Genomic DNA, 71388 nt, shown 5'->3' with positions numbered 1-71388 from the left:
TCTACACAAACAATACATGCAAGTAAAGAATCATTATTGTGAGATATAGTTGATATAATTTACATAAAATAGTTGTTAGGAGACACTCCTTAATTTCCACCATAATTATAAGTTGACGGGTCTTAGAAATTTTCATACAGCCGGGGCACAAATATTAAACTAAAGTTTAAAATAAAATCTAATTTTTGTCAAAAAATGAAATAAAATCTAATTCTAACGTGACTTTCAATCATTCTTAAAAATAAAAAAATATATATTTTGTTTATTAAGATTTAATAGTATCTATTATTATTGTTATTATCAAATTTAAAAGCTACTTTTCCATTTAATTATTTGTAAAATACCAATCAATTATCCCTATTAAAATTTAAAAGAGAACCATAACTCTTAAAGACATAAATCTAGAACGAATTTAACAAATTAGGGCAAGGGAGTTTCCTTCTCTCGTTGTTTTTTTCTTCAATCTTATCAAGATGCTGAAAATTTATTGTATTTTTAAAGTTTTAAATTTCATGGACTGTGAGTTGATCTTATTTTAATCAAATTTTCACATTCAACATATTAAATATTTTTTAATCTCTTATTTTATTATATATTGATAATTACTTTTTTTTTTTTATCTCTGGAAAAAACTTTATTCTGCCTCTACAACCATTCTCCAAGTACCTAAGTTATTGGATACGATGGTTTTCCACAAATAATTTCTTAAAGCTAGTGTAGTTTAACACAGGGTGTGGTTATGGTGCATAAGGAAATCCTTATGCACCGTGCATAAATCCCAGCCCATTAACCAACAACAATTATATATATATATATATCAAAATGTTATTTTATTTATTCATATATACTAACTTCTTCTCCTTTTTTTGAAAGGGTATATACTAACTTCTTTGTTATTGCAAATTCATGTATGATAACTATATATCAAAATGTTATTTTATTTATTCATATATACTAACTTCTTTGTTATTGCAGATTCATGTATGATAACTAAATTAATTATTTTATATATATAGACTAATAATAAAAAAACTGAATAATATATAGGTAAGAATGAGATCAAGAAAAGCTCAATATGTTCCAAAGAAACAACTCAGCAAAGAGAACGGAAACGAAAACGACATGCTTCAAGACCTGAAGACCTTGCCCCTGCAAAAGATAATAAAAAGCATAGGGTTGAGATCATTCATATTGAAGATGCAAAAACTTCTAGTCAAGATCTATGCAAAAAGGAAAGTCAAAGCAACTTGGATGATTCAATGAAATGCTTGACGGATTTTATAATCCCAGGAGATATTCCAGATATTGAAGCGTTGATGAATGACAATGAATTGCTTCTAGATTTTTTTCTGGATATACCGAGCTCTTAGTCTATCTTTCTGGGGCAATACTTGTCACCAAAACCTTTGTTTTAAGTTTTTTTTTTTTTTTTTTTACAAAGTACTTACATTTGAATTCAAGTTGGGCTTGAGAAAAGTTTGGGTATTAAATTCTTAATGCATTCCTCGCGCGTGTACAATACTTTAGTTATAATAAGGGCAAATTATATTAACCTCCCTTGAGGTTTAGTTAAATAGCACAAACACACCCTCTAGTTTTAAACTAAACAAAAACCGATTTTTTTTTTCAAAAAATTTCGTTTTTGTTTGGCCTATTAGGGGGGTAAATCAAAACAAATTTTTTTTACAGGGGGTAAATCAAAAAAAAAAAAATTACAGGGGAAAACCGAAAATGACCTATATTATAGGGGGTAAAGACCTATTAACCCAAAAAAATTCAATGTTAACTATCTTATAACTCGTATTTTTTTACACACACATTTTCTTTCTAATAAATTTAATGTATTATCTTTCTTTCATAACAAACAATTGTTAGTTGCTCTCTTTCTCCAACAAATTTCTATTTTCACGCACCCTCTATCTCTCTCATAACAAACATTTGTACACACCTTTTTTAATTTTTTTGCACACACATTTTCTTTACAATAAATTTAATGTATTGTCTTTCTCTTATTAGAAACAATTACTCCCTCCGTTCATTTTTAAGTGTCTTTTTAGAAAATTAACAACAAAATAGCAATGTGTATTTTTGCACATTTTCTTCCTATTATACCCTCATTTTAATCCATCAATAAATTCCTATATTTTTGCACACTTTATCTTTCCAATAAGTTTAATATGTTATCTTTCTCTCGTAACAAACAATTGTCAGTTATTATCTTTTTCTCCAACAAATTACAATTTTTTTGCCCACTCTCTCCATATCAAACAATTGTCAATTTTCTAAATATTGTGCACATCTTTTTAATTATTTTAAGTCAATATAAAAATTATTTCAACTTCTTCTTCTTCATTGTCATCTTGTTCTTGTATCTTGTTAAATGAGTTTTCAACTATTTCTCCCTCTTCACCTCTCATCAGCGGTTCCAATGAGTCTTCCACTCTTTCTTCCTTTTGAACATTCATGGAGTCTTTTCTTTTTCTTTTCTCAAATATGTTCTTTTACTTTGCACTTGAAATTTTTAACAATTGCTACTCATCTTATTTATAGAATTTTAACTCTTCTTGGAACCATTGTTTGTAACAAAATTTTGTTTAAATTTGAAGATAACAAGAAAAAAACTTTGTTTAAAAAAAACAAACAAACTTTGTTTGAAAAAAAACAAACAAACTTTGTTTGAAAAAATAAACAAACTTTAGTTTTGCAAATAGATAGTATTAATTTGTTTTATTGAAAAAGATAAGAGTAATTGACAAATGGTATAATTGACAAATCGTACCTTTAAAAATATTAAAAGCAGTTAAATAGGAACAAAAAATTTACCCTAAAAAGACACTTAAAAAGGAACGGAGGGAATATATTATAGAGAGATATAGGCTAATGAATGAAAAATTCAATTCATCGATTCACTAATTTAGAGTACAACAAAATTTTTAAAACAAAAATTAGAGCACAACAATATCAATACATAGAAAAGTACAACACATATTTATGATTTAATGAAGAAAAAAACACAGATTATGATTCATTTTCCCCTAAAAAAATACAGATCTATGATTAGGATTTACATATCATAAAAACTTTCCCTAAAAATATAAAAAAAAAAAAGTTAATCATAATTGCGAGAAAAATGCTTCAATGTAACAAATAATGAGAGAATTTAATTTGTGAAAAGTAACCAACTATGAGAGTAATACTCAAACATCCATAACGAATTATCCTATATATATATATATATACAATGTATACCATCATGTTTTGTGCCAATAATAATAATTCATTTGTTTTCCTCTAAAGAAAATAATTCATCTGTTTATTTTTCTAAGTTGTTCTAAATTAAACTTCTGAAGGTATAGAAGTTATGTCAGTTGAAGCGTTAGCAATGGCTGGCGTGGACTACAAGGAATGTGCAATCAATCACTGTGAATCGCAAGCGAGCTTAACACCACCACAGGCTAAGTCTCAGACTGATGCTCTTAGTTTAGGTACTCATAGGGTAATTCACAATAATAATTCATGTGTTTATTCCTCTAAGTTGTTCTCATATGATGAGTGGGTGAAATTGAAGATGAGGGAATGGGCTAGAGCAGTTGCATCAAACAATGAAACTAAAGCTGATCTAAGTGTTTCAGAGATACTTCTTATTATGGATCATCATCGTCATATAAGAGGAAATTAAACTATATATACATGATTGTTCTTAGGTTTTGGAATTTCTTATTTTTTATTATTAATTTAATTTGTCCTTATTTCTTTATGCACATTCTCATCATCTTATTTGTTGTTTTTACGTACTTTGAATTTTGCTAGGTTCCTAGACTGAGTTTATGTTAAGTCAAATACTCATCATCATCATCGTCACAACCAACCCAAAAAATAAAATAAAAGTGCTATTAATCATGAAGCAAAGTCAAGCAAAACATCACTACTATTTTTCTTTCTTTCTTTCTTTCAATAGAACTAAACCAATCATCAACTCAACAACAAGTGGTTTAATTAAGGAGGATCGAACTTGATCTTATTATGTTAGTAATATAGGGTTTTAGAGATAATAACAATGACAATTAAGGTTTCAATAAGATTATAATGGCATTACATGTCAAGATGTTATAAGAGAATATAACAATATTTAATGGATTAATCTAATAAGATAAAAGTCCAATAACATGAGTCATGCTACCTAACAAGAACTACATGAATGGAAGTCTTTTTTCTTTTTTTAAAGAGACATTGATAGAAAATCTTTCTCTCGAGAAATCTTCCGTTGTTGTATTTTTAGAGCTGAATTTGGATCTAAATCTTATGGCTAACCCCATATATATATATATATATATATATATATATATATATATATATATATATATATATATATATATATATATATATATATATATATTAGCTAAACGCATTGCCCAAGCAAAGTGTTGGAAATCCGTACTAGTCAATGTGTATAATCAATAGTTTGACATGCAAAATATTATTTATTTCTTGATGAACTGATATGGTCTAAAATGTTGTCAATGCCACTATGGATAATTGTGGAATAAGACCTAAGAAATTTGTTTGCCCCTTTGCTTGGGCAATGCGTTTAGCTAATTATATCGTTCACACTGCAATTTTTGTTTCTAAAATACGTTCTTGCGGTCAGAGAACTTGAGCTGAGTCAAGTCAATCATCATTCTCTTTTTTGAAAAAAAAAATTCAATCATCGTTCTAAAGCAAATACATATTTTAATGGCATCATAACTTTTATTTTTATTTATAAAGGTGGCATCATAAGTCATAACTTATACTCCAACCGTTCTGTAAATCGTTTTAAATGTTGGTTTAGAGTAGTTTTTTCTTTATTATTATTAGCGAAAAGACGGACACTCACGTGTCCATTTTTCCGCTCTTTTTATTGCGCTAATGTTTGAAAATTATGAATGGTGTTTTTTTATGAAATTTTCGTTTTGATTAAAAGTAAAAATATAAATGTTTTTTGCTTTCAAATTAATAACAAATCAAACCAACAATTATCATCTATTTCAATAAAACCAACAATATAACAAAAAAATAATCTAAATTCTTATTTTTTTTAATGACACCAACAACAATCTCTATTATAGAAAAATTGTTGTTTAAGGGTATAATTGAGATAATGAAAAAGTAAGTATATATACACTTATCTAGTTTGTTACACTTTTTAAAGGATAAAGGAAAAAACATGACATTTGAGTTTGTTACACTTTTATTTTAATATTTAAATTTAAATTTATTCTTATCTATTTGTTACATGTGTTATTTGTATTGAAATTTAAGAGCATTTTTGGAAAGAGAAAAAGTCAGTCCAAAAGAACTGAAAAAGTTATTTTCTTTATATATAGAAGTATAGATATCCATATTTTAATCATCAATAAAAAATTTGTGCATTTTTAATCCATATTAACTTATACTCCCTCCGTCCCTATATCTAAGCATCATTTTATTAAAGTCAAAAGGTGCTTACATATGTCCTCGCGAGCTTAGCTCAGTTGGTATGGACAATGCATAAAATATGCAAGGTCCGGAGTTCGAACCCCGATCACCACCCAAAAAAAAGGGTGCTTACATATAGGGACGGAGGGAGTATATTTTAGTGGGAGTATGTTAACAACCACCAATTAGCTATATTAAAAAAGAGTATGTAAGAGTAATTGAAGATGAAAAAGGGTATATAGTCGACAAATTAAACCTTCTAACTATCAAATCGACAGTTAAATAAAAACATAAAATTCGTAGTCAAACGACACTTGAAAAAGAACGAATAAGTAATACATAAATTAAGCTAATTTTTTCTATATGTTTTAATTATTAACTTTATAATTAACTACTTAAGAGTCTCAACTCTTTACTTTTTCTTTTCCCATGGGTACAACAACTCCTTACATTTTTTTTTTTTAGTCAAGCGGACTAATGATTAAATTCACGCACTTTAAGTGTAAAGAGAAATTCGAAATTTGAAGTTCGAATCTCGACCCGGCAAATACTAATGTTTAACCCATGAATCAAATTTAAATTCTCAAAAACGATTTGTAAAATTATTAACCACTTAACTACAATCACTTGGTTAAATAATATTTTTCCTTTGAAGATGCCAATTCAAATTTTTTTTTACGTGTATATGAAGATACCAATTCAAAAAAACTTACGTGTATAATAAAAATGCCATACATCAAATTTATGAGATTCATTTAACTATTTTAGTCAGACAATTACACCATTGCAACGGATATTTTCTTTTGTCTTGGTCGTGGCCCCATAAATATACAGTCATCCATGTCCGCTGCTAAAAACGTTCGTGCAATCAGTCAGAGTCACAAATTTGAAATTGAATCAACTGGCGAAATGAAGAATATGCTTACCTTTTTATCCTTCTCAGTTACATGAAAAGCCCGTGAACTCTTTAATTAACCTTTTAGCAGCCAAAAAAGAACCATATGTTGTAACATATTGCCCTATATATAGAACTCATGTACGTACCCTCATGTTTTGTAGCAATAATAATAATTCATTTGTTTATTTTTTTTAGGTTGTTCTAAATTAAATTAAATTTTTTGAAGGTGTATATATAGAAATGTCAGTTGAAGCATATGCAATGGCTGGTGTGGATTACAAGGAGTGTGGAATCAATTATTGTGCATTGCGGCGGAGCTTAACGCCGCCGCAGGCTAAGTCTGAGAATGATCTTCGTTTGGGTAATCATCGGGTGATTGACAATAGTTTGAAGATGAATGATGAGTGGGTGAAAATGAAGATGCGTGAATGGGCTACTGCTGTTGCATCAAACAATGAAACTAATGCTAATCTTAGAGTTTCAGAGATACTTCTCATCATGGATCATAATCATCATATAATGCCAGGAAATTGATTAAAGAAGACACTTGTTCTTAGTTTTTCGATATTTTTTCTGTAATTTAATTTGTTCTTTCTTCACATCGTCGTCCATATATTCTATTATTCATCCTAGATTAAGGAGTGTATATAAAGTCAAATACTCATTGTAGCCATTTTTTATGATGGTGCCAAACTCTCTTTTAGTTTCTTAGAAGATTGGAAGTGTCATAAAATACATTTATCAAATAAGTCGATATCTTTTGGCTTTCCTATTTCTACTAGTCTAATATATATAACTTTCATAGATAGGAATGTAAAAAATAATTGTCATTATGAATACATTTTCTATTCTACTTTTATACATTTTTATCTAATATGACTTTCATTGTGAATAGTAATACCGTTGTGGCGCCTTCTTTCCTCTAGAAATTTCACAATTACTCCTATTTAAAAATTAAAACACTAATATCTCATATTTTATACATTTATTAGACATCTCAATTTACCTCTATAATTATCTTCCTATCAAATCACCAACATATTATATCAATCACATCACTCTCTTTTACTCTTTATTTCAAGGCGTATACACTCTTACATGAGGTTTCACGTGGGTGTCATTAATCTTTAGGAGTAGTTATATGTAGACGGTCATCCATCCATTTAACATCTAATTTAGCCCCACATAGCTCCACATGATATACGAGTAGAAGAAATAAGAGAAAGTTTACATCCAATCAAGTTTTGACAAATATTGGTGTTACATGAGTATGTGAAAATATTAAAGGGTGTTCATCCATTTTTCTCGAATCTTAATCAATCATATCCTCTCTTTGCTAAATAATTTACTTTAATTATTTATTCATCATTCTCTCTCACTTAAAATACATTAAAGACATCAATGATATCCAAGTGAAATCTCATATGAGATGTGCATGAAACATTTTCTTACGTAAAATTAGGATTCAACGTTCAAAGTTCAAACACAGTATGATATCACGTATATTTTGAACAATTTTCTTGCATGCATGTAGCTCGGAGACACTAAAAGGAATGTTGACTTCTGATGTCATCGTGAGATATATGACGTAGTTGCTGAACTAACTAATTAGCAAACTTCAAGAATAGAGTGTGCCCATGAAACATCCGTGAATTGCTTTATCTATAGTTGCCTAAACATTTTTTATATGCTAGAAATCCCCTAAACGTGTTTTGATGTGTAATTAAATATAAATGTTGGTAGGACAATAATATATAATATATGTAAGGTTTAAGATTCGAACTCCGACCACCACTATATATATATATATATATATATATATATATATATATATATATATATATATATATATATAGAGGGTGTATCAAATGAGAGGACATTTATAATGGGAGATGAGAGGGTTCAATAACAGCCCTTAGATCTATATTAACGGTCCGATGAAGTTTATTTGTTAAAATGACTTACCATGTGCATGTCTCTTCTTTCTCCAATTGAGCATCCTACTTCCACCGCTTCTAATTCCCGTTTTTGCAGGCAGAGGTTATGTACCAAGTTCGTTATTCACTCAATTGATTCACCATTCAAATGCATATACGGGTTTCGATTAATTTTATTTTAAAAAACTGCACTTCTTCTCTCTTATTTTACATGCCTCCCTTTCATAACCTCTTCATCTGCTTGATTTAAATCTGGAAAATTTTGTCATATGAATCCTTCTCTCTTAATTTTTTATACGATTAATATGCATCTCTTCAATTCGCATATACTAGCAAACTCAAAATTTTGTTGATACGAATTAAAAAGTGAGAGGGGGGAGATCGGAGGCGCCACCGTAATGGGTTTTCAAATTTTTGTTGTCGCTGATTGTCGTCGTTCGTTCGTGTGTCGCATACTCTGGAAAATATGAGAACAGTTTTTTTTTTTTGCCCCCTTCTAAATTCTTTTAATCGTAAACCATGGAGGATGACAAATTGGGTATTGGAAATTTTTAATTTCAATTAGAATGGAATAACTCAAATCTCACTTTTGCTGCATTTGTTTCATTTTCTGATGGATAATTTAATTGATTTTCATTGTTTTTGCGATGAATTTCATAGTTAAAAGATGAACAATGTTAAAAAATCAATAAAGATGAACAATGTTAAAAAATCAATTATTATAAAACAAAAGAAGAACATTATAATCTAACTGAACTGGAGGATACAAAGGGAAGAAGACGAATAGAGTTAATTGATCTCATGCGGTTGTAATAATTCAATACCATGGTAGTCTTTTGATCCAAGGGTTGTGATTTAACCCTCTCATCTCTCATTATAAATGTCCTCTCACTTGATACACCCTCTATATATATATATGTTGCTAAGGTTGCAATTTAAATTTTACAACTTTAAGATACGCCTGTAAATTCGTTAAAATCATCTATCTTGAGTATATTGTTGATTCATCCTTAATGATATCTGTCAAAGCACGTCCTAATGACTAATGAGATATGAAACCCATATACGGATACAGGTGCGGGTACGATACGATACGGGTACACGGATACGCGAATTTTTCAAAATTTAGGATACGATACGGCTAAGATACGTTGACAAAAATTTTATACTAAAACTTATATATATGTAAAATACTTGAAGAAAATAAACATTGATTAAAAGAACTCAACATAAATTTTATCTAATGTTGATTAACTGAATCATCTCTCTCTCGTTACCGATCATCCACAAAAAATATAATTTTAAGTGGTTCATCGAGAAACAATTCCAGTGATGCATATTTAAAATTGAATCATATACATCTCTACTGAATGTTTACAACATTGTCTCACTTTTTTACTCTTTATTTTTTCTAGGATACGTATCTGTGAAGTATCTTATAAGTATCCTTGTGTATCTGCGGAGTATCGTATAAATATCTGTTAAAATATTTTTAAATAATTAATTCCGATACTTCGTCGTGGGTGCGTATATGCGAGTATCCGTGGAGTATCGGTATCCGATACGTATCCGATACAAGTACGTCTCCGTTTTGGAGTATCTGGGCTTCATAGAATGAGATTAGGCTATACTAGATTACTAGCGAAACTGTAATGCCAGCAGAATGAGGATAACAGAGTAAATGAAGGAATAGTTAGTATGGTTATGAAATTGTGATACTTAGAGCCTTGATCCAATTCGAACTTAATAACCCATCATAAACATGTTCAAAATAACCGCTCAACCAAAATAAGTGAAATTAACCGAATCAATTGTGATAATTTAAGAATCACTAAATAAAACTGAAATTGATTTTATCATTTTGTTTGTATGTGTAGTTTTATGATTCTTCACAAAAAACGGTTATGTTTGATAAAAATTGTATAACAACAGTCCGGTTCGGATCAAAATTAAAAACTACTTCAACGAACCATTAATTCGATTTGGTTGGCAAAATAATTGTTACCGTTGAGGTCTTATGAACTGTTGTTATGGTTCAGTTTGGCTCAATTTTCTGATTGAACCGAACCATCAACATGTGTTCACTATTACTATAGCCATAGTCATTATATTTCTCCACTTTCATAATCTGTATAAAAATCAAATATACTCAAATAAATCTTCAAAATAAAACATTTAGCCTAGAAAATGCTAAGAAATTGATTTAATTTAATTTAATCATGATTCCATTGATTTAATTTAGTTTAATTTAATTTAATCATAAACTCTTTTTTTTGAGGGAATTTAATCATAAACTCGTAATAAATATATTTGGTGTGGTGAATAAATTGAATTAAAGATGAATGAACCTTTCAAGAATGAAAGCAAGTGCGGTGCCTTGAAAGCAGTTGCCAACAGGGGTGTCTCAATCATTAGGCAAGTAAAGTCATTGCTTTAGGCCTTAATTTTTTTATTTTTTTTTTTAACTTGTGTGTATGCACCCGTGCGTGCATGCGAGAGGAGGAGAAGCAACATCACAAAAGTATTGATTTTTTAATCACAATTAACATTAATAATTTTTTTTTATCTAAGATAGACAATATGTCTCAACAAAGATTATATGCTTCAAAGGTAATTTTGTAAACTGAAATGTATTAGTAGTATTACATATAGCAAGTTTAATAGCAAGTTTTGAAATATATCAATAAAATCAGCACCTATTTGCTGTACTCTCTAAAATAACAACAACCCATCAAAAAAAAAAGAAGAAGCAAAGATCTAATTTCAATTAATAACAAATATGGATCAAATAAAAACACAAATATGAGATGATTTTGACGAGTTTTAGGGAAAATGGGTATGTCGTGAATTGAACAAGGAAATCAAATAGATAAATATAGAGATGAATTCACAATTCTGGAAGATTGAATCTTGATTACCGTTGAATAAAAGAGAAACATAAACACAAGAATTAACAAGAAGTTTTAGGACCAAAAAAAATCTCACCTATTCTCAATTATGGAAAAACATGATGGAGTGAATGAGTTTAATTTCTGAAAAGGTTAAAATTGGAATTTTTGATGGTTTGTTGGGGTAGAAGTATAATTGTTAGGGTGTGAGGTAAAATTTCCTAAATTGTGATACTTAGAGCCTTGATCCAATTCGAACTTAATAACCCATCATAAGATCTATTATTAAAAAGATGTTTTACAATATTAATTAATTAGACAGTTGTTGTTCCCTGTAACAGCCCGATTTTTCGACTAGATTTATTTTTATTATTTTTAATTGTGTTATATGTTTTCTTATGTGATTATTGCCTCTGTGTGTATTTTTGGTTGGGAATCGTAGGATTCGGTATTAGAGGGGTATTTTAGTCATTTTGGACTTAGGGGCATTTTGGTCATTTTGAGAGTAGGGGTAATTTTGTAATTTTGCTGAAAGTTATTTTTAGTGCTTAGTGAGAGTTATTTTACCAAGTTACTAAAGGGTGTAGTAATTATTTATTTACCGTTAAGTGACCGTTAGTGTTATATTTTACCGTTAAGTGAGTAGTAACATTTTTGAGGTTAAAATAGAAATGGGTTAGGCCCATTAAGGTTTGTGAGATAAGCCCAATTAAGTGAGCCTATATATAAACTAGTGTTGGTAGAGAAATAGGGTTTTCTTCACAACATTTTTCATTTGAGAAGAGAAGAGATAGATGCTAGAGGGAAGAACAAGAACAAGGGTTAGAGGCAAGAGGGATTCATCATCTAGGAGCTAAATTGAAGCTTGGGTTAGAGATTCTTGGTGCTAGAGGTAAGAGGGTTAGAATTCAACCATAATTCATAACTTTTTCTTTTTACCCATTTGTGAAATTGATGAATTGAACCTAATTGGTTGTAAATTCGTGTTCATGTTTTGATGCAATGTTTGGGTATGTAAATTGAATGTTAATTGAGTGGTTGATGATGAAATTGCATGCTTAAATTGTGGTTATATGTATGCTTTGCATTTTGTCCAAAAATGGTGATATGAGGTGTTGTTGTGATGAATTGTTGATGAATTCATGATAGTTAGTTGCTGATGTTGTTGAGAGATGTTGTTGTTGATGATTAAAACCTTGGGTAATCATAATTGTGGAGTTTGCCATGAACTTGTGTTGTTTTTGAAGTTTTGATGAAAAATGGGTCAATGATGATTTTTGTTAAGTGAAGGTTTTGGGGCAAATTTTATATGGATTTGAGTGTCTTTTCATGTTTGGAAATGTTTAAACAAACTTTGGGATCAAATTTGGGCATCGGGGAGTCAAAATTGGGGTTTTGGGGTGAAAATGGCTCTCTTTCCCGAGACTACTGTCATAACTCGCAACCGTACTCGCAGCTGCGAGTTGAATGCGAGCAACATGGGCTCCTTGGAGCCAACTCGCAATGGCGAGTGAATTTACTCGCAGTTGCGAGTTGCACAGGGCAGAACCCCCTGTTTCGCATTCTTTCATCTTTTTCCCTCATTTCAGTCGTGAACTGGTTTTTGGTACAAACATGAAAATTGTAGATAATATTTTTAGCTTTCTAAGGGCGTTGGTTTGACTTGAATATGATTCTTGGTTTTCAAGTTATGGGGAAAATACTCTTGAAAAGTTTTGTCGAAAAATCCCTCATAACTAGTTCTAAATCGACCCAATCCTTGTGGAATGTTTTTAATCTTTGAAACTTGATTTTTATAAGTTCAACTCAGGTAGTTAAACTGTGATGTAGTGAACCTACTTGTTTTCCTTTGAAAATGGGAATTTTTGTGAAAAGTGGTCAAGTGAGACGAACTTCGGAATTTTTGGTAATTCTCCATATGTGGCCGATGAAATGTTTATGTAACCTCTACTGCATGTATAAGTGACTTGTGAGGGTACATGGCATAGGCAATTGAGCTTGTAGAATTGGTTTTGGTTCATAACCTCTAATTATTTTATGTTGTGACTTTGAGAGACGAACTTTGTTGAATATGACTTTATGAGCTAATTGTCTTGTGAATCCTTTATGGATAGTTGTTATATCTTATGTGAAGATGATTGGTGGTGTATATACATACGTGACAACTATATGTTGCTTGAATTATGGATGTTGTTGATGATTGTATATATGTTAAGTGGTGGTGAATTGTTGTTGTTTGCATATATACAAGTATTGGTGGTGTTGAGGTGATTTGTTTGTGTGAACATATGCATTGTTGTCGAGTCATATGTTCATGCATTCATGACTGATGGTGGTGGGTTTTATATCCAATTGAGGTGATACGATGTTTTTGTTGCATCGGAGGTGACGACCTTGAGGTGACTTGGTACCACATGCATCTAGATGAGTCTAGAGTCATTGCATACTTTGTTGGTGAATTGAAATGTATTTGAGTTGTGAATGAAGATTGAATTTGTTAACTATTGATTAACATGGTTGATGTTGTGAGGTGTGTATGACACACTTGTGGATATGAACTTGAGATGATGATATTGAATGATGTGAGTGTTAAGAATACTTGTGAGTATGTGTATAGTTTGTTATTCATCGTTCTTAAATGTATCTTTCATTCTCAAAGTTTCTTGTTAATTTTAATTGGATTATGATGATGTAATGTTAACCCTCAGTGGTTTACCACCTACCTTTTCGTATGGACGGGTAGATGGAGTGCAGGATGCTTAGTCTGTTTGCTCGATGTTGCCGAGGAGTGGAGTTCCTCTTTTATATACAAGTGTCTAGATTAAGGCTCTGATCTAGGATTTGCATGTTGGATTTAGTTGATTATGTATTTTGGAGTTGAGATGTTATTTGTATTTGAGATTGGAGGATATGTTCTTATTATATTGAGACGTTGAGGTGGTTTATGGATTTTATATATGTTCCGCTGCTAAGTGATGTAACATGATCTTTTTGCATGTATGTTTTAATTTGGTATACGTAGCATCTATTTCTAGAATATAATTGTATATTCGCGCATTTTACCGCTTAATAGAAGTAGGGTGTTACATTCCCACTTCAGTATTTACTATAAAACACCAGAAAATTATTCATTTATCCCATTGACACTTAACTGTTGCCGGATCTATGCTTTAAAAAATGTCACTTTGACTGTTAATTGCTGCAGAACAAGACATATCTGTAGTTAACTATCGTCGGATAAGTTTTTTAACAATCTCAAAAGTGGAAACAACAACTTTCCATTAACTATGTGTTCAACTCGTGAAACCATGCACCAATCATTTTCTATTATTCTCCATTGCATGATATGTCATAAACTGCATTCTAAATCTATGTGACAAACAAATTGCTATTGGAACATAAACATGTTGGATAATAAACATGATTTGGTCCATTGAACTATTCAAATGTTAGTCCCAATTAACTAATAAGTGTGGTGTAGCCTAAAGAAATTTATTGAGTGTTGTAGGACTAAATTGATAGTATGAAGAAATAGCATTATTAAATATATGTCATTGGTCAGGTGCTCTTCGTAATGTGGCTCAGCTTGGATGTTGGGGTCTGGGAGTTGTATTTTGAGGGTGTTCTTTAGGGGTGAGTAGTGACGATGGGCGGTGGTGGATACCGTGTTTACAATGTTTGTTTTTTGGAGGAGTCTGTTTTAGGTGGTGATGTTTTTGGCGGGTTTATTTTCAGGGGTGTTTTTTAGGTTGTTATGGTGTACCGTCTATATGCGGCACCATTTGTATCTTATTTCGTCCATACCTTGCGTCTTGCGGGGATGGCGTCTAATAATATTTGCCGATTCAAATAAAAAAAAATATATGTCATTGGTGTGTAGAACTCTCTCTTGAAGTGTGTAAAAAATATTATCCAATGATGTGTCTAGAACTCTCCCTTGAAGTCTATAAAAAGGGAGAGAGTTTGTCATTTGTAAACCAAGCAAGCAAACAAGAATAGAAATAGTTTTTCTCTCAAATATTCTCTCCTCCTAAATTCCTCACAAAGTTCTCACCATAACCTTATCCTTTTCCAACAAAACGTTCTCTGCAAAAAAAAAAAAGAAGAAGACTTTATTTCAGCATTAAATATATTACGGTTCTCATTATTCTACAGTTGAGTACATTATGTTGTTTATAATTCGGTACTCCCTCCGTCCCATATCATGTGACATAATTGACTCTGTCACGAATGTCAATGCACAATTTTGATCTTAAATATCTTTAATAATATATTAGAAAAAATTATGAAAATTTAGTATTTTAAAAATACTCATCGAGCCAAATCTAACATCTTATATGATATAATTTGTTATAGTATATTAGTAGAAAAATATGGTCAAAGTATGTTATGTGCATAGTGCACAATTTTAAATTAAATCATTTAAAATAGGAAGGAGAGAATATTGATTCTTCTCCAGTTGAATAAATTAAATTGTTTATAAATAAGATAATAGGTTGGAAAAAAAAAACTACAACAACACATTTTGGGGAAACAAATCCCATCACATTGTTTGAACCATGCATACTGGCAAATGCTTTGAACTCTTTCGTCTTCTAAGATAAAAATTGTCCAATCATTTAAAGCATCTTACCTCTTCTCTTCAGACAAAATGCTCAAAATTGGTTTAATTTAATTTAAGGGTCGTGTTAACCAGTGTCTCTGAGGCACTAGTTAAGGAAGCCCCATGACACTAATTATGAAAAGTAAATTATATATTTTTTATTAATAAATATATTTGGTGTAGTGAATAAATTGAATTAAATATGAATGAACCTTTCAAGAATGAAAGCAACTATAGCCTTGCTACATAATATATTATACAAGCCTAAATATGATGATATATTTGGCGAATTTTCAATACCTTCCGTTAAATTATCAGAACTGGGTGCGATTGATAGGCGTCGAATCATTCCAGTTAAAACAATTGTTTGCCCTCAATAATATTCTTGCAAAAAATCCTCACCTTTTTTTAACGGTCATTGCATGCACTAAATCATGAACACCACATCTTTTTACTCTTCCATCAATATTGATTGAATTTACTTGCACTAAACTTCTATGGATTAACTCTTTTAAATATCCTTCTGCAACCTCTTCCAATGTCCTTCCCGGCCCTTTCTTCTTTAACAAACCCTTCAGCAATCCATTGACGGGTCAATGTCTTTGAACGAACTTTACAGGCTTCAAATATAATCCAAAATACAAGAAACATGACTTGAGATTGCAAGGCAAATCATGGTAACTAAGTCCTAAAACTTTTCTTATCATGGAATATTCCTCTGACTGGTCTGCATTTATATTGTCACTAAACTTAGACCATTCATTTCGATCTCTGTCTTTGCATGCTAAAATACCACCAATGACTACAATTGCGAGTGGTAATCCATTGCATTTTTCAACAATTTTGGAAGATATATCAATAAGATTTTTTGGACAACATTCGTCATGGAACACTTTCTTATTAAACAATTCCAAAGATTGTTCATCAGATAAAATTTTCATTTCATACACTTCAATAGAAAATGATTTCTTACAAGCATCTGCAACATCCTTCTTCCTTGTAGCAAGTGTTCTATCATATAATTTTTATTAATAAATATATTTGGTGTAAGTGTTCTATAAAAAAAAAAAAATGAAAGCAAGTGGTGCCATGAAAGCTGTCAACCGGATGTCTCAACATTAGGCAAGTAAAGTCTTTGCTTGCTGAATTAGTATCTCTCCATTTATTACTCTCTCAATTTTTTCCATTTAGATAGATAAAAAGACAAACAAGTTTGAAAAAAAACCATAAATAATTTCTCCGGTCTTATATATATGAAAATTTTCAAAAAAAATTTGGTCCTAATTATAAGAAAATATCTTAACTTTTTAAGGTATAGTTATTGCTTAAAAGACTTTTTTACCCCTTATTTATTGTTTTTGTTTTTAATATTAGTTGGTGTATTTAGTGTTTCACAACTTTTAATGAGGGTACATATTTGTAAAAATATGTAAAAAGTTACACTAATTAATGATTTCATTGGTTTAGATGTTTTTTTTCTTTTTTTTTTTTGGTACAATTATTTTTCTTCTTATGACAAGGACCGGAGGAAGTAATAGTGGTGGGATTCATTATATAATTTTTTGTATCTATCTCTCACCAAATGTCATCATCAATTTATTTTAAACAAATGGAGAGGATCTTTACTCTTGCTTTAGGCCTTAAAGGTTTTTTTTTGTTTATAATTTTTGTGTGTGCGCGCTCGTGCGTGCGTACGAGATAAGGAGAAGCAGCATCACTTCTTTTTAACTTTGCGATTTTCACAAAAGTATTAATTTTTTTAATCACAATTAAAATTAATTAAAAATTTATCTGAGATCGACAATATGTCTCAACAAAGATTATATGGTTCATGGATAAGTTTTATATATATTGTTTATAACATCGAAACCCGAATCATCAAAGTAATACAAACAAAATTATAGTTGTTTTATAGTCGCAAAGGTACCTTTTATTTTCGTTTCTTATTAGTCTTTTGTCACTAGTTGTTGTACTAAAATGTCCTAACTATCCATTTAGCACGAGAGAAACGTGTAAATAGCACGAGAGAAAGTTTTGTCCATGCACTAACTATCCATTTAATTTTCAAATAGATACATAAATCGAAGATGCATGGAAAAAGAAAAAATTAATAAAATTTAATAAAAAAATTTCTTATACATCACCACCGTATTAAGGAAAAATATTTGTAAAATATATAAAAAGTAATATGTAACCTCTAAAATACATAAAAAGAATTCATTTTAATTTTTAAAAAACTTAGTATTTCAAAAACATTCTTAGAATGATTAATAAATTTATAAAAGCAAAAGGCAAGCATATATAACTCCAAGGTGTAGTTTCTCATTCAACATGGTACAACCAGCCAAAGTTACCATAAGAAGCATTAAAGGGGTAAAAACAGAGGCAAACAATGGACCTCATCTGTACACACCATGAAATTACAGCTACCATTGCTCCTGAAACCACTATACCCTGCACAATTCAATTTACATGGTATGATAAAGGTTACAACTGTTTCAGGTTGACCATTGCAGATGCAAATGTTGGTGAGGTTAGAGCTAGGGATTGTAGGTAGAAGTTTTGAAATAATGCTCCTTTACATATGAAAACCAAAGTCCCCTTTTTTGGGCTACTTTTAGAGTATCTCTTGTACTATTGTCTCGGTTTTTAATATATTATATTTGCATATAAAATAAAATTATACAAAAATACATAATTACATACCCTAATAAACCGCAAAGAAAATACTATAATAGTATCATTTAAGTCATCTTTGTCCTCTTCTTCTTGCTCCCAATTAACAAAAATAAAACATATATATCATTAGACATGTTCAAAATAATTGTTGAACCAAAACGAAGTGAAATTAAATGAATCAATTGTGATAGTTTAAGAATCACTAAATAAAACTGAAATTGATTTTATCAACTTGTTTCCATGTGTAGTTTTAGGATTCTTCATAAAAACGGTTATGTTTGATAAAAATTGTATAACAACATTCTGATTCGGATCAAAATTAAAAGTTAGTTCACTGAACCATTAATTCAATTTTTTGACTGAACCGAACCATCAACATGCGTTCACTCTTACTATAGCCATAGTCATTATATTTCTCCACTTTCATAATATGTATAAAAATTAGACATACTCGAATAAATCTTCAAAAGAAAATATTTAGCCTAGAAAATGCTCAGAAATTGATTTAATTTAATTATAATTCTATTTGCTCAAATAGCATAATCATTCTCCATTGATCATAAACTCGTAATAAATATATTTGGTGTAGTGAATAAATTGAATTAAAGGAATGAACCTTTCAAGAATGAAAGCAAGTGGTGCCATGAAAGTAGTTTTTAAGAGGGTTGTCTCAACCATTAGGCAAGTAAAGTTTTTGCTTTAGGCCTTAATTTTTTTTAACTTGTGTGTGCGCGCGCACGTGTTTGTGTGTGCGCACGTGTGAGAGAAGGAGAAGCAACAACAATAGTAAATAGTAATGATGTAGTAACGATTTTTTTTAGCTTTAGGATTTTCACAAAAGTATTAATGTTTTTAATCACAATTAAAATTAATAAAAAAAAATCTAAAACTGACAATGTCTAAACAAAGATTATACAAGTTGACTTTATCATAATATGTATAGATAGATTGTAAGCTAGTGGTAGACAGCATCATGGAAAATTCTAACAATCAATCTGACTTTGGCAATATAATATTCTCTTGTAGATCACTTTTAAATCAATATAGAAACTTTAAGATAAGTTTTGTCAGGAGACAAGCAAATTATGTCGCTCATACTTTAGCAAGGGCGTCAAGTTTGGATGCTTGTCACCATGTCTATGAAGTAGCAATAAACGTCACAAGAAAGGGGGGGTTTGAATTGTGACCCTTTTAAAAATTATTCCTGGAAGTTAAATAAAAATATATGCTCAAGAAAATCTTGGTTAGTGTTAGTAATAATAAAATATTATAATATTAGGACCAGAGAACTCTGGATAATAAAATAAATAAAAGGACCAGAAAGTTCTGGAATAAAAGACTGAAATAAATAAAGCAGTAAAGGACCAGAAAACTCTGGATATATAACTGAAATAAATAAGCAGCAAAGGACCAGAAAACTCTGGATAATTAACTGAAATAAATAAAACGATAAAGGACCAGAAAACTCTGGATATATATAACTGAAATAAATAAAGCGATAAAGGACCAGAAAGTTCTGGATAATTATTAAGTGGTAGGTTAATTATTTAATTTTAGTTTTAAGGACCAGAGCACTCTGGAAAAATAATATATTTAATTATAGTTATATGTGACGGCGAGAAATTAAGAGATGAGAGAAGAGAGAGAACACAAGAGATTTATCCTGGTTCGCCTAACCGGCTACGTCCAGTCCCCACACTACGTGTGAGATTATCCACTATAGTATCCTGCTATCAGAAACTTCTGAATAGCACTATAATTTGTTGATCACACCAGATCAGTCCGTTACACTCTGTATTATCAACCTCAGCAGGCTTCTACTATTCTTGATCACACAAGAAAAGTTCTATCTCAAACTATTAAGCCTAATAGACTTGAGATCTAGTTACAATTTGTTTGGTGGTGGGTGTTGGTTAAAATGGAATCTCAAAAGAGAAAAAAAAATATCTCACGTGGAGATTTCAAATTAATATCTCAAAGAGATATTTTAAATACAAACTCTCAGGGATATCTAAGCTTTAAGAAGAAAGATATGTGTAGCTTGCTTTGTTGTTATTGTTGAAGAGCTTGAGAATATTTCTTTTGAATATTCACGTGAATGAGAGAATGGAATTCTTGTGTGTAAGCTCTTGAAGAATTTGCCTTGCTATATGCTTGTATTTATAGAGGCTTGATTTGTGAAGCTCACTTGAAATTATACATGAACATACAGCTGTTTAAGCGTGTATGAAAAACAGTCCATGTGCTCTTGCTTTTTGTTGCTTGAAGCACAAGTGTTGCAAAAAATGTGTTATTCCAAGTGAAGAATGTTCTGAAGAACATTCTCTTCTTCCTAGCCATTTGAGACAGCCCACGTGAGGTTGTAATACAGCTGTGCATGAGTTGTAATTGGCTGTGTTTGAATGACAGCATCCTTATCCATATTTGTAGTTTCACCAGAATGTTCTCAAGAACATTCTTTATTTGTAAAACAACTTTGTTTCTTCTTTTTCTATGGTATGTGCTTTTCCATTTCTTTTCTAAGTGCAAAGCCTTTATGTAATCATATGATATTCTATTTATGTCATGTATCCCAAGTATCTTCTTTTGGTGAGACATAGAGAATATTTTGCTTCTTGTTTTTGTACCAAAAAGTCCATTTATGTCCTTTTGCTTAATTGCTTTGATAAGGACGTTTTTAACTTGTCTTGTGAGCAAAGAACCTTCTTCTTATGTTAAGAACATTCTCATGAAACATTTCTCACAAAATTCATTAGTAGATAACAAGTTAAAAAACAAGTATTAAATGTTTGTAATCTTTAAAACATCAAATAAGGATTTTGTCCTCAACAGTCTATGATTTGATTCCATCTTGTATTTCCTCTATTTTGATAAATGAAATGATATGAGTTACTTTCTGTCAAAAAAAAATCCATTAAAAAAGAATTGTTAAATAAAATTTATTATGATAATTTAATAAGCAATTTTGCTTCTAAAAAAAGATCAAAAAATAAAATTTACATAAAATATATTTCAAAAATTATACTCCTTCCGTTTCAAAATGAGTGTCGTTTTAGGTGTTTACACACATATTAAGAAATGCAATGATTAAGAGAAAGAGAATAGTTATTTTACCAAATTATCCTTATTAACTATTGGTTAGTTTTAAAAGTAATATTTTGGAAGTAGTGTGCAGAGTATTAATTGGAGGGTACAATTGAAAAGAAAAAGTTATTATTGCATTGGAAACTGAAAGCGACACTCATTTTGAAACAATTTTTTTTGGCTAAAGCGACACTCATTTTGAAACGGAGGGAGTATTAATTTTAAAAAGACATCGTTCTTAGAGTTTGTTTTAGGCCTCAAAATTGGTTGGGACGGACCTGATTGCAAGTAGCAAGCGGCAGGCAACAACGATCCTTAAGTTCATGCCATCATTTACAGCAAGTTTGTAGAGAATATGAGTACCAGCAAATGCTATCTGCACTATTACCATTAACAACGTTGGCTTCAAACCCTGCACTACATTACACAAACTCTCCTTCATTATCAGTTGGGGAAGAAGATAAAAACACAAAAGGGTGAGGGAGACTTGTTAAGAAAGGAGGAGAAATGAGGGCGTGGGGGAGAGGCTAGGGGCCCGTTTGAAATATACTTATTTTGAGCTATGCAAATCAAACTTACGTAAATAAATAAGAAATCTACTTTCTTTCACTAGTGACTTGATTTTACACATGAAAAAAAGAAAAGATACACTTTAATTTCTTTCTTTTTGACAACAAATACACTTTTTTTTAAATAGAGAAAATACACTTTGTTAATCATTTTAAAATTACATTTGTTTATATTTTATTGTAGGATAACAGTTTGTTAATTTATTTTTTTTAAGTAGTTTAATCGCTATAAATTTACCTTTTTAAGGTAAATTAATGGGATGTACATAGTTCGAATATTGGCTCATGCATATATTATACGATGTTTCTATCAACTGAGTTAAGTTTATAGAGACAAGTTTGTTAATTTTCTTTGGAGTAATGGAAAACTGTTCGTTAATGATTTTATATGATAACTAACGGGATACTCGTACGTACGCACATGTGTGCTACGCTTTTTTTTAGACATTATTATTCGATCCTTTTCATAAAGCTAAAGTGTTACGTGTATGACGACGTCCGCTTTCTTTATCTCATAATACTAGCTAGTATTAGTTGGCAGCAATCTCAAATGAATTGGCTTCGCAAAGGTGATGCAAATTCTAAAAAAAAGCATGACATCATGTCGAGTCATCGTCGCGCAAATGTTATATCAACAATTCTTGTTGATGGCACCATTGTAGAGGGGGTGGATGAGCTATCTAGTGCTATTTTTTTCCACTTTGGAACTCACTTTAAAGCAGAAATTTATCTGTCATCTCTTCCTGTCTACTTTTTTTCTTCTTCAAGGCTCTCACAAGTATCATCTCTTCTCTAAAATATTTATTTATCCGTTTTTTTCGTTTTTAATTGTTTCAGTTCATTTCCATAATTGTTAGTAATAGTTCAGTTTTTTTTGTTTGGCTCAGTTTAGTTAAACAGTTCGATTCAGTTTTTTGTTTTTTTTCCACCCATAATTACAACCAATCTTTTTGCTTATATTTATATTTGAATGACATTGTCTCACAATTGTTTTTATACGACATGGCATTCCTGTGTTTGCGTCTTGTCATCTCTAGCTATTTTCAAATTGATCACATTTAAAATTCAGAGACATAGTCTAATAAAGATCACGGGTAGTTTGAACATGTGTCTTCCATGCATTCAGCTCAGAGCCACCAAGAAGAATGTTAACAATCCCACTTCAAGAATGTAATGTGGCCATGAAACATCCGTGAATTGCTTTACTTGTAGTTGCCTAAACGTTTTTTGTATGGTAGAATTTCCCTAAACATGAACCATTACTTGTTTCGGTGTATAAATATAAATGTTGCTAAGGTAGCAATTTAAATTTTACAAGTTTAGGAGACCGGCCAGTAAATTTCTTAAAATCATCTATCTTGAGTATACTATTGATACATCCATGGATTGAATCTGGTATGTGTATCTTAACATTTCAATTGAAAAAAAGGAAAGAAAATCATCGGATCATCAAGATTACTACCCCTAAATTTTTCCTCGGAATAAATTAAACAAGTTGAAAGGGGATATTTGTGACACAACACTAAAAAATGATGATATAATTTTATGGTTCCCTCTCATCGTCCACCAGACAACTCGATCGCATCTTGGTTATGAATTGAATCATCTCCCCACGCAAATCTTCTTTGCAGTCTCTCAGAGTCTTGTCTCCGAGTAACCTCCACGTGCTGCCATTCTTCCCACCTTTCGGACAGCCCTTCTCCCTCCAACATTCTTACAACCTCTGACATTGCCGGACGATCCTCTGGTGTTGCTTGCGTGCACAGTAATGCAACTTGTACTATCATTTCAACTTCTTCTATGTTGTAGTTTTTATTAAGGTTGCTGTCAACAATGGCATCCAATCTTTTCTCCCTTTGTAGCTTCTTCACCTAAATAAAACACACAAATATAGAAAAACAGTAACCAATAAGTATTTACTGAATTGTGCCAATTGACTAAATAACACACAGCTTATTTTTGAAGATATCAAGCATTAAGAAGGCGAAAGCACATCTCTTTACAAAAACTAACTACCTTATGCTCATCAACGAGTTCTAGGCAAAAGTATTCAGTAGCAAAAGCATGTATTTTTTAATATGTCATGATTATAAACAGATCACACTTAAGCTTATTGCAAAATCATGTATTTTTTAAAATGTCATGATCATGATTAAGCTTATTGCAAAATCATGTATTCTTTAAAATGTCATGATCATGAAGACAGCTTATTGCAAAACATGTATTCTTTAAAATGGCATGATCATAAACGCAGCATACTTCAGCTTATAACTAAATTGATAAGCATGCAGAGGTGAAGTTATAATCATACAAGTACTTGATCATTGCAGCCTCTACTCCGTGCTTAAATCGTTAACATGTCAAAGTGAACATCATCAAAAATAGGAATGCATAAGCACAAGTTCCAAGCATGTTTGTACAAATGAGAAACAACAAGAAAGGCACAAAGAGGAGCAAACAAGGATGTCATGAACTCATAATTACTAAAATGATGTTGTCTCACATGGTCAAGCAATAACACATCATCTTCATCTTCCAAACGTGAAAAGTCAATTGCACGTTGACCTGTAACAAGCTCCAAAAGCATAATCCCATAACTAAAAACATCTGTCTTTTCTGAAGGTTTTCCAGTAGACAGGTATTCGGGAGCTATATGGCCCATTGTCCCACGAATTTGAGTCGTCACATTAGTCCTTCGAACATCAACCAATTTTGCCAAACCAAAGTCACCAACGACTGCTTCAAAATCTCCATCTAGTAAAATATTGGCTGCCTTTACATCCCTATGAATGATTTTAGGATCGCACTGTTCATGAAGATATTCAAGGCCACGGGCTGTTCCAAGAGCAATTCGTTTTCTTGTATCCCAATTCAAAATGGATTCCCCAGGTTTGAGCTCTGGATCATTATTCAACATGGTCAAACATTACTGGAAAATATGCCAAATTTACAAGTAAACATAAAGAAAATATACAGATCCAAGCTACCCAAAATGTCAGATTAAACCTTTGAAAACTTGGGGAAATGTTAATAATTATATAACTGAAACAAAATAGATACTAGGCCACGTATCTATTTAACTATATTATTAATGGCCTCTCTAACCCAGTTATGAAATAAAATAAAATAGTCGCTTTCTTTTATAGAAAATCAATTTTGATGATAAGCAGACCAGTATGCATATATATGTTGTAACTAAATACCTCTTAGTCGAGAGGCAACACTTAAGTTCTGCATGAAAGGATATACTAAGAGGCGTTCGGTTGGAGTAGTGCAAAACCCAATGAGCCGTAAAAGGTTCCTATGGACAGCTACGCTTATCATTTCAACTTCGCGCTGGAAAGCTTGATCACCCCCAGGACTTTCATAATCAGTTAGTCTTTTGACAGCAATTTTTGTCCCATCAACTAAAACACCTTTATAAACCTTACCAAAGCCTCCCTGTCCTAAAACATTCTTCTCGCTGAAGCTGTCTGTCGCTATCTGTAGTTCTCTCCAGGAAAAACTTTTTATTTGACCAAGTGTAATTCGCCGATCAACTTCACCTAGAGCCAAGAATGAGAAAATATTGAGATACAAGAGAAGTTTCAAAGAAACAAAGAAACTAAATAGATAGTTCACATTAATCATAGTTATAATAACTTTCATAAACTATGCATTACAAGCTTCTTTGTTTCCTGAATTTCCTTTTATGTTGTTTCAATCCTTTTTAACTCTTAGGGTCTGTTTGGGAGATTGGAGGGGAGGGCTTTAGAGGGAGGGGATTAGAGAGACAGAAAAATCTTCCATCTTTATTAATAAAATGAGTTTGTAGAGAATGACAAAAGAAGACTTATAATTAACATTTTTTTAATTTTAAGAATATTATAACAACATAGATTAGGTTTGAAGAATTTATCTAAACCCTCCTTCAATAATTTTGAGTTCCCCTAAATTAGGGGGATTTTGTATTATGAAGAAAAATAAAACCTCCAAAGCCCTCCTCTCTCAAAAGTCCTCTATTTTTTCCACTTCCTCCTTCCTTTTTTCTCAAGCCCTCCCCTCCCCTCCTAAACTCCCAAACAGGCCCTTAAGGATACCTTATCCTTTCCCTAGTGCTGGCCTACTTTTCTTTTATTTATAATACTACTTTTAATAAAATAAATATTATAGTATTATTTTAAGAGTTCAGTACTATACACTGACGTTGTCACTTGTCAATAAGTTCTATACAAATGTCCAATCATATTTCCCCTCGTTGTCACAAAATAGTATTGCTTCTTAAAATATGTTTACATTATAGTTGTCGACTTATAGAACTTCTATTTTAATAATTTATCACCGTGAAAAGCATCACAAAACATATTAAGTATATTCTCTAATCATCACATTCAATCTACATAGGACATGGAACTTTTTTAAGGAATTGAGGGGCTGGGAGTATTTAAATTTGTAGTCATCGAATCTAGTGAGCCACAAGGTGTCAGGGAATGAAAAGTAAATGCTAATGAGTTTTTTAAGGGCACTAAATAAGAAATAAAAAATGAAATGCATTAAACCTTTGTACTTTTGATAAAAAACCAACTGGTATTATTACAAACGGAGGGAAAGGAGAGATTGTAAACTTCCCCTAGCATATTGAAGTGACTCTAGACTTTTCAAATCGCCTAAAAGGCCTTCTACTCTTTCTGAATGATAAGATAATCCTCTCTGCAAGCACTCCTCTCTATTTATAGGCAACATGCCTTATCTCCCTTAACTATCTCTCTGACTCTAACCCACCCACTACCTGACCAATTACCTGATTCCCTAATAACTAACCAAGCCTCTTAACATACAGTAACAGAAAATACTTATCAACTTTTCAATAAACACTTTCTAATTCTTGATTCATTAATCAATGTCCTTAAGGAATATGTTTGCAAAACCTTAAAAGAAAATACTAATGAAAACATATTGACAATAATAACAGTAGGGCAAGATAGTAGAAGAACAATGCATAGTCAATAAAAACAATACTACAACATGGTACTGCAACCTGATGATCTTGACCATTCTTAGAAATCGTGGTTGGGCCTAAGACAACCACTTATAAATACATTGTCAAGCCATCTCCAATCCGATTAGGACTCTTAACACACCCCCTCACGACCAGCACTATTGGGCTTGGTTCGTGGACATAAATGGTGTGTGGTCCGATAGCGGGAAACCTGATAGCAGGTGGCCCAATGGATCTTGAAGAGGTTTCGATACCATCTTAGAAATCGTGATTGGGCCGAACACAACCCCACAAAACCGGCTTGTGAGGCGAGGATTACCCCCACTTATAAATACATTGTCAAGCCATCTCCTATCTGATGTGGGACTCTTAACAACCATCATGGTGGATAAGAGGACTTTCTCAAGTAGAAAAAAAATGCATTTCAAGCAAATTATTTATCCATAACGAGCTAAGAAATACACCACTCATATGAATCAATCTAAAATGTGGTCGATAATGTCATATATGATCATAATGGTTCATGAGTTTAGAGTATTGGATCAGCTTGGAATAGAATGCATATATATGCAGGGTTAACAGATTAAGAATTTCAAATGCTACAACTAACAATCTACAAAAACATTGCGCAGACTAAAGATGGAACACAAACCTGCAACATCTACAAAAACCTCACGCCTGTGCCCTTTGCACCAGAAAAACAGCAGGCTACCAAGAAAAAGAATAAGAATTGAACCTACAACTGTTCCAACTATGAGGCCTACTTTTGGTTTGTGTGATGAACCTGCCAAGTGAAGGAAAATTAGTTTGCTACCTGTTGTGTGGGAGGAGGTGGGGGATTAGGGGGGGAAATGTAACCTTGATTTGCATTATCAGATGTGCAAAGATGCTGATAACTCACACCACAATTCAACTTATTTCCAGTGAAACTGCAATAAGAAACGTAGTGAAACAAAGTTAGACAGGGACATATGTAATCTAAATAACGAAAAATGAAAAGATCGCAGGAGTCCTAGTTTGATGTTCTACTTCTATCCAAGGACTCCGACAACAAAAAAGCAGTTGTAAAAAAGGGCAGGGTCCTGATAATGAGTGCTTTTAAGGCATTGGTTAGGAAATTAAGGAGTGGGAAGTTTTTATTAGAAAATACAATGTTCAATGCATTGGTAACACTAAGGGAACTTGATACTGGATAGCATTTGTCAAAAGAGATTTACGCCTTAAACTTCTATTTCTATATATTGACTTTAGAATATAAGCCTACATTTTGTTGATCGTTGTCACTCGGATTTGTTGTGAACTCGTTATAATATAAAATCATGTCACTAACAACAGCCTTCCTACTAGAGATGGAAAAAAAAAGTCCTTTTTGGTTGAGTTTTATCTTTGGCAGCCTTTTCTCCTATTTAATCAATTTAAAGCAGAAAGTGTTGGCCAGAAAATGCTATGTCCATGTCTCAACTTTTAAGGTTTCATAGGGTGAGCATGTAACAAGAGATACAAATAGCAGCAACTCTGGATAGACTCAAAGCATTTAATGGTGATCGGTTTGTTTTTGTTAATACTTACCATTTCTTCATGTGTTTTCAAGTGAGAAAAACTACCATGAATAATATTAAACAAGTATGTGGAAAGAACTCAATCTACGGGACTCCAATTACAAACTTAGTTTGTTAAAAGTTGAAATTGAATCTGCAATTTTTACAAATCTTTCAAATGAAGACAAAAGAATTAGGAACTCGGGAAGACCGATAGAATCATAAACCACTATTTGATTATGTTTGTAACAGTAATTGTTATATAAGATTATGAATTTATGTATGCAGGTCAGGGATAGAAAGTCATTAAAAGGAGCTTTAAATATTCAATATAATCCCAATTTACCATACGTACTTGTACTTAGGAACGTTGAATAACTGCTCTGGAATCTGTCCGTTAAGTTCATTTGAATCTATCAAACTACAAAAGAGAAGTTTGAACAATACATCAGATGGTAAAATGATAATGAAATGTACTAATAAGTAGAAAAACAAAAAGCATCAAAAAGTAGTTCACATACATATTGATCAAGTTTGGGAGACTGCCAAGTGATTCTGGAATTGTCCCGTTAAGATTGTTTTGACTTAATGTCCTAGTTGCAGGACCAAAATTAGCCACTTTTAAACATTACACAAGGATGATAGATGCTAAGACTCGTCATATATCTGTAAAACCTAGAAACAGACTATCATACTTACAAGAATTGAAGCTTTTTAAGATTACCAAGGGAAGATGGTATTTCACCGGTTAATTTGTTGTTTTCCAGATCCAATCTCACTAAGCTTGTAAGATTTCCAAATTCTTTTGGTATGCCACCAATGATGTTATTCCCCTGTAAAGAACTGCATGATAAATGTACAACATTAATTAATGGTCACACTTATAAGTCTTGCTTCTTTGTGTGTGTGTCTGTGTAAGATTATCCCCCAAAACAGATACTAACGAGACAAAAATGTGAATCACACATCAAAAACCAACACAAAAGATGGAAAATGTGAGCAAGAACGAACTTGTGACAAATCAGAGAAGAGTTAAAATCATAAAATTTGCCAAAGAGCATTGAATGATTTTTCAGAAGTAACCAAATTATATGTACCCCCGAACACCCACACACGAACCCTAGTACTCTTCTAGTTCATCAGATGCATAGAAGATAATATATTTCACAGAAAACATGTACATCCTAAATAAATACAAATAATACTCAAAAGTATCCATATGGTTTCATCAAATCACATCATAACAATACTATAATCCAAAACACGGAAAATGACGAGACTAGGAAATACACTGTGGGTACTTGATATATACTTACAGAGTTGTAAGACTTTTTAGAGCTCCTATTCTAGGTGTCAAGGATCCAGTGAATCCCATAAATGCTAGTGAGCTGCAATGAAGTAATTTATATAATTATACAGCCGCGGGCACAAATCTTCAAGCATCAATAAGGTAATGACTTTTTTAGCATCTTCTCCAGATCAAATAACTAAAAAAACAATTGTTGGAGATTGCAATAAGAAAAAACCCTTACACTTGAACAACATTGCTGTTCTGGTCGCAGTAAACATTGGACCAAGTACAAGGGTTTACTTGATTTTTGTTCCAGTTAGTAAGCTGGTTGGGTGAAGCATTCAGAGATAACTTCAATGCATATAGTGCATCTTCTGTAATAAACATGAAGTTCATAAACATTAGTCTGACATTTAAAAGTCACTTACAACATCGACCAAATCAAAAAAGCAGATATGTTTAAAAAATCACACATTTTCTACAGCAATCTAGTAAAAATATGAAAAAAGATCATCATCAGATTCTATTAGAAAACACTCTTATCAATATATTCCCCTGCACTTGAGGTACTAGCTCGGTGGTAAGAGCTTAGTCTTGTAACTTTACCGTACAGAGTTCAAATCCTCTCAGAGACGTTGTAAAATGACCATCAGTGTCACTTTAATTAATTAATAAATAGGAAATTAACTTGTTGAGAAGCAAAATAGCAAAAGACTACAAAATTATTGAATCAAACTGCGAAAGAAGTCTCGATTTACTACTATTAAACTGAAATCCAGAACCTTATAGAGATGAAATTGAAGGAAATCAAAATTTGCAATTAACATAAGATGGTACCTTGTAAATCAAGCTGAGGAAGTGCAAAAGAACACACACAAACCAAAAGTAACAATAGAAGAAACACCAAGTTCATTTCCACAAACATCAACCACTTCCAGAATATGCATAATCATAATCAATTAGCAGCATATCAATAAGCTTCATTACAGCAGTGCATAACAATGAACCAACCCTTTAATTAAGCTGCAATAAGAATAAATAATTTAATAAAATGGTATTTTTCATATAAAGGGTTCAACAGTAACAAAGAAGAGAAGAAACAAAACTCATAATTGAATCATTAAGAAGACAAAAATGAAATATTATTTTGAAGTAAACAGTTAAAGTTAGTTTTAGTTTGACACTTCTTGTTGGTAAAAATGAATAAATAAAAGAGTGGTTTGGTGGAAGTGAAGAGGACAGTTGAATAAACATGATTGAATATTGACGGGAAAACAGTAAATAAATAGTACAACACACAGCTTGTAGAAGAAAAAACATGGCCGAAACTTACGTACAGAACAAATCTGAAACAGAAGCTTTTGTTCCTTCTACTCTTCTTTCATGGTATTGGTAGTACTTGTGAAAATTGTGTTGTATTTCTCTTTTCTTTTTAAGGTCAAAATACTGTTTCTATACATTATTTAATATCTTTTTTTCTTCTTACGTATTTTTGCACTATAGATAAATTATATTCGATGCTTAGGTCACTAAATATGTTATTGGATAAACAGTCATTTTGGTGTTGATTTTTTTTTTTTTTGGTAGTGATGTTGAATATGCACTTATTTGTATAATGGTTTGATTCAAGAAACATAAGATAGTCTCTGACTTTAAAATTTGTTAGTGACTTCGACCTTCAACGTGTGATTTGAGTGTTAAAGTGTAAAAAGAAAATAGCTTGACATTTTTCTGGACGATAAACAAACGATATGGGGTGACGGTAAGGACCAAAATGAAAGAAACACACATTTTGGTTCTTTTTAGATCTCTAGATATTGGTTTATTCCTTTGAAGCTTGTGGTGGAATTGGAGGGCTAGAAACATTGTTTGCGTGGATAATGAACAAATTCATATTTTCTATTTTTTTTTTTTTTTTGAAATGGCAAAATATTATTAACCAACAAGTCCGTGCAACGTGCACTAATAAGCTCGGGTGGGAAAAAAAAAATACAAGGGGAAATCGGTTGCCACAATAAAAAAAAATAAAAAAAAAAAATATTTTCTATGTGATATTGAGATCAAAAGACTTGCATCCCTCATCTCTATTTGTTTCTCTAGTTTGATCTCGGTTCCAAAACCTCCTCCATGTGTTTCTTGGCATCCCTATAAAGTTGATGAATTCATCCTAAATGTAGATGGCGATTGTTTTGGTGATATGGGCAGAGTTGGGTTTGGAGGGTTTGATTCGGAAAGGGGATGTCATTTGGATTATTGGGTTTAATGGTTTCCTTGGGATTTCTAATAACAATTATGCTGATCGAATGGCAATCCACCATAGCTTGAAGATTACTATAAATCTTGGCTACAATCTTATAGTAATTTGCTACTCTAATTCTCAAAATTGTGCTTGATCTGATTTTCTAGGATCACAATGTTTTCCACTGTTATGTTGCAGTTATCAAGGATTTATTGAAGTTAATGTGGGATGTTATCATTTCTCATTCTCTTATTTCAGCGTAAATTTTTGGGTAAAATTGGGTTCGACCAATGATCATAAATTCATTGTGTAGGAGGCTCTACCAGAAGGCTTAAAGACCATTCTTTTGTTTGACTCACGACACGACGGATGTTTGCTACCTCACGCTTAGTTTTTTCCTCTGTTTTTGGGGTTTTCGTTTTCTCTTTAGCCAATTTACCAGAAAAGATATTCAAAAGATTATCACGATAAATTTATTCTGACACTTTCGGTATCTTAAGTAATTACAAACAGAACTTTATTATTAATGGCGGATCAGCGACATCAATAAGTAAGGGAGTCAGAGGCGAAATGTTTCATCAAACACTCTATTTATATCTATAGCTATATCAATTCCTATTATTTCTCACCCCAAGGAACTCGACTACCTTTAGAGAAGACCAAGACGAGAATCACAATTTTGCCATTTATTAAAAAGTGACAACTCATCTAATTTTGTGTCGGATTTAATGTTGAGAGACCAATGCTATGCGATTTTAAAATAAATGAATCAAAATTGTGATCGGATCAAAATTGTAATTAAGCCTTACATTTTTAATTCATTTTTAGACATTTATCTTTCACTTCGTAATACATGTCTGCTCTCTTTGCTATTTCTGATAATTGAAGGCTGATTGACGGTTAACTTGCACATATGACTTCCGAGAGAGATTTAACTTCTTTTTGGAATATGTATATAAAACGTGAGTCAATATTTTTTTTTAACATATCCCAAGTTTTGATGCTATTGATGAATTTCAAGTTCCAGTGGACGGTGCTAATATGAACATTGAACAGTAGAAGAAAACTAAGTAACCGAAAAGGAAAAAAAAAGAGAGGAGAAAACTATGTTTGCTAGGCATTATGGAATCTCTCCTAGAATAATCCGTAGCGCAAATTATACTATGCTAAACTTTTCTTGTTTCACGGTTAGATGAAAATTCACCATTACATACTTCAGAGTTTTCACATACTTGGATGAAAATTCTCATGAGAAGACAGTTAGGTACATTTCGAGGATTACATTTGTCATTTGATTTAATATAATTTAAACGTATAATAGGTCGATCCAATTTTATTCCACCATACATTATGAACGTAATTTTTCCCATTTTGTGAGAATGAACATATATTTTGCTATTATTTGAATAAGAAAATTAACACACCACTTTTTTTTCTTTTTGGTACAAATTAACACACCACTTTAAATAAATAAAAAAGGGTTAATTAAGTTTTTAGTCCCTATAAATATTCACAGTTTTGTTTTTAGTCCCTATAAAATACAATCACACTTTTTAGTCCCTGTGACATTTTCCTTAAGCATTTTAAGGACCAAAAATGTTGATGGAAATTTTTTATAGGGACTAAAAATGCTAATGGAAAATTTTTATAGGGACTAAAAATGTTGATGGAAAATTTTATAAGGACTAAAAAGTGTGATTTTATTTTATATGGATTAAAAACAAAATTTTGAATATTTACAGGGACCATTTACTTAATTAACCCAATAAAAAATAACAAAACAAAATTAACTAAATTTATACTCCCAAAGTAGCGCCGGCCATTTTGGATTAGGTAGTATTTGATTGATTTCTACCGGCAACCCGTTGGGCTGGTCTTAAATAAACCAGTCTTTCTCAATCTTTTTTCTTAATAAACTTTATGCTGTAGCTAACTAATCAAGATTTTGTCATGTGAAAGTCAAAAATGAAGTTCCCAGTAGTATAAAGAAGAGTAAAGTATCGATGCACTAAGCACAGTGCTGAATGAGATGTTTCGGATTTATTTCAGCTTAGTATTTTAAATTAAGAGTAGTTTGTTAACAAAAAAAGTGATAGAACGGATTCTACAAAGTATATTCCAATTACACCAAAAAACTCGATCCAAAATAAAACTATACAATTATCATATTTTTATCATATTCTATAATATCCTCGTCATTTTCTTTTGTCACAGTCTTTGCCAACTCAATCATATATCCACCACTCTGCATACTTCCAAAAACCCATTTTCCAATCCACTCTGCAATGGGTAGTAGCAGATGGTTCAGCTTCACAACATTGTGTAACTGGTGGTTCCGTTACTCCTTCTCTAAATCCGGCCTAAAATCAACCACCACCGATCTCGGTGACGGAACAGTAATGCATTGCTGGGTCCCTAAAACAGCTCAAAAACACAAACCTTCTCTTATACTCATCCATGGAATCGGAGCCAACGCAATGTGGCAATGGAACTCTTTCATTCCTGAGCTCACACGCCACTTCAATGTTTACGTACCAGACTTGATTTTCTTTGGAGATTCTTACACGACCAGACCTGAAAGATCGGAGCAGTTTCAAGCAAAGTGTGTTATGCGTGTGCTGGAGGGTCATGGGGTGAGGGAGATGATGGTGGTTGGGTTGAGCTATGGTGGGTTTGTGGGGTATAGTATGGCGGCGATGTTTCCGGAGAAGGTGGAGAAGGTGGTGGTGATTTGTGCAGGAGTTTGTTTGGAAGATAGGGATATGGATGATGGGATGTTTCAAGTGAAAAGTGTTGATGAGGCTGTTAATGTTTTGTTGCCGCTGACGCCGGAAATGATGAAGGAGTTGGTGAAGCTCACTTTTTTTAAGCCTGCTAAGTCCTTGCCTAATTGGTTTCTTAATGATTTCATTGAAGTAAGTTGTTTTTTCTGAATGTGTGTCTGGTCGTGTTTGATACTTATACTTTGACATTGATATGACGTTTGATATTACTAGTATTAGTGTCGTGTTTATGTCTGTGACAATGACTCGGACATCGACATGTTGTTACGTCAACACCCGTAATAATTTAAGAAAATGACAAAATTGAATATAATCATATGTGTTAGTGTTGTGTTGGCATCGGGCTCTATAGTCCGGACACACCTTCGATCGGAAACATATGTGCTACAGAGTTGGCGTTTCATATGTTTCTCATAAAACCCTACTTTGTTTAATAGTTGAAGATGCATGGTTGGTTGCTATTATGTACTCTGTAAAATTGTTCCATCTAGTTCAGGAATACAATGTAACTTGTACTTGTAAGACATGTGTTTAGGTGATAGTTTTGAGGTTAGCTATACTAAGTAGTGGCAGTTAAGTTTAGGAGGACCCCTTGTTTAATTGTTTAATTTGCAACTAATTTATTGAGCAATGTTTTGTTTAGTAGATGATTAGTTGTGTTATCCCATTTAATTTGTAAATTCTAGATCTGAGAAAGTCCATCACTTGTCTTAATTTTTAGTCTACCCTTGTAGGTGATGTGTATAGAGTACCGCCAGGAGAGGAAAGAACTAATCCAAGCACTTCACAAGGATAGAAATTTGTCTAATCTACCTAAGATTACACAGGTTTGTTTTAGCAGCTAAATTTCTATTTTGAGATAATTTGGTCACATTTGTATTATTGCAATAACCTTTTTAATGAAGCAGCCTATGCAAATTATATGGGGAGAACATGACCGTGTATTCCCATTGGAATTAGCCCACAGATTGAAAGGGTAATTTAAATTTTTTAAGTTCAATCTTCATATTAGTTAATTTGATTATGTTCTGCATTTTCCTGATTATTTTGAATTTCATTATTTACAATCTTGTGTAGACATGTGGGAGAGAAGGCACAGCTAGTGGTAATTGAGGATGCAGGGCATGCAATAAACGCAGAGAAACCCAAAGAAATGTACAAGAATTTGAATTCCTTCCTCATTGATCCTTTCACAGGGTCTAAACAAGAAAACCATAGCAATGGTCATAAGTTGGAATAGAAAGCTTAAGTCTGAGAATTAGAATAATGTTTCTGATGTATTATTATGGATATGATGGATATGTGGTTCAAGATTTTTGTTGTATCATAGGCTGTTTCTGTTTATCCTCCCAGGCCCCAGCATATATTCAATGATGAATGCTTGGTTGTTGATACTCATAATATATCCCATTTCAATATCTGCATGTGCTTTCAAGTAAAATATCAGCATGGTTGTTAATGGCACAAAAAATTAAAACAAAAACAAAAAATCCGACCTACCGGATTCGAACCAGTGACCTAAGGATTTCAGCTTGGTATTCCAACTACAGTCCTCCGCTCTACCAACTGAGCTAAGGTCGGTTGTTGATTTTAACGTTGTAATATTTGTACTTAAGCCGCATTACAGTGGCGCTCACTTATTTATTCATTTTTTCCGATTTATAACGTACTTAAACTTAGCTTATTTTTTAAAGAAAAAAAATATAACTCAACTTATTTAAAACAATTTATTTGACTAATTATTTAAAATAGTTTTATAATTCATTATTTCATGATATTAGATTCTTGGATTTTCAGTTTTTCTTTGGTTCTACATAAATTTTCCTTTTGAAGAAAAAAAAATAAAAGGTATTTTTTTCTTTCTTGAAAGTATAACGAGTAGCTACAATAATCCATCAATGTATTAAAATTCTAAAATAGTTTCTAAATATACATTACATTAGTTAAAATAGCTTATGATGTTAAAATGTTTCGTTATATCAGTCCCTCAATATAATTACATACTATCACATCGATCTCTGTAAATATTTACTTACCATCATATTAATCCTTATAAAACAAAGTTACTTTTAGCATTGAGAGACTATTTTAAGTTTTAATTAACATACTGTATAATAATAATAAACTATTTTAGAATTTTGATATATTGACGAACTATTATGATTATTTGTTCAAAAATCAATTCATTCAAATGATCAAAACATTAGTAGAGTGAAAGGGAGTCTCCAATCACTAGTGACTGGTCAACTTATCACGAGTCCTTCGATTAGATATGACAATGGCCCCAATGGTTAGGGTGGTATAACATATGTCTCTTACCCATATATTTGTAAAAATTGCTCGTATTTTAACCCATATCCTTATGGGTAGTAACTATATTATTTTACGACAAAATCATCGGTTATAATTGAAACATATTATAACTTCTTAGTCGTGTAAGATGTGTCAACTCAATTGTTAAAGATTGACTTTATAACCTCAATTGACAAAGTTTGTACTTGTGACAACTGTAATATGAACATTAGTGTCATTAATATTAATAAAATTCTTGCTTCCCATATTTTTTTTTAAAAATAATTTATAATATCTTAATTTAAATAGATAATCATTGTATTTTTTAGGGGAATTATTGTAATTTTAAATGTAATTCATTATCATTCAAAACAACCATATGCAACATCATTTTGTTCAAAATCTTCATAATAAATTCGATTTTTCATGGTAGTACTTTCTCCGTCCCGCGATACTTGACCTACTTGGCCATTTTACACAGATTAAGAAAAGTGTAAAGATGAAAGAAAGAGAATGGTATTTTTACTGAATTGCCATTATTATTATTTTTAAACCTTCACTTTTTTAAGTAATGATTACTTTCTTTGTTCCACTACAAACTTTTACATGGAGACCACAAAAAGTAACTATAAGGGTAAACTTGTCAAATTAAGCTTAAAAATTTGAGAAGGTCAAGTATTGTGGGACAAATTTTTTTTTCCCAAATAAGTCAAGTATTGCGGGACGGAGAGAGTATTAAAAAGCTATAATCGAAAATGAAAATTGTAATTTTGGCATGAGAAATGAAGGGGCATTATTAGGGTTCTAGAAAGAGCGACAAGGCAACATTAGTGTAGTGTAGGCAACAGAAACAAACCAAACTAAAGGGTAAAAGAAGAGAAAACACGACCACCAAGTTCCCTTTCATTCCCTCTCTATAAGCAAAACAATCTTAGAGAGAGAAAGATAGACAGAGTGCTCCACTTCCTCATCCTCTCCTTCCAACTTCTCTCTTTCAAACAGTAGCAGCGCCTATAAGCTTCGAACCCCCAAACAACACAGGTTTCTCTTTATATTCCAATTCAAATATTCAAACATCTTCGTCTTTTGTTTGAATTATTAAACACAATTCTTTTTATTCACTCCTTCATTATTGATAGATTGGATGAACTATTGTTGTTTCTGCTTCTTATCTTAATTTTATTTATTTATTTATTTTCAATAACCAAGGCTTCTTATCTTAATGCATTTCTAGTGTTTTCTATTTGTACACGTCAAATTACTAATTTCTATTTCATCGTTCTTTTCAATTTGACTGTCTTGTAATTCATTACTCATGACTAGCTTCATTTTTACTCTGCTCCGAAAATAAGTGCTTTTTGTAGCTTTATCTTATTGTTTTTTTCCTTAATTTTTTTGCAGCCAGAGGAATTTCATCATCAAGAAATTTTATATTATACTGTCTTTTTGAGAATATAGAATAGATGGCAGTTACACCTTTTGGTAGTACATCAGCTACTCAATGGGGAATTCGTCCTCAGATTGTGGCCAGATCCACCACAATAGCCAAGTTTGCATCATCAAGACACAAGTCAGTCTTATGTTTTATTCTTAATTTTCATTCTCTTGTATATTACTTTGAAGGTTGATTTATCTGTCATATTGTGCCCCGGCTATAGCCATAAAAAAGTTTGGTATAAGAATGCGATTTTGTTACTCCAATTGTCGGCTATAGTAGCTGTACTTCTGGATATAGATTCAGATTATCAGAAACTAAGATGTGTTTCTCATTGAAAAGAAATATCCGGCAAGGGCTTATTGCCTGTTTTGGTTAAACCCTGAACTCCTACCGGAGTTGAGAAAAAATGGGGTTTAGTCATTTGAATTTTGTTAAGTTGATTGTAGTGAGTTGAAGTGCATGTTGAGAACGGCAATGAGTTTGGCAGAATCACGGTCTGTCATTGTAATTTTGCCCAACCTTTGGAACTTCAATAAAATCACGGTGTTGTTGTGATTTCATCAAACTCACTGCCAAGAGAAGTGGAATTTTTCAGTTTTTTGCACCAAGTAGAATTGATTCTTGTGTCAGACCCCGCTTAATTATTCACATTTACTCTGCAAAAGTGACTATACTTTATTTTCCAAACCAAATCGTCTCTTCTAAAATCTGTATCAATCGCCTGGCTCTCTTGCTCACCTTTGCATCTAGGACACGATGTCTTCATTTTAAGATGATTCCATTAGTCAATTGTCTGGTTTTTTCTCAATCAATTCTTTAGGGTCTTATGATATCACTTTGAAACAAATCAATTATTTCATCCATGAAATCGCACAAATTGGTAGCACTATTTAGGAAGTCAACAATTTGTGCCATTTGATGAATATGAAATATAATCATGCAACTTTTATCACTGATATGAGTTGCACGATTCAACAATTTATGTTTTTATCTTGCTTTTATGTCGCCAATTCTCATCAATGAATTTGAAGAATCAAATAGGTGCGCCATTGTTAAATGTAAAAAATCCTAAAGGAGCACTACTCAACACAACCTATTTAATAATCAATGCCTCTATTTTCATTCTTCTAAAATACGGAGGGTCTTACAAAGTCACTGGATCAATTGCTTTCTCACAATTTTCGCATACTTTTTCTCTGTTTTTTTTTTTAACTTAGGACATAGAACATTTGTGTTTGTTACATTGTGATTAAATTGCGTTGTGGGTTCCTCATTTTAAATCACTGCATTAAACACTATACATCATTATATGATATATTTGAAGTTATTTTGCATTGAACTTCTGAATCTTACGATTTGATACGATTTACAACTCACTATTCAGATGTTAGGTTTGCGATTCACAATTTATAACTTTGACATCTATTTGTTCAAAAATCAATTTTGAAAAAATTAAAACCAACAGATCCTTACTCATTAGGAACAGTTTTGCAGCATAATTCATTGTGTCGTAGAGTGTAATTCAATCCAATCATTTTTCTTGCAGTGCTACAAGCAGGATAAGCTTTATGGCTGCCCCAAGTTCAACCTTTTTTGCTCGGGATTCCTTGCGTTTTAATATAGGTTCACATCAAACTTTGCATCGTCGAAGGGGATCAAGGTTGATAGTTAGAGCAGATGCAGTAAGTTTTTATTACTTATGCTTTTCTAAGAAACGATGATTTCCTTTTTATATTTTTTTTTACAAGGGTTCCTTGTGAAAGTATTCTTCTTGAAGTTGGTTATATAACTATGACCATCCAATATATTGGCTGAATATCTAATATGTACCCGCATGCAGGACTACTACACCGTCCTTGGGGTGTCAAAAAATTCTACTAAATCTGAAATTAAGACTGGTATGTTTCTGCAGTCCCTTCTCTGACTGTTATGATTTGCCTCCATCATCATTAGTTGATGCGTTCAAATTCAGTGCTTTTATTTACTTATTAGTTGTTGAATTCACGAATGATAATCTCCTTTTATATTATATATCTCTTGCTGTTTCTTTAACATTGACTAATTGAAATACTATTACTAATAAAATGTTTGTGAAGGATGCAAGAGAAGTACTGATAATGAACCTAACAGCTAACTCTGTCAAGAAGTCTGCCAAAACATAGAACAAGAATTAAAGTAACAATATCAAAACTAAATACATTGTTTTTATTTACTCATTAGTTGTTGAATTCTTGAATGACCATTTGTTATCAAAGCTGTGATCTCTGTATTAACAGAAATTAGTGACCACATTAGCCTTAGTCCGTTAACTACGAATGATTAGGATCAGGGTTCTCTACATTTGAGTTTCCTAAATTCTTCTGTATTTAGGTAAACATCTTTCGAGAGAGAGAGAGAGAGAGAGAGAGAGAGAGAGAGAGAGAGAGAGAGAGGAGAGGGAGAGGGAGAGGGAGAGGGAGAGGGAGAGGGAGAGGGAGAGAGAGAGAGTGTTGCATATGTATGTTTCCTTGTTGTATGTTGTAAAGCAAAAGCATTGTAATCTTTTGCCTAGATGCGGGAGATGCAAAGATTTGTAACTGCAGGGAATCCAAATCCGAATGATTATCTCATTTAATATAACTCTTGCTACTTCTTTAATCTTAATACCAATACTGAAGAAGGTTCAGATAAAATGTCTGTGAAGGATGTAAGATGAGTAAATCAAATTTAACAGTTAAAACCATCAATGAAGTCTGCCACTTGATAATGCTTGTTGCTAATAATCATGAGACCCTCCCCCAACCCCTAAACGGCTGTTTATTTTGTTTAATGCCAAAAAAGGACATGGGGGGCTAGCTTTCCAAACCAAATTTGAAACTTTCAAAATTAATCGTCTTGATTGCTCTTTGGTATTGTATTGCGAGGCTTTCTGTATAGACCAACATAAACCAAAACTCGAATCCTTGTACGTGGTCCTCTTGGAAAACTTCCTCTCAAGACTGCCGAAGTTCAAACTAAACATTTATTTCATTTAACTTTTTTTTTTGGTAATCAATGCAGGAAAGGTTTGGAGAAGTTTAAAATTAGTATCAGAAACATCAATTACTCGGGTTAAGCTATTATTATAGCTAGATGCTATGTGTGATTTACTTGGTTATGCATTTTCCCCCATGGTATCATTGCATTGTTAACTCTTTCTATTGTAAATGTTTCAGCTTACCGGAAGCTAGCCCGAAATTATCATCCAGATGTGAACAAGTGAGTATTTTTTTTTCCTCACTTCCCATTGAAGTTATCTGCTTTCTAATATCCGTCTTTTGCTCTGTTCCCACTCTTTTTTTCCTTTTCTAGATTTCACTATTGCTATGGACAAAATGGTCCGGGTGTCTTAGATTATACCAATGCTTGCAGCATGTCATTTTTAAATCAATTTTTTTGTACATTCCTGAATTGCCTGTTATATGAAGTCGTTTAGCTAAGTGCATTTTCACCTGTCATGCCATAATTTCTAGTTGCATAATTTTTTTTCACATGGTCATAATCATTTATTAACGTTGCTTATCGTTGACCTATATATGTGTATTCACTTTATGCTGCAGAGATCCTGGTGCAGAAGAGAAATTTAAGGAAATCAGTAATGCGTACGAGGTAAAACTAGAGGATAATAAACACAACTGACCCTAATTCATGGTTAGTTCATAACTGATCTTATGTAACTATAATCCTTTTCAGGTCTTGTCAGATGATGAGAAACGGTCCATATATGACAAATTTGGGGAGGCAGGGCTTAAAGGTTCACCGGGATTTGGTGGGGGCATGGGGGTAAGTTACCAAGTTACCTCCAAAGATTATGGAGAATTTTAACTTGTCATAACATTGTTTTTGATAAATGTAAAATCTTTGTGATTATAGGATTTCAGCAACCCTTTTGATCTGTTTGAGTCGCTATTTGAGGGCATGGATGGTCGCAGCAGACAATCTTGGAATGGAGCAATGAATGGCGAAGATGAGTATTACAGTCTTGTTTTGAACTTTAAAGAAGCTGTTTTCGGAGTGGAAAAGGAGATAGAGATTAGGCGACTAGAGAAGTGTGGTACTTGCGATGGTTCAGGAGCTAAACCAGGGACTAAATCATCCAGATGTAACACATGTGGTGGTCAGGGACGGGTTGTCACTCAAACAAGGACTCCATTGGGTATCTTTCAGCAGTCTATGACTTGCTCGTCTTGCAATGGGACTGGAGAAACTCGAACCCCTTGCAGTACATGTTCTGGGGATGGCCGGGTGAGGAAAACAAAGCGGATAAGTCTCAAGGTTCCAGCCGGTGTGGATTCTGGTAGCCGTTTAAGGGTCCGAAATGAAGGTAACTCTGGAAAGAAAGGTGGTTCTCCTGGTGACCTCTTTGTTGTTCTTGAAGTTATCCCGGATCCCGTGCTTAAACGAGAAGACACCAACATTTTATATTCTTGTAAAGTGTCTTATATTGATGCAATCTTGGGGACTACAATTAAGGTTCCGACTGTAGATGGAATGGTGGATTTGAAAATCCCATCTGGGACACAACCAGGATCAACACTTGTTATGGCAAAGAAAGGTGTTCCTCTGCTGAATAAGAAGAATATGAGGGGCGATCAATTCGTTCGAGTGCAAGTTGAGATTCCTAAAAAACTGAGCAGCGATGAGAGAAAACTGATTGAGGAACTCTCGGAGTTGAGCAAAGGCAAGACTGCCGCCGGTATGAGATGATATTTCGTGGGAAGTTGGAACTTGTATTTGACATACATTTTATTTTCCTTTTATTATGGATGCTTCATTCATGACCTTGGTATATATAGGTTGTTACTCCTTATAGACATAGGCGGATTTGAAGAAAGGACATAGGTTATTACATGCTTTCTGTGTCATCTATTGCTTGTTTTCTTGGATTTTACATTTTAGTTATATTCTTGGATGTTGTTTTTTGACAGCATTGGATTATATTCTTGGATTTTACTTTAGTCAATGTTATTCATGAAGGGGAAAAAAAAAAAAAATACTGTTAACTTATTTTGTACACCAATGTTAATTTTGGCTACGGTACCTGTTATACTATGGGACTGACACTGATGATGACGATTACAGTCCCTTGCATTATCCTCAACTCCCTCACCTTGCTCATCTAAACTACTACCAAATAGAGCCTTATCAAAACATTGTAAGGAGCTAATGGCAAATACGAAAAGAAGGCAGCAAGTGGATAAAATCTTGTGAAAATTGGTCTTTCATAACAACATCATTATTGTCTTAACTCGGGTAAATGGTTTCTATTTGCATAGAGAAACTACCGGTGGTGTGGGCAGAGTCGAGTGGTGACAAGTGACACGGTGCAATTGACAACGATGCAGTGGGAGATGACGACGGCAGGAAGCACAAACACAAGGCATATAGTGGTCTGCGGCCAAATTGATATTTTGAAAAAGGGTTTGCTCAAAACAAACAAAAAGAGGTTTTTTTTTAAATAAAAAAAAAAACATTAATTGATACTAAAATAATAAATTTTATACCCAAACACACTTGAATGAGAGCTCAGAGATCTCTTCCATCTTAACTAGAGTTTATGAGTTCGAATCTAGTCCACATAGAAGATACTTAGTTCACACCAAAAAATAATGAATTTTAGCCATCAAATTTTGTTAATACCCCTAGCATATGATCCACATAATCTAGTTTAGTTTTGACCTTGTTGTGAATCTATCAAGATAGTTTTCTTGTTTAGTTTTGGAAATCCTAGTTGAGCTCATAATGAGTCTTTGCTGATTAAAATAACATTTCCTTTAAAACATGCAAGATATTATTGTACAATGCACCAGTTTAATTTTTTTTTCAATATTAGATCAATAAATCTCAACATATCTTACTTGATCCAATAATAGGTTTATTAATCTAATATAATGATGAAAACAAACATTCGGCTTTTTATTTTTGTGTGTACAATGGAGCCAATGAGGGCCAATGAGGTTAGAACCTAGGACCTCATGCATACTACTCAAACACCTCACCACTAACCCAATTCTAATGGCTTAGGAAAACAAACTTTCAACAACTAACTCATTTGTGCACTATAGAACTAAACCATTAAGTATAACAATTACTATGATACTTGGAATCATAATAAAACATTGAAACTAATCAGAACAAGTTTCTTTCAGAATATATCACGAATTTTTTTTTTTCTTCTTCAAGATTTTTGTATATATCAGCTGTTTGTTTAAGTTTCAAAGTGCATAAAAGAAATCTTCTAAGCAATGAACCGACTTTATTGGATGTTGGTAGATGAGAGATTATGTTAGAACTTAGAAACTTAATACATGTTGATTTATCCAAATTTTAAATTTCATGATGGTTTTATTATGATACTAAAATTTGTGCTTAAGGGATATACACTGTTTTGGATTATTATGTTGGAAAACCATTTGAAATGTTGTTTTCATAAAACATTACTATAGTAAATATATTATAATGTCCCGGTCCAATTTTCAGACAGAAACAAACAAACAATAATTATTGATCTGCAAAAGTTTTTCACAACTATATCTAGTGTGGTCCTTCAAAATTTCGACATGCGAACCATGAAAACATTCAAGATAAGAAAATAAAAATTCACCATAAAACTAAAAGGAAATAATGAGGGTACTAACATTTCTTATGAAATATCACAGCTTCAATTTTTCATACACAACTTAACAAAAACATAATAAAGAGAAGAAAAGAAAAAAAAACATTTCAAAAGAAACTTTAAGTACAAAATTTAGACGCAACCATAAATTAATATTTCAGGTCTGTAACAAACTTTTGTACAAGTGTATCAAACTCCAATGTATACAATCACTGCTGACGTAATTAATTAATTTAGACAAATAAATAAATAAAAACAAAAAAGGAAGAAAAGATGCATTTTCAATTTTACAATAATTTTCATCTTCATTCATCAAAGATAAGAAGAAACAATGAAATTTCTAAGGGTTGAAGAAGTGGCCACCACAATGGCATTTCCAACTCAATGGCTTGTAATTTGAGTATCCGTTATTATTATTACCTTGGAGAAAGAAATTACCACCTTCCATGGATGAAGTTGAGGCAGTGTGACCTGGCTGAACATGTTCATGGCTTGGAACTTGCACTGCCATGCATGGATGACATTGGTTACATTTGTTGTGACATGTAGGTGGAGCTGAACCTAACCTGTTTTTCTCCTCAAATAATAAACCCTACACACATAGTTAACAAATTTAATTAACTGGTGAGTTTGGCAAAATCAAGGTCACATCCTCATTTTGTTGAAACTTGGTGCATGTTTGAATTCACTATGAAATTGGCGGAAACTATACTTCGGAGCTTCAACAAAATCGGAGTGTTATCATGACTTTGCCAAAATCACAGTAATATACTGTGATTCTGGCAAATTCACCGTCCATTCAAACATGCACCGATTCCTTTTAAAACCAACTATGCAACATACACATAAAGCAAAGGAAAAAGTGAATGAGGGAGAAAAAAGGGAAAAGCCTACCCTTGGAGGAATTGCAGATTGTGGTTGATAGAAGCAAGAAACTGGACACAGTAGAAGGTGAAGTATAAATATGATGACCATTAACAAGATGAGGTTATATGAATTAAATGAAGCCATGGATATCTATCTATCATGTCACTTGTTGAAAGCATTCACATCTAACTCAAAAAATTTGTAAGTAGAAAAATTTAATGTGACTTAACTGAGATACATTTCTAATTTCTAATGCCAGTTGTAATGTGACAAAATAAAATAAAAAGTCAAAATTGAATCATTTTAATTATTTTTGTCAAAGTAGACCAAGAATGAAAAGTTTGTCATTATATCTAGTTTTGAGCAATGAATGGTTTTTTTCTAGTTATGTGTTGGCAGGTAACAATTGTGTAGAGAAAGGAGAGGGATAGTGTAGTGGAGGCTGAGAGAGAGGGTGCAGAGTGTTGGCAGAAAAGTGAAAGGAACGATTCAATAAAGGTAAACAAATTGGGAGAATCCAAAGCAGTATGAAGGACTCTTTGGTTGTATTAGTAGTTTGAGAGACTCATTATAAGTAGCTGGGCTGTGTTGAAAGTGATAGGATTATTGTATCTATGACTATGAGTGGAGTGGGGGTAAAAAAACATTATACTAAATGACAGATGGTAGTTACAATTAGAATTTATTGTGTTCCACTCACTTCTTCTGCTTGAGTTGAGCTACTCTCTTTTCATTGACCATTCTATAGTTTGACTTCACTAATCTTTGTGAGAACAGGAGTTTGTATAAGGGATGATACATGCACTTTTGTTATGGCAAAAACTGAATGATTTACTTTGGTTTGTGAGGTACATGTTGGCGAAGCTCTTGAATTGTTATCAACTTTAGAATGGGTTCATTACTTACACTTGAGACCTATCGATTTTGAGCTTGATTCCAAAAAAGTGGTGGATAGTTTTTCATCAGCACATCATGATGTTACAAAATTCGGGATGATTATCCATAATTGTAAAATTATCTTTGGACAATATAATGTCAACTCATAGTGTTGAGTTTGTGAGGAGACAAACAAATGAATCGGTCCATAGATTAGCTAAGACGGAAACATCCTCGAATATTTTCTAGATTTTATTAGAAATACCAGATTGTATTGAATACATTTTAAATAATAAAATAATATAAACTTCTTTCCTAAAAAAAATTATTCTTTGTTGCAGAATTTATTAGATGCATATTTCTTCTCTCAATCAATTTTTTCTATACACGAAAGTCAATCAATTTTTTCTATACACAAAAGTCAAGATCATCTCTGACCACTCAATCAAGGTATCTAAATCTCTTAACAATTAGAAAAACTGCACATTGTTATTATAGCTATTTACATTTTACTACTTCCTTATGTACATATAGGAAGATGACTATATCATAAAAACTGAAATTTAAAAAATTGGTAACGATTTAATGAATAACGTTAGCAACATTTATTTTAACATACACCTTCTAACACTCACTCTCTTATGTAAAATCCATTTTAAAAGTGGCAGAACCCATGTGTATCTTACTCAATAAAAATGATTGGAAAGAGTGTGTTAAAATGAGTGTTGCGAACATTGCTCTATAGTTCAATATTTGTCAAACAATTGGTATTATTTTTCCTAGTTTATCACTAAGAAAAAGTTGGTTTTATATGGAGTACTATGTATTGTTAGTTACAAAAAAAAAAGTAAAATAAGATAGATTATTAGTAAAGTAATACTATTACAGTTAAAAATTTGAATTAGATTTTTAAAAAGAGACAAAAGGGACTTTTATATAGTAGTACATTTTACATTTAAAAGTTTTGCATCTGATTATGGCTGCTGATGCTAAGGGTAATCCCAAACTGGTGTAGAAAATGAATTGTGAATTATCTGCTTTGTTTCTTATCCCAAAAACAAGGACTCATCCAAAAACCTTATAATTATAGAAAATGTTAACACAGACTTTATGAACAGAATGATACATGCCGACATTTATTCATTACTTCCCCATCATAAATGGAACTCATACAGATCATCAAATAGTCTCATGTGAGATAGTATTTATTATCATGTGATATTGTTTTGTTCATGTCATAATAATGATCAGCTTTTTTTATCCATAGCTGCCAAGAAATTTTGTTAAGATGTTTTAGTGTTTAAAGTAGAATTATTGTTCTTTATAGTAGATTCTGACAAGTTCAAATTTTAAGTTTTGGTGTGTGCTCAGTAGCAGCTGTAATAAGGAGTACTAATTCGTCTAAGACCTTTTTTAAGTTTCTCTTGTCTTTTCTAAGATATTCATATTCTATTTTCAATTGTATAATAACTTTTTTTTTACCAACAAATTTTTGATGTTACATTTTTTTTTTCACAAACTGTAATACAGTACATACTTTGATGAATCATAAACTGTAAAATTGCATAATAATATCATTCTTTTGTGAGAGTTAACCCTTCGGCTCTCAGAAGAAATCCCCATTTTTATTTTTTGAATTGAAGAAATCACCATTTTTCCTATTTGAAGTACCCTACAAATATTATATAAATTAGGGGTGTTCATTCCGCAAAAAAGCACCGAGTAAGAAAGAAAACAGGAAAATTAGGGGTTTTCATATATGAATTAATCCAAAATAAGACTGCAAATTGATTGAAATAACTGAAAATCAAATAAAATCAAAAAAATATTAGATGTGATTAGATATGTTTGTAAATCGCTTAGATCGGATTTCAAATTCATTTGTAAAACTGAACAAAATCGTGCACACAAGTTTTAAGTGCACACAAGTTTTAAGAATTTTTTTTATTATAATGATATAAAGCATTAATTAATTTATTTTTAGTTTATTACTTGGCTTTTAATTTTTTTAATAATATATATTAGTTTAATTTCATATACTTTTTACTACTTCATTTATTTTAACGAGTATTATCATCATATTTAAAAAAAACAAGTATTATCATCATGTAATGTTAGTTTATTTTTTGTAAATTATAAGTTATATTATGAAAAACATTTCATTACCATTGTAATTTAGATATTCAAAAATTGATCCAAATTAAATTGTATTTAATTAGATTGGATAAAAAAAAAATTAAATGTGTCATTGACACCAAACCACGTGTCATTTTATCTTTGGATCATATTTATTTGCCTCAAAATCAATCTAATCACCCCTAATATAAATTTAAATTTTTAAGATAAAGGTGAATTTATCTAACAAAAAGATTTGATTAAAATAAGTAGTTCATTTTGCAGTTGGCTTTAAATTATGGTATATATTTTTTTAAACACACCATATATACTTTTTTCTTACAGCCACAAGATAAATAATTATATCATTTTGTCAAAAGACCTAAAAGAAATACTCATATCATCGAATAAATTTGAAATATATTGAATTGTTCAAAACAGCTCATACTTCTATTTATTATAAGAGTTAGGCATTTACACAAAATATGCTTGAAGGTATGTGGAACTAGTGTGTTTTTCAGTTTCCATTTGGAGGTTAATTTCGGGATTCCTTGCTGTGATTCCAGCAGCTTTCAACTATTGCCAAAGCTGCCATTGTTGCATTGTTGACATCGCACTGAGAAGCTAATCAGAGGGATTGTGACACTCAGTGACCAGACGTGTACGAACCATTTTCACAAGAGGAGCAAAAAGATATATCTGCTAAAACATTGTATTATATTTCTATTTTTGTGCCGTATTGTATTGTGTCTTTCTTATCGGTTATTGCAGTCACCAAAAGTGTGCCACAATCTTTATCAAAACAAAAGTTAAATAGGAGTATACATATTTCTTTTTCTTTACTGGAATTTTTTGTGGTTATTTAACAATAGGAAATTCAATTATTTAAATTTCGAGCCAAAGACAGGTACAATTATGCACGTCCTTTCCACCAAAAAATGAAAGTACTATAGGGTCACTCATATTCGCATATATCACATGCAATTCTGAATTCATTGGTGATCATTAAAACCATATTTAATACTCATATTGTACCCACAAAATATACTGAATATTGGAAAGAAAAAAAAAATATTATATACGTATATTCGTTCATATATATAAAAAAAATACTAGAGAATATCTGAATTCAAATACCATAAGCTAATCTTACATATACAAACAATTTTCTTATGTAATGGAAGAAATTAATCATCCCCCTTTTGTTTTTATTCTCTCTCTTGTCGAATTGTTTTCCCCTCCACAAGGACCACAAGCAACAATCATTATTCACTCTGAAGACCAAATGGAATATATTTAGAGGGGACCAAAAAATGGTAGCACCATGTCGCTAAATTCGAAAGAAGTGAATAAAAATTACTCTGCAAGTGTTTACATCCCTTGTGTGATCTTCCTACACAGGTTAGGTGGCTTTTACCATTGGCAAATGACCTAATTGTCCTATGGTGGACACTGGACAAATGCTCAATGTATCCATTTAAATAATAGTTAAATATTGAGGGACATGGCATTTGAAGATTGTTTCCGATTTAGGAGGTTCGACGAGCTCTCAACACCACCAACATTGTACCAAAGTTTTAAGCTTTTTCTTTTGAGGTCGATAGGAATCAAAGGGAAATGAAGTGGGGTTTGTGAAAATATTGGATTTTTGGTGAGACACAATGGTTGTTGACAGAGCGATTTTTGGGTGAGAATTAGGACAAATGAGAAGAGTCAAGAAAATGAGATGAAAGAACAAATGCATAATGAAAGAGATTTTTTTGTCCAGTTGAAGCTCTCAATAGAATTGGAGAAGATTAGCATCTCAATTTAGGAATTTGGTAAATCATTATCCCCAAATCCCATAATTTGAAGAAAATTTAATGATAACTATAAAAATTTGTTCAATTAGTATTTTTGTGAGCCAAAAAATGTCATTAACAGATGTCCGCGTGTCATGGTGTATTTTTTGTTAGCCACATGCGCAAGGAGTTAATTGCAGGGACCAAAAGTGTTAACATAAAATATATAACCATTATTTGAATGGATAGATTGACCATTTGACCACAATAGAAAAATTAAGTCATTTGACCAAGGTAAAGCAAAAACTAAGCTAAACAAAACTGCACTGGGAACATCATCTCTCCGTCTGATATTAACACAATATGCAAGCAATGTATGTTTTGAAGTTGCACGGATATGGCGCTCGAAATTTATACAGGGTTGAAGCCCATTTTGCAGGAGTTCCTCAGCTGCATATCACATTAAAGCAACTTGTTTCTCTACTAGTTGCTAACTGATCAGCTTCCAAGCGACATTCATGCTACTATTGAGTTCAGCTTTATACAGACTACACTATTCAAATTAATATTTGATTTGTAGTCCCTTCGAGGATGTCCGATAAAATTGGAACAATGACATAATATTTGATTTGTAGAAAACTGTATTAGCAAAAATAAATCTCCCACGCAATTGCTAAACTTCCATTAGTTGATAAATAATGCATTGGTCTCCCTATAAATTTGTTTGAATAATATAGATAAATTTTATAAGGGATAGGATCAAATGACACCATGGTGTCAAACTAAATTTGACACCAAATCTTAACCATCTATTTTAATTAAATCTAAGGCTAGAAATTACTTGGTGTATATGCTCTCTAATTCCATTTTTGGAGAAGCAAAACAAATCTTTTTCATTCATTACGAGATCATTTATTTCTTTCATCGTTCTTTTGAATATATTGCTTTCTATTGTTTTACGATGATGAAAATTAATCAAGTTTTAACCACTTAGCATCAACTTAAGAAAATGGGATTTTCATCCTCTCAATTCATTTAGAAAATGGTTCGATTAAAAAACTCAGGAATTTTGTGGGCCAAGTAAATCACATTTAATTTGAAATCCAATGTTAGCAATTTAATTTTATTTTGGTCCTGTTTCAACTTCTTAAAGTGATTTTTTTTTAGGGAACTCCTTAAAGTGATTACAATTCATAAGACTTTGTGTTCCAGGGATACGTTTTAGACATTTAGCAACAATCCAAATACCTAGTTGTTGTTCTTCATCATCATTGAGACATTGATGCAAGGCAAGTTGAGAGAAAGAGATAGTAATGTAAATGTGTGATCTGGTAATAAATAAAAAAGATTTGTTAAATTGCTAACATTGAATGTCTAAAAAAAGGTTACTTTCCTGGGGCAATCCTTTTTGTATAAGGGTCTAAGATTTTTCTCCCTTGTGACATACTCAGGCGAGAAAATACCATTTTTAGTTAAGTGTGAACAACAATGTGTCATAAGTATGTGTCACCCAAAACCAGTATGCAATAAATACAAGCAAAAAGAAAATGCAGACTAAATGCAATAAATCAATATGCAATTAGTAACATGAATATCAAATGCAAACCAAATTCCAAACAAGTATGCAAGGAACCAGCATACAAATTTTAAAAAGTTTTGAAGACAGTGAAGTTTGTATGCCAACCTCCCAGTCCATAGAGACAAAATCTTCCACACAATATTTTTGCATAACACCTACCCACTTTGTCTAAAAAAAATTAGCTTCCCAAAATTAAAATACTGTCTTGTCATCTGTCAGTGGTCACTGCCGTGTAGCCATTTTTTTATGGTGCAACTGAATATTCCTCATTCCACTAACCTTAATAACATGTGCTGATTCTCTTTTTCCCATAGCCTACATTGTAACACAGGCCTTGGTAGTGGTAAAATGAGATTTATAAGGAAGATTATGCAATTTGGTCAATGGGGAAAACATATAGCATATGAGGAAAAAAAAACTAAGAACAAAATCAAGCATCTCTCTAGTAACTCAAAAATTCATTATATGACAACAAGCTCAATTACACAGAATATATTAAACAAAAGGTCAATAAATAAAGGATGTTCATATTATAAAATTAAATTGCTAACATTGGAATTTCAAATTAAATGTGATTTACTTGGCCCACAAAATACCTGAGTTTTTTAATCGAACCATTTTCTAAATGAATTGAGAGGATGGAAATCCCATTTTCTTAAGTTGATGCTAAGTGGTTAAAACTTGATTAATTTTCATCATCGTAAAACAATAGAAAGCAATATATTCAAAAGAAAGATGAAAGAAATAAATGATCTTGTAATGAATGAAAAAGATTTGTTTTGCTTCTCCAAAAAAGGAATTAGAGAGCATATACACCAAGTAATTTCTAGCCTTAGATTTAATTAAAATAGATGGTTAAGATTTGGTGTCAAATTTAGTTTGACACCATGGTGTCATTTGATCCTATCCCATTTTATAAATATTCAAATTTGCATGAATTAGGTAAATATATGTATCATATTCATGTGCCATTCCTAGTCTTCGCAATCTACATGGATTAATATTTATATTAAAAAAATCTATGTTTCACGCCAGCAGAAGAAAAACAATATTCCAAATACACATTTCTGAATTTGCAATTGACTATAAGAACTACGTGAAAATTGTCATGAAAGTCTTGACCAATCATAATTGGATCAGAAACGGTTTCACTTTCATTATTTCACTGGCCATTGCACAGTTAATATTTGATTTTTCTTTCCGAATTCAACTCCAGCCCTCTATCATCGGCATATGGCCAAGACACTTGAAATGGAAACACTAAAATTGATACGATTACCTCTGACACAGATCAAGTATTTACGAAGTATCTGATTTCAAGTTTGATCTATACAATTCCTCATCTTGAATCACAGTTGGAATACACCATGTACCAAGAGGGTGCTCTGATACCTTTCCACCTGCAGAATTTGGTGGAGCACAGTTTAAGATCTAATCATACTACTGAAATGCCTTGACTGAATCTAACAAATTACCTTCTTCAGTGGCTTCGGCACATCTTTTCTGGTAGCTCAGAGATAACTTTGGTTCCAGTAATTCCAGTAGACTTGTGTACTTATTTTCAGCCTCAGTAATGCACTTTGCCTAAAATTGAAAATTTGACATAATAATATCATAAAGACGCTACATTAACATATATTATATAGTTACTATATTTTGATGAATTTTAATAGAGGAATAAAACAAAGTGATCCATGTAGGCAAATAAGTAATATTTTGCGATTGTGCAAAACTTTCACAAACATTAAACTGTAACTTTTCTTTCTTTCTCAGGATAGGTGACAAATGCCAGAGACCTCTAAGAAAATGGTGTTATTGCAAGATTCAATATGTACATGATGGGTGGGGTGGAGTGGAAGGAGTAGTGATAAATTTGAAAATCTTTGATAAATGATAAACAGTCATATTTTGCGTAAAACAAACAAAGAAGTAAAAATATTGTTTTTATTAGGCCTTTTAGTTCAACAATCCAATAAGAATAGATGAAAGCTGACAAATATCGGACGTCTATAACACTAACACTTTGACTGCAAATGAACAAATAAAAGAAGATACGATTTTATGCGATACGTTTGCTCAGACTCTTGCACATTTTTATAACAATTTGTTTTTCGATGAAAAATCTCACACCGGTCTCACTAAATGATTTGGCCCATTCAATAGTGGGAACTACCAGGGAAAATCATGGCTCTGTTTGGTAAAAATAAGCTATAAGCTAGCTGATAGTTGAAAAGCTAGCTGATAGCTGATAGTTTATAGCTGAAAAGCTCGCTTATTAAAAATAATGTGTTTGGTAAAATTAATTTTTGAAGTGGCTGATAGATAACACACACACACATTTTTTCTAATGTATTTATTTTTTAATATTTTAATATATAGTTAAATATGTTTTTGTTCGCAATAAATATTCAAACTTTTGGTCTTAATCTCCATAAAAATTTCCTTCGACTTTTAATCCTCAAAGAAATTTAACCGATAATTTTGACCTCTGCTTCTATGAATTTCAAAAATAAGAGGAAGGTGGAAACAAAATGTCAGCTAGAATATATAAAATTTTACAACGGGCCAGTTATTTATTATTTGGTGTACAATAGGCTAGTTATAAGTTATAACAATATATATAGCATTTCTTTAAAAAAAAATACATATATATAAAACGTTCCTTAAAAAAAAGAGTGGCAGTTTTTTTTTTTATGGGAAAAACGTGGCAGTTATAAACATGAACATGGGGTAGTTGTTTTATAAAAAAATAATTAATTTAAATTAATAGGGTTAAAATTGGAAGAAAATATAAAAAGCTACCAGCTATAAGCTCAAAAGCTACTTGAAATAGCTTTTCAAATAAAGCTATAAGCTCGTGAGAAAAGCTTGTTACCAAACACATCACGTTTTCAACCAACAAGCTTATAAGCTAATCCAAGAAGCTATAAGCTAGCTTTTTTGTGTTACCAAACACAGCCCTAATATAGTAAGAGTTCTTTGAAAAGAGAGCCTTAAAGACTGTATTGCTATCACTTTCACTTATCTAATTTTAATAAAAGGTAGATATCAATCTCCCCACTAATAAAAATTAGCATGGTTCAATTGATACTTTTGAAGTTGTAACCAGAAATATACCAGCTGACCAACAGATTTAGAGAGAACATGAGACAGCCCACATGTAAATTAGATACCCTTGTAGCCAGTTTGACATACCAACATAGAAGGGGCAGTTGAAGCTCCATATATTCTGATAAACATGCGCAAAACGTTGAAATTATTTTCTAAAACATCATCCTGCAGAACAGCTTTTAGTCAAACTAAGATTCAGACAACATTTTGACAGCTGGTGGTTACACATCATTGAACTCACCTCATAGTCATACCTGCAAAATTTTCACCCAAACAATTATGTTGAATGAAATTACAAAACTGAAATATGCTACAGTAAAAGTGAAATCTATATATGTTTGTTTAGTTACAGAAATGAAACTGAGAAGCAACAACAGAATTAAAGATGAGTTTTGTTTTAATTGAAATGTACGGGAAGCAACTTTCAAAAGTTACAGAAGAAAGAAATGATGTCGGACAACTACATATAAAAAAGTAGGATTCTAATAAACTTTCCTGGGGGAGTTGAAGAGTTGGACCTGTGACCTCCATATCACTCCAACCTCTCTTCCACAACCAAACCACCTTGTCGCTCAACTATAAACTTTCTTGTATTGGATGTTGGAATTATCTTTTTAATACAAATTAATTTTATATATTTATTATCGTCAGTTTGGTAAATGTCTTCATTACTCCAAAAGTAGAAAGCACAGCTTTCGAGATAAAAGAACGCAAAACATAAGTAATTGTTATAAATTATAATGCAACCATTTATTTACTTCTGAATGTATTCTTTGACTTAAAAAAGGGACAGAAAAAAAGTTTAACACATAATTGCTGATGAATTTACGGAACACCTAAGCTTTGAAATATTATTAAAAAATAGGCACCATGATAGAAGCAACTCCAAAATTCTACCCATGTGAATTTGTGCATGAGATATCATGGTATTCAGCACCATCTGAAACAAAAAATAGTACTTACAGATCATCAGAAACTTCCACCAAGAACTCTGAAATTGAAAGAAACTCCATATGCAACTCCTCGGCCTTCAAACCAGATTCAGAAGAATAGAATTATCCTCATGAAGTATATTTAGCTAATAATTTTTATGTCGCTTTATACATAAATTTATGTTGCCGTCATTTTTTTAGCCTATTATTCGTGTACCTTAGCTCCTTGCAGTTGATAGAGAAGAAGATTCAGCACTCGATAATCAAAAGACTTTAAATGAATAGCCTTCATCACATCATCAATAAGAATCTGAATAGCAAATTAATCATTAGATTTCAAACAAGGAACATTGAGAAGGATTTCACTCTGTATATACATTCTCTGAAGAGAATGAAAAGAGTACATGAACTATGTATACCTCTTCTTCGTTTATCAGTGCATGACAGAGCTTTCTTTCAAGGGCCCAATACTCTTCCCCGTGTCTAAGTTCTTCAGTTATCCTTAGCTCAACAATTAAAAAGAACAAAGGACCAAATTAAGCTCAACCTGACTTACTCCCAAGAAAGGTATGGTAATAAATTCAGAATAATACCTTTCAGTCAAAAGACCCCTTTGTTCAAAAATAGTCACAAGTGGTCCAAATGGGTCAGTCGAGAAACAAGAAACCAAATTTTGTGTTGCTTTCTACATGCAAATTAAAATTATATAAGTTGAAATTTATTACTTAAAAAATGAAGATTTGAATTGCCACTTTAAATGTGATCAATCACCTCATCTTTCCTTGTTGGTGTTTGCAGCAAATTCTCGTTCATTTTATCCAACTGCATGATAACAGCTACAAATTTTCAGCAGAAATAGGAACTTTTGCATATTTCATACTTACTGTTAAAGTACATTTGTTGAACTCTAGGGTAGTAAGAAAGAATTATGAACAAAGTTTTTCTTAAAAGATATGCTTTTAAGCCGAAAAAATGGCCCACGCCACCCTCATCTATCACCTAAATGTATCATTGAGTCAAGAATCTCACCTCAACAAACTAAAAGGCCAAGTAATCACACTCTGAAACACTGAAACAAGTGCATAGAAATGTGAGTGTCTTGATGGTAGTGATGTCAAAGAAATTTGATTGCTTTCAGTGGGAAATGTGGGCTGAGTTCACTTGGCCTTTGACTTTTCTGAGATGAGTTTGTTGACACAAATAATTTGTGGCTAAAGTGAGGTCGGTGCTTCCACCACCACCCAGGACAAACATCAAGCACCAGCAAACACATATTGGTGAAGGGATGCATCAAGCATGCACATTGCGCAAAAACTGTTCAGGGATGACAATTCGTGTTATTTTGGCAGTTGGAGTTATGCTCCTTACACAGGCCAAGCTTAAGAAACAAATAGTCGTATAAGCTTATACCGGTTATCATCATTACTTTTCTAGTCAAAAGATATTACTTGACTATTAACAACAGATTAGCACTGCATATCCATCATCTCAATTGCTAAAACAATGTTAGTCCTTGTAAGCGATGTCATATTTAGTGCATCTTTAAAAAGGTCACCTAGTTTCTTAAACTTGCCTTGCCTTCAATCTAGCTTGAGGTACACTAATCTCTCTTTGCCTTCTAGACACACATACAGTAGAACCAGTTTTAGGAATGAAAGGGTCAACGAATTGAATGACACCAATCTAGCATGTACCTGATAAATATAGCTCTCTGTGAATGAAAGAATAGGTAAGAATTTGAAGATCGATTGTGGCTTGCTTACATCCAATCCATGAAACATAAAATATGATCTGCACTGAAAAAAAGCTCACATCAACATTGGAATCACAAAGCAGGTTTCAGGTGGCTTGGCACATTTGTTAAATTGTATCAAGCCTTCTACCAAACTACTCTTGTTTTAATTTTCTGTAGAAAGAAGCAAGCAAGGCACTTTATTCATCCATTAATCAATATGGTAAATAAGGGAGTTAGACAGGGATTCTTAGGATACCGATCAAATTTATTTACGGGTTCTAAGATTTCCACATTGCTTTCTTTAATCTTTGACTAAGCATCCTCACCACCATAGTTGTTGTGATAGACATACTATTGGGTCGAAGACGGTGGTCAGGTAAATCCCCTCCCCCTCCTCGAGAAAGATAACTGTAGGTTTCTAAACTCTAAGTTTGCAAGTAAATTTTGTTGGGGATCACAGCCCACATCCACTGTGACCAACCATTTTTAGGCTGTCACAGACTTACAACTCGATATGCAACTACTAGCACATTTTTTCCCAATTAATCACCAAGTGATGAGTATTGTAGCAGAATATCATGAGCATATCAAAGAAAATACTCTTGGAATATATACTTACAAAATCCTCAAGGGTAGAATTTGCCTTTTGCATGGAATCCAGCCCGATCATGGCTATGTTTTCATTATATCCATGCAATAAATTATTATTTTTCATCTGACTGCAACTATGAAATGCATTTCCAACAAGATTTTGTTCGAAACCTAAGGAAAGTGAAAAATCAAAAAATTAATAACAAGCAACAAAACATAAGAATGAAAACCATGAAATGTGATATTTGAATATTGATATGCGCAATGGTAAAGACAGCAGTGAACGGCACGTGATTCCCGCCCCCACCATGAACATATTATCAATACTCCTCCTTAGAACAGTATTTCTCTTCAGTATATCTTGTAGTTTTTTTCTCGTTTCCCTAAAAAATGTTTTAAATCAGGAATAACCAATTATGCATGCCAGGTGTTGGTATTTCATATTTGAGTCAAAGACAGACATTCTACAGTAGCACAGAAAAATTTCTCCCCCACCACACACAGTTACAAATTTGTTGTACCTACTATCTTTTCAGTTCCAGGAAGTTGGGAGAGATAGAAAATAAAGTATTATCACATCTCATCAAAAAAAAAAAAAAAAAGACCTGGATAATACCTCCAATAGTTACATCTACTTGTCTAGGATATTGTGGAATGGTGGAGAGGGAAAAGCAAGAGTTCGAGTGTGTTTGTTTCAAGATATACTCGCAAACACAAGTTTGAGAATGTAATATTTCGATGTGCAATACAAGCTCTAAAAATATTCCTAGGTGGATTGTATTTTACCCATGTTTCCCCACCTTTTATCGAAATGTTAAAAGGGTGGAAATCATACATTGTCATATGACTAGAAGTTATTTTAAAACTAAACCATTTATAACTTCCAATTTCCACCTCATTCTACCACATGTTCTCTGTTTTTCAACCAAATAAATTTTCAAAACATTATAAAAATAGCAAGTACTTACCAAATATATTTGTGAATAATATTCTCGAGAACATCGTTCCTGAGAATAAGAACCTATGGATTTGAACAACCTCCCTTAGTTTTATTTATTTGATTTGAAATGATTAATATTCCTGGTAAGTGGTGATTACATCAATGTCAAAGTTCCTCCTTCTGATAGAAAGGTTTTTTATAGGTAAATAATACTTGTTAGTTGTTAGTAAGTTGTGTTAGTAGTCAGGTCCAAGTTCAACCACTTGAGCTACACCTTGGGGGACTAGACGATACTCTTTATTAAAAGGAGAAGGAGAAAATGAGGGATTTCTATACGATCCTTCAAAACTCTCGGTACATTTTCATAAGCATTCCAAAGTTGTCCCAATATAAGATGATTTTAAACAAACAAAGAAAACTCGTTAGCTTCATCTTTTACTCCCTTCCCTTATTTTCACTTTTCTATATCTTCTTCTACACACCTATCCCATTTCAACATCAAAACATAGATTTAAACGATTCTAAGGGCAGGCTTGGATTGACTTATTTGAACTTATCTCTGGAATAAGTTTCATGAGACTGTTTGAGAGAACTTATAATAACAGCTTATAACATATTCATAAACTATTTTCAGCTTACTTTATCTTTAGCTCTAGAACTAGCTTATATGTAAGCGTTTATCATTTTTGCCGGTATCTAAAAAATCTTGTTTTTTTGAACATGAAGAAATAAAGAAGCCATTGCAACTGCCGGAAATCATAGGAACTTAGACCGCCTACGCGCTGGTAAACGAAAACCACCTCGACCGGATCAGAGTAAACAACAATGTCGAATCAGGTCTCGATCATTTACATGGACCCACTTCTCATTCCATTTGTGGGAATTTGGCATAAGCTGTTTATCCAAAGAGAGCCTAAATGTTCGCCTAAATAGAAAATAAGCATAAATTAATGAGCGGCTACAAAATTAAAAATGAAATTACCATTACTCTCTTGTTCTGCAACAACTTGTTGATACGCATCCTCAACAAACGGAGAAGAAATCTGCAAAGAAAATATCGAATCGATTATCAAACGCTATAATCAAAATTCAAAACAGGATGCAAATAGAGTGACAGTGAGGGAGTGGTGAAGTTACTGACCCTAGGCATAAGCTCGGAAATTAAGCAGCATTTGTCGTCGATGGCGAGGTCACCGCAAGGTTCTAACAGAAAGAGCATGAAATTAGCTAGGAAGCGGTTACAGTGATGATCGGAGTTTGAAACTGAAACGCCGTGAGAATCCATGAATGAAACCATGCGTTGTACCTTCTCCAGTTTCCGTAGCTCTTCCATTCTAGTTTAACCCTCACACAACCAACCAGCGCGACGACGTTTCTCAAATATGTGCAAAAATTGATACAAGTATTATGGTTCAGTTTTTTTCTCCAAAAAAAATATACTCCAATAATTGCTTCTGTATAAGTAGTATAAAAATGTTGTTTATTTTTATTTTTGTTAAATGAATCTTTTCAACACTTTTGAAAATGTTTTTTTTTTTTTAATTTATTTGGATACAAATATCTTTGTAACTCATAATTAAAATTAAATTTTAGGTTGAAAGAGTATTTTGATAGTTAATGAAGAACCATCAAAGTAATTGCTTCTTTGAGGTATTCATCATAATAAAATCATTTCTTAAAAACTAGTTAGATTTTTCCCATATAATTAAATTTTAGATTGTTGATTCTATTTTTTTTATTATTAATTATATCTAATGAAGCAAAATGGGGGCTCAGCTTATAAAAATTCTTGTAAAAAAGTAATAATTCTCCATATGCATCCAAAATTATTGGTATTTACCACTGTATTAGAAGTGCCCAAACAAAACAATGTACTATAGTAGTAGAAGGTTAGTTGAATAAGATGTGGTATGCAGAACCATCAAAGAGGATTGAAAATAGTGTAAACGGGGCTCATATTATTGGCAATAGGCATCAGCCACACAACATGAGTTTTTAGAATTTATTTTGAAGCTGAAATTTACAAAACTTGACTCAGAAGTCAATGCACAAGAACCAATTGATACTGTCCTAACCAATTGTTACTAGTAATTTCTCCTAACCTATATCCACAGCAAACACTATGAACTCTGAGAAAAAAAAAATTGAGTTATCAACAATTCAATGTAGACAGGAAGAAAGAATATGGCACCAAGATTTGCCACTTAGAAATTTCATGAATTTTCCTCCCTTGACTCAACCCAAACTTCAGATTGGGCGGTCTTCCACATGCTTTACTTCATCCTCAGCTGAATTTTTAGTTTCTAATGTATCTTGCTCTCCACGACTTTGGAATTGGTTTTCCCACAGCTTACCAGACTTCCCAAGCGAGAGAATCAGATCAAGTTGTTTTTGCTGTTGTTCCTGCACGAATGTACAGATACAATCAAGTCAAATTTGATGGTTCCTTTGACTCTTTTTTCATCCCGGACCAACAAGAAATAAAACATTTGCAAGGTTACTTTAGAAAGCAAAATGGCCACGAAATATATTAGGAGAGAGCCACATTACACATATAACACTACTATGAGTAATTGAATACACTCGCAGCGTAAGCTAAGTAAACAATAGCTATATTAAATCACTACGAATTTCATTCAGTTTTAAATACTATGAGATGCGCAGAGGTTAAATAACCTGTTTTGGAGGGATGATTACCTGCATTGCTAGTAAAACTTTTTGAATTTCACGAAGCTCCTTCTCCAATATTTCAGATTGCATTGCTAGAGCTCTTGTAGCCTCGGAGTTCTTCTGTGCTTGAGCCGCAGACTTCAAGAAACAGAGAAAGAATTAGAACTTCATTATATGTATAGCCGGATTTTTTATCCATTACTATGCTAATAAGTAATTAGAAGTCTTTAACTATCAATCAGTCACTCAAATAAAATGAGAGCAAATAAACCGGGGAGATTGTGAGTATTTCTATGGCTAATCGGCACAATATAGTAGGTTTACTTTGAAAAAATATAATTGTAAACCGTATACATACATTTACTTGCCTTTTCTTACTTCTTTAACCAAATAAATGTGTCATGTTACTCGGTATACCAGTACTTTACAAGGAGTTGTGTTGTTTATTAGTAGAGACAAATGGGTGGGAAGAAGTAAAAAAAAGTTGAAATCAAAAGAGAAAATTGTACCAACTCGTAACACAAGTGATGAAGGTTTAAGTTTCTTAATCATTTAGGCATTAATTATATCTCTAACTAATATGTATGAAAAAATATGTTATGAAATGTTGATCATACAAGTGAATCTCATTATCTTGAAAGATTAGTCTCAATGTGCAATTGCACGGAAGGATAATCTTTGTTTATAAAAAACAAAGAAACATTATGGAATTTATTTAAAAAAGAAAACCCTTTACAAATAACATTGGGTCCAAATCCGAATTTTAAACTATCTTTGTTTTTCCAATTTATCATTTCGCACTTTAAACTATCTTTGTTTCTCCAATTTTATAATGTTGACCGTAATTTCTTAATTAATTTATTGAAGGGAGATTAGTCAGTTTAGTCCCTGAATAGGAAGGTTTTTCAAAAGAGTCAGGGACTAAAGTGACTAATTCCCCGTTATTGAAACTCGCAATGAAAAGGGAGGTTTTTCAAAAATAAAAATAGCCAAATTTTAAGTTTCATAAAATTCTAAAAAATACCAAAGTATTAAATATATTTTAGGAAAATGTTAACCGGCCCCCGAGCACTGGTTAAGGAAACAAATGTAGAAACTTTTGCATTGAAAATTGTGTAATCAAGGTTTCAAAAGTCAAAAAAGTGTCTTTTTATATTTAATATATCCTTTTTTAGATACCTTAACCAGTGCCCCAGGGCACCGGTTAACACAACCCTTTATTTTAATATCTATATGGATTTATTCTACTTAACTAGTATTACTATTAAAAAAATTGTAGTAGTTAAATTAATTTTTACAATCTTTAAAAAAAAAAATTACAACAAATTTGTAAATATTAATATTCATATTTCAGTGAATGTAAAAATACTAGTATATTACCATAGCTTGAGTTTCACAAGAACCTAACAAGAAGAGAAAGATTATTACCTGAATGATGCGATCCTTCAAAGCGTAGCGATTACCACGAAACCTTTTCCCCAATTTCTCAGCATGCCTCGACAAAACCCTGATAACTCTCACATGGCTCCTCAATTCTTTCTCCAAACTTTCAATCCTCTCTACCAATCCACCTTTCATATTTTCTCTACTTATTCTCCTCCATTGCCGCGTCCGTATCCACGCACCAACCACAACACCACTCACCAGTGTCAAAACTCCCCACACAACACTAATTCTGTTACCACTCACATTCAACAACCAATTCTTCGATCCATTTCCCGCCAAAACTATCGATACAATCGCGGATGAAATCAAGCATGATAATTCCATCGCCGAAAGAAGAGAGTCAAAATTGAGATTGCCGCTGAAGACACGTTTCTGCATATTACCTTCGGATTCAATGGCTTTGAGAAGAAACGGGTGGATATTTCGTGTTGTGAAGGATCTGAAGCGGTGAAGTCCGAAGGAGTTGAGGTTCGGAGTTTGGTTTGGAGTTGGAAAGAAGGTGGCGGGAGCAGTGGTGGTGAAGGAGAAAGAATGTGGGAGGAGGCGGTGAGAAGAGAGAGTCATTGTTGAAAACTGTTTTCTGTTAGAGTTTGTGATGATTTGAGTGGAAAGTGAGAGTGTAGCATTGTGGTAGTTGAGTATTATTGGTGGCTTGAGGTAGCTGGAAGAAGCAATGGCGATGAAAAATATGATGGAAATCGGGACTTAACATACAAAGAAGGGCTCGTTGACCGCTTTTAAACAATGCTGGAATAGTTTGGTTAAATGGAAAAATGAGATTGTAAGATATAGTCGAAATATACATATTTGCCCTTAAATAATAATATGATGATATTACAAAGGTCAGGTTAACGGTACCTCTAGGGTACTAAAGTATTTCAAAATAAGTAATTATTCTTTAAATATGATAAATATTTTTATTTTTAATCTATTGATTACATGTATTTTCATAAAAAATGTTTGAACCATTCGTTAACATTTCTCTATAACTAAAAAAATATTTGTTAAAAATGTTACTCGATCATAAAAAAGTAGTTAATTCAAAACGGGTAAAATAATTATACGTTAGAAGCAACTGTTTCTCTTTATTTATAGTAGGAGTTTCAAGAGAAATGAGTGAAATGTCATTAAGGTCATCGAGAGAATTTCACCGTAATTAGGGATGTAAATCATTTCGGTGGCACTTGAATACCTTCATCTAAATCAAGCCTAACAAAAATTTATTCTTTTCAAAGGAAAGCATGAATGTCGAGCGAAATGTTTGAGTCCTGTTGTTTGGCTAGTTTGAACTTACCCCATTTCAGAGGTAAGACAATTGTTGTAGTTGGAATGCACATTCCAACTGCAACAATTGTCTTACACTGGATGAGGCAATTCAAACTTGTTAATCGGCATGACTCCAACATTCGATGAGCATCTTGAACGATGGTATTCAAGTGTCAAGGAATGGACATCATTTCGGTGGCACTTGAATACCTTCATCTAAATCAAGCCTAACAAAAATTTATTCTTTTCAAAGGAAAGCATGAATGTCGAGCGAAATGCTTGAGTCCTGTTGTTTGGCTAGTTTGAACTTACCCCATTTCAGAGGTAAGACAATTGTTGTAGTTTGAATGCACATTCCAACTGCAACAATTGTCTTACACTGGATGAGGCAATTCAAACTTGTTAATCGGCATGACTCCAACATTCGATGAGCATCTTGAACGATGGTATTCAAGTGTCAAGGAATGGACCTCATTTCGTTGGCACTTGAATACCATCATTCAAGATGTTGATCGTATGTTGGAGTCCTGCTGATTAGCAAGTTTGAATTTGCCCCATTCAATGGTAAGATAATTGTTGCAGTTGGAAGGTACATTCCGGAATGTAGTGTAATTGTTGACATACATGGCGTTTATGTAATGTAACGAAACCTTAATTCGAATTTTTATTTGAATTCACGCTATCACAATTTTTATTCGAATTCATGTTATCGCAATATTGAATCAAATTCATGGTATCGCAATATTTATTCGATTTCACGCAATCGCATTTTTATTTTATTGACTTTATTCTAAAATTTTATTTACTTTATTCTAATTTATTTTATTCTAATTTAATTTATTTACTTTATTCAAATTTATTTTATTTACTTTATTATAAAAAATTTATTGAGTTAGTTAAGTCACGCTGCGTGACATAACTAACGCACCATATAAGCTATGCGTGACTTAAGTCACGCGCCTTATAAGCTGTGCGCGAGTTAACTTGCGCAAGGTGGCCAATGCTAAAAACTGAAGCACAAACGTTTCTTGGACGGTAGTCAATGGTCCTGACTCGTTTTTGCACGTTTTCCTTCACATTTGACCACGTTTTTGGACCACATTAAGTGTTACATACCTTATACCACCTATAAAAACCCTCACATACTTCCTCTTTTCCTCACATTTTCTCATCCCACTCTCTCCCCTTCTTCTTCTTCTTCTTCTTCTTCTTCTTCTTCTTCTTCTTCTTCTTCTTCTTCTTCTTCTTCTTCTTCTTCTTCTTCTTCTTCTTCTTCTTCAATAGTTTCTAGGGTGTTTAACCACTTTAGGTAAATACCGGTGGCTTTTGGGGGAAATAGTGGTCCATTAGGTTGGGGAAAAGGGCATCATCCCTTGAAGTAAATTTCGATTTGCTTCCTTTTACTCCCAAAATCTTTTTACCGTGGGTAAAAAGAATCATCATGGGGGTATAAAAGGAACCAAATATAAATTTACCTCAAGGGGTCTTGATGTCGTTTTCCCCAACACGATGGATCACTATTTTCCCCAAAAACTGTTGGCATATACCGAAGAGGGTAAAAATAAATATTAAGTAGATTAGTTAATTGGAATAAAAGATATGTATTGCTTATTGTAATCTTTGAATAATATTAATAAAATGAGAGTTCTATGTTCTATTTACTATTTGTATCTATTTTTGCATTTATTTTATAATTTTGAATTTATTTATTTTTGCATTTATTTTATAATTTCGAATAAAAATGAATTAGTATAGAATAAAATTTATTTTATAATTTCGAATAAAATTGAATTAGTATAAAATCGGATTTATTTTATAATTTCGAATAAAAATGAATTAGTATAGAATAAAATTGGTTTTTACACAAGTTGCGCAAGTTAACTTGCGCATAGACCATGAATGCGTGACTTAAGTCACGCATAGGTTATAACGTGTGTTAGTTAAGTCACGCTGTGTGACTTAACTAACGCAAGGGCATATTTGGAAGGCTTGTAGGGCGCGAGCAAAATGTGCAGGGTGAAGAGCAAAATTCTAAAAAAAAAAATATACTCCATACATTTAAGGTAGGAGCAGTTTACAAAAATAACATGTATTGAAAAAAATTGTTGAGTAATAAATTTGTTTGAAAAATATATAAGTATAACTATTACTAAACTACGCTTTAAGCATAAAATATTGGTTTTTCATATTCAAAAATAATTGAGACTATTAATTAAAGGTACGGTTGAAAAAGGACTAACGAATGCATTTAGAAATTTGTAGATTATTTTATATTTAAGGACAAAGACGTTTTTGTTATTAGTATTATGATTAGGAACACATGGGTATAAACTTTTGTATTTAAAAAGTATTCACTGTTTAATGTGGTTTTAAAGAATGTGATGTAAAAAGAGAATGAGATAATGACTTAATAAGATGCAGCTGTCGTGTGGGTGTTGCGCTCGCCTCATTGTCACACCACCTCAACACTCCAAAGGTGTGGTCGTTGATGGCATTTATGGTTTGTGCTTTTACATGCCTATTCTTTCCTCCATTCGTTGTCGTTGTTGGGATCTTGGAGAGTTGAGCTGATATGTGATCATTTTAGAGATAGTTCACCACCACTTCTACGATGGTTATGGGTATGGTTATGTTGGCGTCGCCATTGTGCTTAACGGTGATAACGTTTTGTGACTTCCTTCAATGTCGTCTTACTTCGTTGGATGTTTAAGATATGGTTTTCTAGTTTTGGTTACCCTCAAACTTCCCATGCCTTTGGTTCATTGACGTTGTTGGTGTGTTTGGTTCGTGTTCCTTCTCTTTAATTCTCTAATTGTGTTCCATATGTTGAGAATTGCAGATTTCAAGGTAAAATTAATGAAAGTCGGAGTTTATAAATTAGGGTTAATAGATCTTTACCCCCTTGTAATATACACCCTCTGGTCACTATTATAAGCAAAACTTTGCATTTTAAATTCATTCAATTAATGATGTATATGATCTTTATTATAGACTACATACATCATTTAATGAATGAATGTAAAATGCAAACTTTTGCTTATAATAGTGACCGGAGGGTGTAGGTCATTTCCAGTTTTTCCCCTGTAATTTTTTTTTTAATTTACCCCCTGTAAAAAAAAATTTGTTTTGATTTACCCCCAATAGGCCAAACAAAAACGAAAATTTCTTGAAAAAAAATAAAATTGATTTTTGTTTGGCCTATTGGGGGTAAATCAAAACAATTTTTTTTTACAGGGGGTAGAACAAAAAAAAAAATTTACAGGAGAAAAACCGGAAATGACTTATATTACAGGGGATAAAGACCTATTAATCCTATAAATTATTCACAAATTTAAGCTTAGTTAACACAAATTTGAACTTAAAAGTTAATAAAACCGTGCGTAGGAAAAATTTATATGACGGAAACGTGTAATTTTTTTACTAGGACTAAAAGTGAAACTTGTTTTATTTACATGGATCAAAAACTTATTTAATTTTATTTTTTTGGTATTTAACCTTATTTTTAACTATCATACGAACGAGCATTTGTTAGAAGATATTTTTTTTCCTCAAAAAAGATGATATTTTTTTCCTACAAATAAAGATCTTCATTAACTTGCTTAAGTTGATATAGTCACGTATTGTTCAGAACCTTTAACTGGGTGGGATTTAGCCTGGGAATGGGGAGTTTTTTCCCACCATGGGAAAGCTCCCATTTCCAGGACAGCTGTCAGTGCAAAACCTTTTTGATAAAAAAAAATAAAAAACTGAAAATAGTTATTTAATGTTGTTTGTTTTTTCTAGTGCACCTCCCCTCTGTTTACTCTTGCTCCACCTCACCAGAGACCGCCTCATTCATTTTCTTCAACCTTTTCTCCAACGGATTAGCGTGTAAAAAGCATTGACAAGTTCATCTTCTTTCTTACTGATACTTATGCTTTCTGCCAAAAGAATTTTGTCTGATTCCTTTTATATTTGATTTGCCAAAAGAATTAATTAAGTGAGACAATAATATAAAATCATTGCTTATCTCTAGGAATATTTTATCTCTTATTTTTATAGGTTTTTAGTCTCAATTTCAAAGTGGTTCCCTTTTATGAAAATTACACCGTTGTGTTCCCTCCTGTTTAATTGGTAAATTTTAATCCAGATTTTTTACCAATCTTCACTTCTCCATCGATGGCCTCATACCAACAGCACAAATCTGACTTCGCTTGGGTTTGGAACAATCTCTGCTTCACGTTGGCGCAACGAATGCATATTCGGTTAGAACTGGTACTGCTTGAAGAAGCCATAGTTTGGAAAAATTGGAATATGAAGAAGGAAGGAAAGGGGTTGTATGCAGATTAGACAGCGAAGATGATGTTTACGGGGAGAGAAAGGAAGTTGCAAGGTCCAATGAAGAACACAGGGTTAAATAAATTAAAAACAATTAGTATTATTTTTTCGTTACCTTATATGAGTGTTAGTATAAAAAGAAACAAATTAAAAAGAAATTAGAAATGGCTGTGACAAGTTAGAACAAAAAATCCCAAAACAAACTGCCAAGCCCATGACTGTTTACAAACAAATGGAAAATTGTTGTTTAATAAATCGGTGGGTCCAGTGTTGTGGTTCACAATACCAAGCAACAAGTTACAACCATTAACTGGTCACAAATCTTAGCCATCCAAATAAAAAATTATTAAATCTATGGTTGTGGTTCAACTTTCCCATGATGGGAAACAACTCTACTTTCCCATACTAAATGGTGGGATTTAGCCTGGGAATGGGGAGTTTTTTCCCACCACGGGAAAGCTCCCATTTCCAGGATAGCTGTCAGTGCAAAACCTTTTTGATAAAAAAAAAATAAAAAACTGAAAATAGTTATTTAATGTTGTTTGTTTTTTCTAGTGCACCTCCCCTCTGTTTACTCTTGCTCCACCTCACCAGAGACCGCCTCATTCATTTTCTTCAACCTTTTCTCCAACGGATTAGCGTGTAAAAAGCATTGACAAGTTCATCTTCTTTCTTACTGATACTTATGCTTTCTGCCAAAAGAATTTTGTCTGATTCCTTTTATATTTGATTTACCAAAAGAATTAATTAAGTGAGACAATAATATAAAATCATTGCTTATCTCTAGGAATATTTTATCTCTTATTTTTATAGGTTTTTAGTCTCAATTTCAAAGTGGTTCCCTTTTATGAAAATTACACCGTTGTGTTCCCTCCTGTTTAATTGGTAAATTTTAATCCAGATTTTTTACCAATCTTCACTTCTCCATCGATGGCCTCATACCAACAGCACAAATCTGACTTCGCTTGGGTTTGGAACAATCTCTGCTTCACGTTGGCGCAACGAATGCAGATTCGGTTAGAACTGGTACTGCTTGAAGAAGCCATAGTTTGGAAAAATTGGAATATGAAGAAGGAAGGAAAGGGGTTGTATGCAGATTAGACAGCGAAGATGATGTTTACGGGGAGAGAAAGGAAGTTGCAAGGTCCAATGAAGAACACAGGGTTAAATAAATTAAAAACAATTAGTATTATTTTTTCGTTACCTTATATGAGTGTTAGTATAAAAAGAAACAAATTAAAAAGAAATTAGAAATGGCTGTGACAAGTTAGAACAAAAAATCCCAAAACAAACTGCCAAGCCCATGACTGTTTACAAACAAATGGAAAATTGTTGTTTAATAAATCGGTGGGTCCAGTGTTGTGGTTCACAATACCAAGCAACAAGTTACAACCATTAACTGGTCACAAATCTTAGCCATCCAAATAAAAAATTATTAAATCTATGGTTGTGGTTCAACTTTCCCATGATGGGAAACAACTCTACTTTCCCATACTAAATCCCACCCTTTAACTGTGCTCCTTTCAAAGTCTTTCGATTTTCATGATGTCCTTTTAAAGTTGGTATAAAATTTTAAATAGTTTTGCTAATTTAGGACACTTGTTAACGATTAAAAAAATAGAATAATTAATAACTTTCATGCAAAAAAAGTTACTTTTTAATATTTTAATGTATTAAATATAAAAAATTTAAGATAAAAATTTTACTTTAAACTTTTTTATTTAAATTTGACTTAATTGCATGTTTAATCCCCTATGTTTATTCTAGGTTTCAAGTTGGTCCCTTATGTTTTAAAAATTTTAAGTTGGTCCCTTAGACTTTGTTTGCGAGTTTGGAGGGGAAGGGAGGGGAAGG

The 71388-nt window shown here is 32.3% G+C and overlaps 6 protein-coding genes and 1 non-coding gene across 12 annotated transcripts; 2 read left to right on the top strand and 5 right to left on the bottom strand.

Annotated features, from left to right (window-relative positions):
* Positions 1–23454: 23454 nt before the first annotated feature.
* Positions 23455–31337, bottom strand: LOC146941023 (putative LRR receptor-like serine/threonine-protein kinase At5g10290). Of its 4 annotated transcripts, none has more exons than XM_085754818.1 (13): positions 31256–31337; positions 30760–30945; positions 30164–30296; positions 29948–30019; positions 29331–29474; positions 29153–29224; positions 28987–29052; positions 27952–28022; positions 27746–27877; positions 25547–25660; positions 25319–25459; positions 24619–25013; positions 23455–23986 (listed from the first exon to the last, which is right to left on the bottom strand). In XM_085754818.1, exons 2-13 carry the CDS (start codon positions 30845–30847, stop codon positions 23672–23674), a joined length of 1743 nt encoding a protein of 580 aa, XP_085610944.1. In that variant the 5' UTR covers positions 30848–30945; positions 31256–31337; the 3' UTR covers positions 23455–23671. The 4 variants fall into 4 exon arrangements, with proteins under 4 accessions (XP_085610944.1, XP_085610945.1, XP_085610942.1 ...); XM_085754819.1 differs by having other exon boundaries at positions 31260–31337; XM_085754816.1 differs by having other exon boundaries at positions 25319–25660.
* A 2734-nt stretch (positions 31338–34071) lies between these two features.
* Positions 34072–36362, top strand: LOC146941022 (uncharacterized). The gene is made up of 4 exons (XM_085754815.1): positions 34072–35076; positions 35679–35771; positions 35853–35920; positions 36022–36362. The coding sequence occupies exons 1-4, from the start codon at positions 34447–34449 to the stop codon at positions 36182–36184; spliced, it is 954 nt and encodes a 317-aa protein (XP_085610941.1). The 5' UTR covers positions 34072–34446; the 3' UTR covers positions 36185–36362.
* A 72-nt stretch (positions 36363–36434) lies between these two features.
* On the bottom strand, positions 36435–36525 carry TRNAY-GUA (transfer RNA tyrosine (anticodon GUA)). The gene is given in 2 exon segments: positions 36435–36470; positions 36489–36525. It is a non-coding gene; the product is annotated as a tRNA-Tyr (tRNA).
* A 1534-nt stretch (positions 36526–38059) lies between these two features.
* On the top strand, positions 38060–43630 carry LOC146941020 (chaperone protein dnaJ A6, chloroplastic-like). Its single transcript, XM_085754813.1, has 8 exons — positions 38060–38277; positions 38638–38806; positions 40221–40356; positions 40515–40572; positions 41869–41911; positions 42253–42301; positions 42386–42475; positions 42566–43630. The coding sequence occupies exons 2-8, from the start codon at positions 38700–38702 to the stop codon at positions 43397–43399; spliced, it is 1317 nt and encodes a 438-aa protein (XP_085610939.1). The 5' UTR covers positions 38060–38277; positions 38638–38699; the 3' UTR covers positions 43400–43630.
* Positions 43631–45439: 1809 nt separating this feature from the next.
* LOC146941019 (EPIDERMAL PATTERNING FACTOR-like protein 1) lies at positions 45440–46489 on the bottom strand. Its single transcript, XM_085754814.1, has 2 exons — positions 46203–46489; positions 45440–45900 (listed from the first exon to the last, which is right to left on the bottom strand). The coding sequence occupies exons 1-2, from the start codon at positions 46317–46319 to the stop codon at positions 45649–45651; spliced, it is 369 nt and encodes a 122-aa protein (XP_085610940.1). The 5' UTR covers positions 46320–46489; the 3' UTR covers positions 45440–45648.
* A 7031-nt stretch (positions 46490–53520) lies between these two features.
* Positions 53521–61210, bottom strand: LOC146941018 (ATP synthase subunit B). 3 transcript variants are annotated; one of them, XM_085754812.1, is made up of 14 exons: positions 61142–61210; positions 60977–61038; positions 60818–60878; positions 58924–59066; positions 58264–58365; positions 57341–57391; positions 57163–57254; positions 56989–57070; positions 56787–56879; positions 56601–56665; positions 55879–55891; positions 55722–55802; positions 54002–54110; positions 53521–53926 (listed from the first exon to the last, which is right to left on the bottom strand). In XM_085754812.1, the coding sequence occupies exons 2-14, from the start codon at positions 60983–60985 to the stop codon at positions 53826–53828; spliced, it is 1002 nt and encodes a 333-aa protein (XP_085610938.1). In that variant the 5' UTR covers positions 60986–61038; positions 61142–61210; the 3' UTR covers positions 53521–53825. The 3 variants fall into 3 exon arrangements, with proteins under 3 accessions (XP_085610938.1, XP_085610936.1, XP_085610937.1); XM_085754810.1 differs by having other exon boundaries at positions 60977–61210; XM_085754811.1 differs by lacking the exon at positions 58264–58365 and having other exon boundaries at positions 60977–61210.
* Positions 61211–61773: 563 nt separating this feature from the next.
* Positions 61774–64684, bottom strand: LOC146941017 (uncharacterized). The gene is made up of 3 exons (XM_085754808.1): positions 63934–64684; positions 62533–62643; positions 61774–62238 (listed from the first exon to the last, which is right to left on the bottom strand). Exons 1-3 carry the CDS (start codon positions 64513–64515, stop codon positions 62083–62085), a joined length of 849 nt encoding a protein of 282 aa, XP_085610934.1. The 5' UTR covers positions 64516–64684; the 3' UTR covers positions 61774–62082.
* Positions 64685–71388: the final 6704 nt, after the last annotated feature.

This window comes from Medicago sativa, chromosome 3 (genome assembly GCF_051527215.1).
Source record: "Medicago sativa cultivar Bolivia chromosome 3, Bolivia_mono, whole genome shotgun sequence".
In the NCBI taxonomy this organism is placed as follows: Eukaryota; Viridiplantae; Streptophyta; class Magnoliopsida; order Fabales; family Fabaceae; genus Medicago; species Medicago sativa.
This window is presented reverse-complemented; position numbering and strand designations above follow the sequence as displayed.

Excerpts from the sequence above, each read along its gene's own strand:
- LOC146941020 (XM_085754813.1), top strand. The coding sequence starts at position 38,700 with ATGGCAGTTACACCTTTTGGTAGTACATCAGCTACTCAATGGGGAATT. Across the intron at positions 40,357-40,514 it reads TGATAGTTAGAGCAGATGCA|GACTACTACACCGTCCTTGG; the intron begins GTAAGTTTTTAT and ends ACCCGCATGCAG. Across the intron at positions 42,302-42,385 it reads AAATCAGTAATGCGTACGAG|GTCTTGTCAGATGATGAGAA; the intron begins GTAAAACTAGAG and ends AATCCTTTTCAG.
- LOC146941017 (XM_085754808.1), bottom strand. The coding sequence starts at position 64,515 with ATGACTCTCTCTTCTCACCGCCTCCTCCCACATTCTTTCTCCTTCACC. Across the intron at positions 62,644-63,933 it reads TGAAGGATCGCATCATTCAG|TCTGCGGCTCAAGCACAGAA; the intron begins GTAATAATCTTT and ends TGTTTCTTGAAG. Across the intron at positions 62,239-62,532 it reads AAGTTTTACTAGCAATGCAG|GAACAACAGCAAAAACAACT; the intron begins GTAATCATCCCT and ends ACATTCGTGCAG.
- LOC146941023 (XM_085754816.1), bottom strand. The coding sequence starts at position 30,847 with ATGTTTGTGGAAATGAACTTGGTGTTTCTTCTATTGTTACTTTTGGTT. Across the intron at positions 29,225-29,330 it reads CTTAAAAAGCTTCAATTCTT|GACATTAAGTCAAAACAATC; the intron begins GTAAGTATGATA and ends TCCTGCAACTAG. Across the intron at positions 23,987-24,618 it reads ATGTGTTATTGCTTGACCAT|GTGAAGAAGCTACAAAGGGA; the intron begins GTGAGACAACAT and ends TGTTTTATTTAG.
- LOC146941022 (XM_085754815.1), top strand. The coding sequence starts at position 34,447 with ATGGGTAGTAGCAGATGGTTCAGCTTCACAACATTGTGTAACTGGTGG. Across the intron at positions 35,772-35,852 it reads ATCTACCTAAGATTACACAG|CCTATGCAAATTATATGGGG; the intron begins GTTTGTTTTAGC and ends TTAATGAAGCAG. Across the intron at positions 35,921-36,021 it reads TTAGCCCACAGATTGAAAGG|ACATGTGGGAGAGAAGGCAC; the intron begins GTAATTTAAATT and ends AATCTTGTGTAG.
- LOC146941019 (XM_085754814.1), bottom strand. The coding sequence starts at position 46,319 with ATGGCTTCATTTAATTCATATAACCTCATCTTGTTAATGGTCATCATA. Across the intron at positions 45,901-46,202 it reads AATCTGCAATTCCTCCAAGG|GGTTTATTATTTGAGGAGAA; the intron begins GTAGGCTTTTCC and ends CTATGTGTGTAG.
- LOC146941018 (XM_085754810.1), bottom strand. The coding sequence starts at position 61,168 with ATGGAAGAGCTACGGAAACTGGAGAAGGTACAACGCATGGTTTCATTC. Across the intron at positions 56,880-56,988 it reads CACTGATAAACGAAGAAGAG|ATTCTTATTGATGATGTGAT; the intron begins GTATACATAGTT and ends TTTGCTATTCAG. Across the intron at positions 56,666-56,786 it reads ATCAACTGCAAGGAGCTAAG|GCCGAGGAGTTGCATATGGA; the intron begins GTACACGAATAA and ends TCTGGTTTGAAG.